At 32.3% G+C, this 72,089-nt stretch overlaps 6 protein-coding genes and 1 non-coding gene across 9 annotated transcripts; 4 read left to right on the top strand and 3 right to left on the bottom strand.

Annotated features, from left to right (window-relative positions):
* Positions 1-7,093: 7,093 nt before the first annotated feature.
* Positions 7,094-13,915, top strand: LOC133290952 (serine/threonine-protein kinase BSK2). Of its 3 annotated transcripts, none has more exons than XM_061489113.1 (10): positions 7,094-7,212; positions 7,337-7,560; positions 7,642-7,777; positions 8,729-8,862; positions 9,192-9,297; positions 9,384-9,469; positions 9,899-10,087; positions 10,234-10,392; positions 12,800-12,913; positions 13,490-13,915. In XM_061489113.1, exons 1-10 carry the CDS (start codon positions 7,137-7,139, stop codon positions 13,589-13,591), a joined length of 1,326 nt encoding a protein of 441 aa, XP_061345097.1. In that variant the 5' UTR covers positions 7,094-7,136; the 3' UTR covers positions 13,592-13,915. The 3 variants fall into 3 exon arrangements, with proteins under 3 accessions (XP_061345097.1, XP_061345096.1, XP_061345098.1); XM_061489112.1 differs by having other exon boundaries at positions 13,340-13,915; XM_061489114.1 differs by lacking the exon at positions 7,094-7,212 and having other exon boundaries at positions 7,463-7,560; positions 7,646-7,777; positions 13,340-13,915.
* Positions 13,916-15,145: 1,230 nt separating this feature from the next.
* LOC133290953 (uncharacterized) lies at positions 15,146-18,783 on the top strand. The gene is made up of 2 exons (XM_061489116.1): positions 15,146-15,190; positions 18,197-18,783. Exons 1-2 carry the CDS (start codon positions 15,161-15,163, stop codon positions 18,434-18,436), a joined length of 270 nt encoding a protein of 89 aa, XP_061345100.1. The 5' UTR covers positions 15,146-15,160; the 3' UTR covers positions 18,437-18,783.
* An 8,134-nt stretch (positions 18,784-26,917) lies between these two features.
* LOC133290954 (beta-amyrin 11-oxidase-like) lies at positions 26,918-30,705 on the top strand. The gene is made up of 8 exons (XM_061489117.1): positions 26,918-27,153; positions 27,233-27,716; positions 28,387-28,647; positions 28,743-28,832; positions 29,911-29,989; positions 30,103-30,209; positions 30,329-30,450; positions 30,575-30,705. Exons 1-8 carry the CDS (start codon positions 26,918-26,920, stop codon positions 30,666-30,668), a joined length of 1,473 nt encoding a protein of 490 aa, XP_061345101.1. The 3' UTR covers positions 30,669-30,705.
* A 376-nt stretch (positions 30,706-31,081) lies between these two features.
* On the bottom strand, positions 31,082-32,720 carry LOC133290947 (glycine cleavage system H protein, mitochondrial). The gene is made up of 4 exons (XM_061489109.1): positions 32,489-32,720; positions 32,271-32,359; positions 31,637-31,807; positions 31,082-31,413 (listed from the first exon to the last, which is right to left on the bottom strand). The coding sequence occupies exons 1-4, from the start codon at positions 32,595-32,597 to the stop codon at positions 31,285-31,287; spliced, it is 498 nt and encodes a 165-aa protein (XP_061345093.1). The 5' UTR covers positions 32,598-32,720; the 3' UTR covers positions 31,082-31,284.
* An 18,653-nt stretch (positions 32,721-51,373) lies between these two features.
* LOC133290948 (protein phosphatase 2C 29-like) lies at positions 51,374-55,795 on the top strand. The gene is made up of 4 exons (XM_061489110.1): positions 51,374-53,291; positions 53,969-54,082; positions 54,742-55,006; positions 55,338-55,795. The coding sequence occupies exons 1-4, from the start codon at positions 51,477-51,479 to the stop codon at positions 55,460-55,462; spliced, it is 2,319 nt and encodes a 772-aa protein (XP_061345094.1). The 5' UTR covers positions 51,374-51,476; the 3' UTR covers positions 55,463-55,795.
* A 415-nt stretch (positions 55,796-56,210) lies between these two features.
* On the bottom strand, positions 56,211-56,341 carry LOC133290955 (U6atac minor spliceosomal RNA). The gene has a single exon (XR_009748754.1). It is a non-coding gene; the product is annotated as a U6atac minor spliceosomal RNA (small nuclear RNA).
* A 663-nt stretch (positions 56,342-57,004) lies between these two features.
* Positions 57,005-60,431, bottom strand: LOC133290949 (protein ABCI7, chloroplastic). Its single transcript, XM_061489111.1, has 3 exons — positions 59,494-60,431; positions 57,863-58,122; positions 57,005-57,563 (listed from the first exon to the last, which is right to left on the bottom strand). Exons 1-3 carry the CDS (start codon positions 60,379-60,381, stop codon positions 57,254-57,256), a joined length of 1,458 nt encoding a protein of 485 aa, XP_061345095.1. The 5' UTR covers positions 60,382-60,431; the 3' UTR covers positions 57,005-57,253.
* Positions 60,432-72,089: the final 11,658 nt, after the last annotated feature.

The raw sequence follows: 72,089 nt of genomic DNA, 5'->3' as shown, positions 1-72,089 counted from the left end.
CAACTTAATTCTGCACGTTCATCAACTCCTATATAATAAAACAGAGCCATAACTAAACAACCAAATTAATTACTTTTAAACACAATTTTTCATTGCTTACCCAAAAAAAAAATTCATAGAATATAATATTCAAATTCATTATTTATTATAAAAAAATTATTTATTTATTTTTAAAATTTAAATGAGATTAGACATTATGTCTAAACTAATTAGTAAATAATACACTTATATACATATATATATATATATATATATATATATAAAATATTTCTGCAGTCACTTTAGATAAGTTTACAGCTACCCATTTATAACTATGTTCTCCAGAGAGAACATAGTTATAACATTAAAATTGCTTTTTTTCCTCTCTCCACGTCAGCAGACAAGTTCTGAAAAGTAAATGAGGAGAGAGAAAAAAAAAAACTTTTAAGGTTATAACTATGTTCTCCCGGGAAAAATAATTATAAATGGTAGCTGTAAATAAATTTATCTAAAGTGGCTGCAAAAATGTATACCTATATATATATATATATATATATATATATATATATATATATATATTAAATTATAACATACTCTCAAAAGAGTGACTTAGTTTTTTAATTTACTTTTTGTTTCACATATGTGATTCTTAATTTCTCTTCGTTTAAATTTTAATTTTTTAAGTTGGCTGTGGATATACTCTTTATAATTTAACTTTTATTATCTTAAATACTTGTATTTTATATTTTATTTAAATTTAAAAACACTCGCACGAGATATTTAAAATTCTAGTACAATGTATAAAATAATTGTTATGCTACAAAAAAGTCTTACTTGCTTTATATAATAGTATTAAATATAATATTATTACTATATAAAGCAATGGTTTTACTTATCGTCTTATATGTCATCTCTTCCTTCTAGACTAAACTATTTTGATAAACTTCTTTTCACATGATAATTATAGACAAAAACAATCCTTTAAGATTCTTGAAGTATAACAAGGATACGTATAAGTTAAACAACCATTAACTGTTAATTTTTTGAAATGTGAGTTTTTCTTGGCTAACGATGCATTTAATAAAATATTACAAATTTTTCATTTGATTTATTTTGGAACTCCGTACATCACACGAGTATTATTGTAGTAAAAGTCAGTCTGGTAGATAGAGATACTTCGTAACAAAAAATAAAAAATAAATAAGTTACCAAACTTGAAAATTGAAACAATCTATTCATAAAAGGAAGGACTGGCTGAAGCTATCTGGGCTTACAACCAACAAAAATAGGCAAAAAGTTGGGCCTTTTTTTTTTTTTTTATAGGTTTTACAGCTCAGTCCTCAAGCATAGAATAAGTTGAGCCCAAAAACGCCCATGTGCGTATGGATATATTCATGTTAAAAAGGAAACGAAGAAAAACTCACAGTGATTATTTGATAATATGTTGACATTACAATTAGTAAATAAAATAACTAGTTGTTAGCAAAAAAAAAAAACTAATTAAGTTTCTTCAATAAATGACACCACACCACTATCTACTTCTTTAACGTAATACATTTTCCGGCTTTGGCTCCATTGTAATCAATTGCGAACACCTCGCACCACGGTACACAGAATCAAGAAAAGATAATTATTTAATTTAATTATGTTAAAGGGCCCAGTACTTTTTCGTCCATATCTGATACTAGTGCTATAAGATTCACGATATGATTTCATGGTGATGCTTGATTTTATCCATTTTCTTTGAAGTATATCTGATACTAGTGCTATAAGCTTTAATATTATTGGATATTTGGTTTTTCAAAGATAAGGTTTACATCTTGGAAATAATAATTTAGAAGATACGTTTCCAAATCACTTGCCCGATTTGTGGTGCTAGGTATCTTTCTCATTATTATACAACACGTTTTTTTATTTTGCTATTTTTTCCACAAATTATTTTTTATATCTATTCTTCTATGTTAAATCAGATTTTTTTTAAGAATAATAAAATATTTAATTTAGTTTTTTTTTTTAAATAAAACATGTTATTTTTAATTTTTTAAACTTTTTAAATTTATTTTTAAAATCAATCATGTATATACGTTTATAATTTCAAATATTTTTTATTTTTATTTTACTAGAATTAACTATTCATATCTATTTTTTTTATAATTTAACACTTTTTTAATTCTTTTTATTTTACTTAAATTTAAAAAGAACCATACATTATACAGAATACTTACTAATTTGATTAAAATATACTGTCATTTTTTTATACTGAAATGTTCTGTCTTTAAAATAGTTGAATATAAAGTTAAAAACCGAGTTAGCATAATCAGTATGTAGGAATGTTTAATTTGCGTGTAGAAGAGGGGTGGATGCTCTAATTTCCATTGTAGGTATTTATGGATATTGAAATTTGAAAGTACTTCGTAATTTAAAATAAAATTACAAAAGATCATAAAAAATATATGCAAATGAAGTAAACGTTAACATCATATATTAATTTAGGGTTTGAACCTAAATTATATATGGCCACCGTACCTCGAGAAAAGAGGCATATCTTATGACTCCAAAAGATTTTTTTCAAAATTTATTTTGATCAGGGTTTGAATCATTGACCAAAGCAAATCATTGGGAACTCAATTGCCAACAGAACTACCCTTGAGATTTCATATATTAATTTTGTCAAATGATTGGAAATACTCACAAGATTAAAAAAAATCAGAAATAATATATCAAACTTTTTTTTTGGTATCCTGAAATAATATATCAAACTTAATCGTACTTTGTAGTATCAATATCAATAAATAATTATGCAAATGACTATATTTTTTCATATAACTTTATTATTATAAACTCGTTTCTTACAAATTTTTGTTGTTGAATAATAAAAAATGTAATTTTATCTCCGAAAAAATAAAAAAATGTATAAAATATTTAATAAAAAATATGTATTTCAGGAATATATACATAATGGGTAATCCATTTCTTATTTTGTCCCCATATTTGTTAAACAATTATCTATCCCCTCGTATTTTTTATTTTTTTTTGGTAATCATATCCCCTCGTATTTTTACTATAACGGGGAAAATTTTCTTATGCTTCTCGTAATCATTAAAATAATGTTTTTTTAAATGATAAATTTTTTGTTTTATTTTATACATTGAATAATAAAAATTTATCATTTGATAATTTTTATTTTTATTTTAAAAAAAATGTATCACAGTATTTATTTATTATTTTTTAACAGGAAAGTAGGGAAAGTAGACCGGTATAACACTTTGTTTGTTGAAAAATAAAAAGCACAGATACTTTGTCTGAAATTTTGTAGAATTAAAAAAAATTATGACAAGTAGCATTCCATTTAATTGTAAGGGGTAACTACCAAAATGGCACAAGGTTTTACTTAGGGTCGACAAAATGAGTTTGGCTTGATGAGTTAACCTGCTTAACCCGTTAAATGAGATGAGATGGATTGAGTTTTTTAACTTATTTTTTGGCGGGCATAGACAAATCAGATAAAACACTTTACCGCCTCTAATTTATTTATTTATTTTTTTTGTAAATACCGCCTCTAATTTTACTATTGTGTTCACGGGATACGTTTTGTTAACTAATACAAGGACATGAGCTTTGTTGACTGAGTTTATGGCATCAACCCCAATATTGTAAACGTTTTGCCACGTGCTAAAAGCATGTAAATTTCGCTGACTTAGTTCATGGCACTAGTCTCAGAAGACGTGAGTCTAATTGCTGAGTCAAGTTGAACTGACCATGTTCTATCGTGTGATAAATCGTGTCCCTAAACTTAATATAATCATATTATTTCAGAAAATAATTTAAGAATTGTAAGATATATATATATAAGGAAAAAGTATTTTTATTTTAAATGACATAAAATTATATCATTTTAAATGCCAAACATCAAACCCTAAATATATATATATATATATTTATTAGGGTCAACTTATACCTGTATAAGAATAATAAGTCTTAATAAATAAGTCTTAACAGTTAATTTTCATGCATCTAACGGTTGAGATTTATTAGAAATTAATAATTAATGAATGAATGAGACTTAATAAATCTTAACCGTTAGATGCACAAAAATCAACATTAACATCAACAATACATTTATCCCAAATTAATTGTGGTGGGTGGTAGATGAACCCAAATAAAAGATACAAAAATGTTGAAAAAAATAAAAAGAAAAGTAAAAATAAAAATAAAAAAATAGAATAATATATATATATATATATATATATAAGTAAAAAAATAAAGGAAAAAGAAGAAGAGGGAGAAATGAAGGGGAAAAATACTATTAAAATTTGACGTAAGACTTATTACTTTTACAACCATGTAAGATGTTGCCGCCGGCTGCCCCTATGTATATATTTAAATTGTGTGAAATTAAGGGAAAAAACTAAAATATTGTTGTTTTAATAAAAAATTATGAAAATATAGTTGTTTGGAACCAATTTACGGATTTATTGCACTCATTCACACCTCATTTGGGCGTGACCGCTTCCGGGCGTGAATGGGTGGGCTACCATGCCTACTTTGGGTGCGACGTAGAGCCCTATCATGCTTTGGGCACGATTGACCAACTTCCTCTTTATTTAAAGGATAAAGGATTTCTCCAGTCAATGGAGATAAGTTATCTCCGGTGAGCCCAAAATGACGTCATTTTGGGATAAAAATCAAGGTATTTTTGTAATTCTAGTATATTGCATGGTTATATTAATCTTTGTCATTATAATTTTTTAATCTTATAACCCCAAAACGACGTCGTTTTGAGCTCACTGGAGATAACTTTATGTCCAGTGACTAGAGAAATATTTTTCCCTTATTTAAATACCTCTTCTCTCCACATTCTCACAACTCTTTTCCATCATAAACTCTTACTCTTTCATACCATGTCACTTGCTTATTCATACTTTGTTTTGTGTTTTGTGTTTTTTTTTATATATTTAAGAATGAGTTCACATTCTATTTATGTTCGTGTTGTTCTATATTATAATGGTAGGAAAGTGGAAGGTCGACATGGTGTAATTTTTAAATGCGAGAAAAGGCCAACACACATCAAACGCAACTCAATAGTTAGTGAATTGCATCAAAAAATAGCTCTCAAAGGTAAGTAACTTATCAATCTGGTCATGGCAAGAATATGATGCGAATCACAATACATTAGTGCGACATGAATATGGTCACCTGAATATGTCGCATGCGTGTGACATGTATGAAGCCAGCCTGCGAAAGGTACTTTGCGACAATGTTGAAAATATCGTCAGGAGCTAGTCCCCCCTGCACCCTGTCGTGTCTAGTCTTCAGTGCGCGAACCTTGTCCTTGTTCCACACTGTCTGCGAAACGTGAGCGCGTTGTGTTCGCCTCCGAAGTACTTCCCACCTATATGGTCTTGAAAGCACGTGTGCGGTGGGATCCTAAGGCTCAGGCTCGTGATCGGATGTAGGCTGAGGTGACTCGGATGATGACAAGTGAGCCATAATAATGTACTATACATATATACAAAATTACAAATTGATTATTATAATTAATTTCATTTTCAAATAACTTACATGTCCAATACGAGATTTAAAAAATATATTAAATTACATGTACATTTTTTTCCAAGAAATTATGCACCCATATATTATAATTCTCTATAATTTTCCTAAATCACTAACAATTTTCTAAGTCACAAATAAATTCTTATGTCGCTAACATATTCCTAGGACATTAACAATTTCCTAACTCACTAACATATTCGTAGGTCACTAGTATAACATATCTATTGATGTATTTAAAAAATAGAGAAACCAGATAATAAGACTTATTTGGTTAGCAGAGCTTCGCTGCGCAAAACAATCAAGAAGAATCTAGAGAGAAGTCAGAGCAAAATCTTAGAAATAAGGTAGAGAGATTGTGTGAAAGGAAAAAGTGAAATTTTTTAGGGTATTTATGTAGCATCCATTCACGCCAGGATGAGGCGTGAATGACTGGGGATTCCCGCTTGGGCTGGGTGGGAATGGTCTAGCCCAATTTGGACGTGAACGAGTGTAATAGATCCGTAAATTAGTTCAAAATAATTATATTTGAGTAATTTTTTTTATTAAAACAACAATATTTTAATTTTTTTCCCGTGAAATTGATTGTTAATGTTAGTATTATGAAACCCGGCCCGACCGGTTCGAGTCAAGCATCAGACCTTATCAAAATCGGCCAAAACCGATGACCGGGTCGGATCATGCATTTTTATATATATAAAAAAAACAAAAATCAAAATTGTTTCATCTTGTCAGAAAAAAATGTAGAACTCATTTTAATTTTTTTTATAATTTTATTTGCTAGTAGTATACTCTTTTACAATGATCTCAACTTTCAATATTGAAGCAATTTGCAGAACAACAAATTAAGAGAATTTGAAATATGTCATTTCAATGTAGATGAATTTAAAAAATATTAATTCACATCATATAGCCTTTTGAATGTTACTAAAAGGTATGCTTATAGAGATTCTGAGTTGCAATTTAAATTGACATAGTAATAATGTGTATTTTTATTTATCAAAAAAATATTTCTGCAGTTAATGTAGATAAGTTATCTACATTTACTTTCAAAACGATGTCGTTTTGAGATTGAAAGATTAGAAAATTATAATTATAAAGACTATAATAACCCTGAAATAAATTAAAATTACTAAAATACTATGATTTTCATACCAAAATGACGTCGTATTGAATAATTTTTAAACTTATTTAACGAACCTTATTCAACTCATTTTAAATATGAAAAATATAATTAAATTTATATATTTATTTTTATATATATTTGGATCAACTGATCCGAGTAATAACTCGCTGATCTGACGAATGACCTAATACTCCTAAATCGATAGCAAGGGTGAGTTTAATAACATTGGTTAGTGTTGAAGAGAGGAGGGGAGAGGAAGGCAATGTGGTGAAGGAATGAATTGCTGTAAGCCTGAAATGATTCCGACCTGAGGCGAGGAGTTTGATTTAATGTCACGTGACTTGCCACGTGGGAAACCTCAACATTTGGGACTCGTAGTAGCTTCCCCGGTGTTTTTATTTTGGTTGGACAGGACAGCACAGCAGCAGACTAAGTCATAAAGTCATAAACATAAACATAAACATAAGAGCGTCATCAATCAATGGGTTGCTTCCACTCCAAAACCCCACTTCTTCAATCTCTTCACGACCCACCCTCTCCTCACAAACCCGATCCAGGTTCTCTTTCTCTCCATTCTCCACCTTTTATTATTATTATTATTATACATATCATATTACTCACCAACGTCCTTACCTTTTTTTTATTATTATTATTATTATTATTATTATTTGTTTGATTAAGGTAATGGGGATGATGTTGATGAAGTATGCCAAGTTCCAGTGTTCAAAGAGTACGCTCTGAATGAACTTCGAAGGGCAACCAATGAGTTCAGCACACATTACATTGTCTCCGAGAGTGGTGACAAAGCTCCCAATGTCGTCTACAGAGGCAAACTCGACAACAATCGCTTAGTTGCTGTTAAGCGCTTCTCCAAACTCTCTTGGCCTGATGCTCAACAGTTTCTGGTGAGAGACAATGGAAAATTCACTGCTTTTTCTTTTTTTCTCTTTAGGTTTGTTTTTGAATTAATAGTTTTGATTGGTTAGGCAGAGGCAGCTGGAGTTGGGAAAGTGAGGCACAAGAGACTTGTAAATCTAATTGGTTCTTGTGCTGAGGGAGATGAACGCCTCTTGGTTGCTGACTACATGCCAAATGATACTCTCTCCAAACACCTTTTTCATTGTACTCCTTTTTAGTCAATACTAATACTCTCTCCTCTTTTTTCTGTTTCTTCTCCAGTCATTAATTATAACTCCTTACTTCTACTTTTGAGTTTTGACCATAGTTTTTCTTTTGTTCGAGGAGGCTTGGGGATCATTTAATAAGCAAGATATGCTAGCTTGATCTTTCTGATATAAATGTTGCCTTTTCAATTTATTTTAGCTGTTGTTCCATTTTTACGTTTTACAATTTAATGCTTTAAGGCTATGTTTGGTTGGAGTGAAATGGGCACTTAAAAAATGAGAATCGCGGAAAGACAATGTGTTTGGACACTATAAAGTCTAGATACATTGCCATTTTTCACATGCTCATATTCATCCAACCAAGCATGACCTAAGTGAACAATTTCATTTCTTGTACTAGCTTGGCTTTATATGCGGGTAACTCTATTCATATCTCGTTTAGTTGTTCTGTTAGTTGCCATCTACATTACACATAAATCTTAGAAAGCCCTTGGGCACTGTGCTGAATGCTCATCTAAATTGATATATAAGAAAATGCTCCATGCTCTCTGGAATAACCTGACATTCACCAAATATTGCAAGTAGTTTTCACCACGAATATCTTACGGCAGGGCTGTATAAATATAAATGACCGAGTGGAAATTTGTAAGAGGATATAAGGTGACTGAAATTACTAGCACCCTATAAAGTGTCCTTTCTCATACTATATTTTGGGAAAGCTTTTTCTTTGCTTGTTCTAGTCATAACTTTATTGATTGAAAAGAGAAGAGAGGAGAAATATAAACAAAGAGCAAGCATTTAATGAGTAATAAGGAAGCAATATCATCTCCTTTTTTATCTTGTTGATGAGATTTTGATAATTCGTCGCATAACTTTTGATCTTTATGTGAATTTTTATATATCATTCAATGTTTTTTGTACTTGCTGACTTTGTGATTCTTTGTCCTAGGGGACAAGCAGCCATTACCATGGGAAATGCGTCTTAGAATTGCATACCATGTTGCACAGGCACTAGATCATTGTAGCGTGGAAAACAGGAAAATATATCATGATTTGAATGCATACAGGATTCTTTTTGATGAGGTGTGATGTGTGAATCTATCATTATGAACTCAGTCGTTTGTTTGGTATATTATGTTACCATACTTAGTGTTTGTCATGAAATACAATCTGCGCAAATGCATTTTTTCTATCTAGTTATCTCTATCCTGTATTTTTTCTTTAGTTCTGCTCTTGGTTGTTTGAACTTGATACTCTCACTGTCATTTTCCCCTCCAGATCCTAGGGGATCTCTAATTGCCATTTTAGACATAAACTTGCATATACAGGATATGAACATTATTCATTCGTCAGGAAATATCTAAATTACTCCTCTGAAACTGACTTGTTACTAATTTGTTCTCTAATGTCAGGATGGTGATCCCCATTTGTCAAGTTTTGGGCTTATGAAAAATAGTCGAGATGGAAAAAGCTATAGTACTAACTTAGCTTATACTCCACCTGAGTTTTTGCGAACGGGTATAATACTTGCCAGCACTCTCTCTTCAGTAGTATCACTCAATACTATTAATGACAACATATATAGTACTTAACAACATTTGCAGGCAGGGTTATCCCAGAGAGTGTGATCTACAGTTATGGAACCATTCTTCTGGATCTTTTGAGTGGCAAGCATATTCCTCCAAGCCATGTATGTTGCCATTCTTACAAATTCCCTTGAAGATGTTAATGTGTTGAGTAACAAGAATTTTTCCTTTATTCTGGGCTAGGTGTTGTATATTTACCTTACATTTTCTGGATTTATTCAGATTTCAATTGAATCATATAATTTATCAAGAGCATGTAAGTATCACTGTTTTTGATAAATTACACCAAACACATATCTGTAAAAAGTTTATTATCTCTTTAGACCTCCCTGTGTGAGAAGTAAAATTGTTTTCTGGTTCAATATCACATAGCATAAGAAAACTGAATGATCCTGACTATTATTATCTGTAATATGTTGACAACTCAACTTTATATACAGAGCCTATTCATGCTGTGTTGTTAAAATCACATGATATTGAATATGCTATATCAGGTATGAAAGTTGTTAACAAAATTGAATTTTGTTATTCAGGCTCTGGATCTGATAAGAGGGAAAAATTCATTGTTCTTGATGGACTCATCCCTCGAAGGGCAATACGCAAGTGATGACGCTACAAAGTTGGTTGAGCTTGCTTCAAAATGTCTTCAGTTTGAGGCTAGAGAACGGCCTGATATTAAGTTTTTGCTTACTGCAGTTGCTCCTCTTCAGCATCAGAAAGAGGTTTTTAGCTTTGATTTTGCTCTCAATTTTGACCATCTGTCTTTTTTCTCTTCGTTTTAATTGTATTCAATTTCATCTTCTGATTTTGCCAACTCTTTCTTCTTTAGTCTTCGTTCCTCCTGTTAAATTTCCCTCTCTTTTTCCAGGTATCATCTCATGTCTTGATGGGCCTTACAAAAACTACAGCAGTACTGCCAACTATGCTTTCTCCTCTTGGAAAGGCTTGTGCAAGGATGGATCTTACTGCTGTGCATGATATATTGTTAAAAACAGGTTATAAAGATGAAGAAGGTGCAGAAAATGAGGTATGTCGAATCACCACATTTTTACCTTCAAATTTACGGGTCTAACTTGTTACTTCTGACAAGCAATATTCTCATTGGGGTATGTGATTATGATAATCATCAAGGTTGGTGCATTTTGTTAAGTGTGATGCATATATATTTCATTCATTTAAGTTGTTCTTTTTTGTGTCTTTGGTCGAGTCATTGCCAATATATAGCCTGAAAGTTATAGCTGAGTTTTTAGCTTGCCTTTGGTTGAGTCATTGCCAATATATAGCCTGAAAGTTATAGCTGAGTTTTTAGCTTGCCTTTGGTTGAGGCATTCCTTTTTGCTTTCCTTTATTTCACTTTCTTCCTTCTTTCTTTGTCTTCTCTTATTAATCTATTTTTTTTCTTCTTTTCTTTCTTTTTATCTCTCTATTTCTATAAAAAAATTCTTTCTTATGTATCTTTATTTTCACTTTATTTTGTTTTATTCTTCTTCTGAATTGATTATTGCTATGTTTTCATTTCTAATGGTATTTATAGTTCTTTTAATTTTATGTTTATCCTTTTTTTTTCTTTTCTTTCGTACTTTCCATTTGGGCTCATCTACCACCGACTCTAACTAGTTTGGGATAAATGTGATGTTGATGTTGAATGTTGCATGACTTTGTTAATGTTAGAGAATAGTATAAACCATTAAAAAGGCCCTCACTCAATGGCTTAAGCTTTTGGATTGAATTAGTTCTTTACTTAGTATCAAAGCCTCGGTGTCACGGGTTCAATCCTCACCGCCTCCCATTTAATTAATAATTAATTAAGTCTTGTGGAGTTTATTAGCACAGGTAGGTGGGTTTGTGCATTGTCCACTCTTTAAACCCAATAGGCTTTCGTGTGAGGGGGCGTGTTAGAAAAATATAAATCATTAATGTAACCTCACACAACAGCTTAAGCTTTTGGATTGAATTGGTTCTTATGATGGTATCAGAGTTGGAGTGACCAAGTGGTTATGAGTTCGATCCTCACCGCCCCCCATTCGAATAAATATTGTGGAGTTTTTTAGCACAGGTAGGCTGCGCTTGATGCATTATCTAACCGTCAAGCCCAACGAGCTCTCGTGTGAAGGGGCGTGTTAGAGAATAGTATAAACCATTAAAAAGGCCGTCACCCAACAACTTAAGTTTTTGGGTTGAATTGGTTCTTTATAAGGTATCAGAGCCTCGATGTCACGGGTTCAATTCTCACCGCCTCCTATTTAATTAATAATTAATTAAGTCTTTTGGAGTTTATTAGCATAGGTAGGTAAGTCTACGCATTTTCCACCTTTCAAGCCGAGTGGGTTTCGTGTGAGGACGCGTGTTAGAGAAATATAAAACCATTAATGTAACCTCACCCAACAACTTAAGCTTCTGAGTTGAATCAATTGATTCTTTACATGGTATCAGAGCCTCGGTGTCACGGGTTCGATCCTCACTGCCCCCATTTAATTAATAATTATCGTGTGAGGGGGTGTGTTAGAAATATATAAAACCATTAATGTAGCCTCAAGCACCAAGTCGCTTCGTGTTTGCTTCTTCGCATTTGCTTGTCGGAACAGCACCGCGGGCCCTGTTGCAGCAAGCTCTCTGTTCGTCTCCTCCGTCTGCCTCTGTTGCGTCGCGCCATCACTCAATAGCCTTCCATCCACACCACCGAACCCCCCCCCCCCCCCCCAATTTAGTTAATAAATTGTTGGGATATTCAATTGTGATGAGTCCCATATTGGTAGGTAATGTGCTAAGTGAAGTGGATATAAGTGGCAGGACCCATGAACTCAATGCCTTAAGATTTTGGGTTAAGATATGGTGTCGGACCCACTTGATATGGTGGTGTGGCTTTAGCCCATTGGTGGTGGTCCTCCGCCACCGGCTCCTCTGGAACTCGCCTGACAGTGGTATCAGAGCCGTGTTAGGCTCGAGTTAGCCTGATGATTGGCTAGAGGTGGGTTGAGTACTTTGGCCCTGGGTACTCAGTTGAGGGAGAGCATACTAATGGTGGGTCTCACACTCTTAAGGGGGAGATCGTTGGGGTATCCAAGTGTTATGAGTCCCACATTGGTTAGTAATGGGCTAAGTGAAGTGGATATAAGTGGGAGGACCCATGAACCCACTGACATAAGGTTTTGGGTTAAGATGTGGTGTCGGACCCACTTGATATGGTCGTGTAGCCTTAGCCTATTGGTGGTGGTCTTCCGCCACATGCTCCTCCGGAACCCGCCTGACAGCATGCTGCATTGGATTTGCATTAATAGATAGCGTACTGTTTCTGCAGTACATGATGTTGAATTGTTTCTTACTTCTGATGCCCTATCAAAACTGTACAATGTAGATCTGACTTTTTAAGTTCTGGTTGTTTTGCCAACATTTTTGTGCTTGCTCTTGTCTATTCACTAAGAATTTAATTGCAGCTTTCATTCCAAGAGTGGACACAACAAGTGCAAGATATCTTGAACACAAAAAAGTTTGGGGATATTGCATTTAGAGACAAGGATTTCAAAAATGCAATTGAGTACTATTCAAAGGTAGATAGACTTTTTCACTTTTTGGTATTTGGCTGATTGAGTGTCTGAATGTCGATAGAATATTTTTTTTTTTTTTTTTGGTACATAGTCGATAGAATATTTTAAACGAAGATTCATTGGGGGCTCTTGTGTAGTTCTCTTTCCATGCTCGGCCTCTGTTTGGATTGCAGTACAATATTTGTTCTATCAAGTTTTATAATATAAGTATGATCCTTGAAGAAGAACGTTGCATTTCTTATCCCATTAAATCAAAGAAACGAGTCTGTTCACCAGAAAAATCCTGTTATCAAAGCCTGCTGTCAAATATGTATACTTTTTGTTTTAAGAATTTGTTCTGTAAATTTTAGTCTAATGACTGATGATTATGACTATAATTTCTAAAGTTGAACATAGTATGAATGTCTCTTATTTCTTAACTCTATACAGTTGGTGGCTATGATGTCTGTTCCATCGGCTACTGTCTATGCAAGGAGAGCTTTCTCGTACTTGATCAATGATCAAGCAGAACTTGCTTTAAGGGATGCCATGCAGGCTCAAGTTTGCATACCTGATTGGCCAACTGCATTCTACTTGCAGGCTCTTGCTCTCTCGAAGCTGGGAATGGAAACTGATGCACAAGACATGCTTAATGATGGTGCAGCCTTTGAAGCAAAGAGGCCTATCAGCTGGCGTGGTTAAACTCTAATTTGCGGTTCTTTGCTCACTAAACTAGAGAGAGTGGCATCAGAAAACTTGCTATTTTGCTAGAATAGGTACTTGCTAGAATAGGAATATGTAGGGTGCTAGTTTAGGGGGCAAGAAAAGTGTTCTGGTTCAAAATGTTCCCGAGGAATATTACGGTATAGAATTTCTCTTACGGATGAGTCATGTAGAATGAAATTTCTCCATTTTAAATAGGTTCATTTGTCATGTTTGCAGTTAAAGTGTGCGAATCCTTTCTTTGTTCTCAAGGATTTTAAAGTTCATTTTTTTTTCCCAATGAGGCCCACGGGGTAAACTAGTTGCAGGTCCATAACTCTTTTGTGCTAGAGAACTTCAGGTCCATATATGAATTTAATTCCTTGAGTTCAATCCCTCGTACATACCAAAGAATAAAAAGTCTTGATAAGTAAATGACAAATTTTTTATTGGTTTGCATAATATGGGTTGTACCAAATAAATATATTAGTCATTTTATCATTATATTTGGTTTTTGTCACTTTAAATTCTGATTTGATAATAAAAAATATTGTTGACTTCCTTTGTCAGTAAAATTTATGCCCAAAATTTCTCACGGCAATTTATTCGGCTTAAAAAGTGAAATTAATTGCTTTTGCTTTGGGGACAGAATCGATTGTAGATTGTAGCCTCTCAAAAAAAAGAAGAAGCATACTCCCAAAATGAATTTTATTCTATTTTATTTTTACCTCTTATGTATCTTTATTTTTATTTTATTTTATTTTTTCTTTTAATTGTTTATTGTTGTTTTTAATGGATAATGTTATATATATTTTTAAAATTCTATTTTTATCTTCTTTTTCTTCAATCTTTTTATACTTTTTATTTTGGTTCATTTGTAATTGGCCCTAACTAATTTGAAAAAATGTGTTATTGATGTTTATATTGATACTCTCAAAATGAACTCCGAAATGACATAAACTTTCTATATAAATAATTCTGGACTCATGAATTTAGTTATCCAAATATACACTCAGGTAATTTTAGGAATGTAAAGGTGATTAGTGAAACATAATTTTGGGCGGATATAAATTTTATCACCAACTATCAATCACTTATACTTCAAAAATCCTGACGTCTCGACACTCTAACACGGAGATTCAAAAAAAGGTTTAAAAGTTACAATTTTAGTTTCAATTATTAGATTCATTGGATTACGATTATCATTTTATTAAGTTTAATATAAATATTTGAATTATCTTATGTTTTTTTTACAAAATTAATGGATTTTATAAATTTAACTTAATTTTTTTTGTTAAATTATCGAGTATTAAAATAATATATATTACATAAATTAAAAATAATATTTAATATGAAAATATGTCCTAACAAATTAAAATCTATTAAAATTAAGTTTTAGTAATAATACGTAGTTCCGCATAATTATATGGGTCGTTGGATTGAAAGTAAAATACTATTAAATTAAATTTTGACGGCTACAAAATTATTCAGGGTATATTAAAAATTGTGGTTGAGGATTAGGTTGAAGGGCAAGACGCATTCCTAAATCTCGAGCTCAAAAAAGGTACCATGGCCATGTCTCGACCCGAAAATTTTGTTGTATGTTTTTCGTTTTCAATTTCATCACATGTTCTGTGCCGATATTTTTGTTTCATAACGGAGTTCAGAGGGAAAAAATCGTGTTGTTATTTGAAGCTTTCTTATTCGTTTTCTTGTGTCAAACAATTTCCCCACATGTTGTCGGAGTTTTTCTCGTTTCCTTTATCTGATTCAGCATATTATTCCTTTTGCTATTAAGGACCAAATATTCGGGTTCCTTCAACGTTTTTTTTTTTTTTCTTTCGGGAAATTGATCACCGAGTTCAAAAAATCAATTGCATGACAGTGAAAAATCGATTGCAATGTTTACCGATCAAATGAAATCAAAGCAATTAGGTTGCGGTGCACTTAGGTTTTAAGAAAATTAAAATAATAATGATTATAATTTCATGGTTTTTTAAATAACCTTGATGAAATCAGCCGAACCACACTAATTTGAGCACTAACAAATAATTGTAAAGATTCAAAGCAGCTGATGGTGCTTGCTTTGCTGCTTATGTTTTTTTAATATCATGTTTTGACCTACATGAATGGAGCCATGTTATTTACCATTAGAGAGTCACACTTGGTCGTCAAGATATTGATACTTGTTGCTAACTCTAGAAGAAGAAAAAAAAATTTATACTTGCAACTGTGGTAAACATGTATACGAAGTTTAAGAAGTCATGATTATTATCGTTTATGTTCTTTTGCTTTTTACACATTTAGTTGTACACTGAAACAAAATGTGATTTTGTGGGAGTGATGGAGATTTGATTGTAGAACAGCTGAAGGCTTAGGGTTTTCTAGGGTGAAACTCGTGTAGAGAACAGGTGGATTGAAGGGAGGTAATAGGAGATGGTTTTATGGTTAGATTGGTGACTGATTGGGTGCTGGGAATAGTAACTGTGCGATAGGTGTTTCAGTTTCATGTTTATGAATTCTAGGGTAGTTTGCAGGAAGAATCAAAACGGGTTTTGATTGAGTGAATATTTAGTGACATTTACCAAAAGAAATCAGATCTAGGTAGGCGTAGAAGATCAAGGACAAACATTAAACCGAGAAGAAGAAGAAAATAAACCAAGACTGCACACCTAGTGTTCCTTATGCACCCACCCAGGGTTTGATTGTGTTAAACAATTCCTTTGCTGTCCCTTCTGGCTGAATTATGAGTTATAATTCCTTTACCTTTGTAATTCGCTCCAATTGAATAATAGGACTTTGAATGCTAACTGAGTGCGTTGAAAGGAAATAATCGGACATAATTCGCTCCAATTCCTTTACCTTTATAATTCCTTCAGCCTCGTAGATGCTGTCTCTCCCCAACTTGAGACCCAAATTTCTTAGTTGTTGGATGTAGCGTCCGGCCGCTTGCAAGATCAATGATTGTCCCACAAACTAACACGAGACATTTCAGCATGCTTTGTCCTCACTCACACACTTCCTGGGAAGTTCCCATGAGGTCACTCATCCCAAAATTGTTTCAAGTTAAGCACGCTTAACTATGAAGTTCTTTCGTTTCAGGATACTAAAAAATAGATGCATCTTGTTAGTATAGGTAGTACCAATTAATTCTTATAAGCTATCCCCAACTCACAGTCCTATACCTGCATAGTCTCTGGAATCCCTCTCTTTCAGATATTGATTCGATTCATTCATATATTCTCCAACTGCAAGATTTGGTATGAGTCGCTCATTGTCCATGCCTCTTTTGTACCGGCGATTACTCCCTGCCCTTACCAGCCCTTAGGAGGTTACATTGGATATTCCAAGTACTCCAAATCAAGGACCACTTGAATTGAATGCTCTAAAAACCCATACTTCCCTGATGCAAGAATAATCTCTCTGTATCTCTTGTTCTATCTTCAACACCTTTCTATCGCACTTTAGCTGAACCAATAGGCTTGATCTGGGCACATCTCACACTCTGATAATCAGTCTTGTCAAACAACTCAACATGCTCTATGGAAGTTAGCCAATCAGAGAAAATTGAATAATCAAGTTTCCATTCAGAATCTGGAACACCCGTCTTCACCATCTCAGTAATGACCCCAGCTGTAACACAGGATTCATATGGATCTTGGGACAATTTTTCTCTAAGCCATTCAATTAAAGAGCGCCATGGCTCTTCTTGGCACTACCCAACCATTATTTCTTTTCTCCTTTGAACTTTCTCACCATGATTTGCTTCTTTGATTAGTGTCATTGACTTGATTTTCATTATTGGTGGTTTTGTTTTCTGCTGCCTATATGCCTTGTTATATTACTGTTAAATGTGTTGGGCTGATCATACTAGTGGAATATCCCCACACTGCTACACGCCTACACCTCTTTTCTGAATGCTGGATTTACAATATGTTATTGTACTAATTTTTCCTGTGGTTCTTCTGGAAATATTTTAAGGTAAGGTAGATATGGAAGTGGCCATATGCCATTCAACATTTTCTAGTACTTTTCAATTTTTTTTTTTTTTTGGTGTGGTCTTAATGTCATTCAAAATCATGCTTCAGTTCTTATTTTAATGATGCAGTGGTTTGTTAACTTGACGATTTTCCTTTACTGTATGAATGCATTTTATACTTATTTAAGATATGATTGATGTATGCATTTTATACTTATTTAAGATATGATTGATGTTTGAGTTATATATATATATATATATATATATATATATAACATCTTACAACTTCTTTTTCCTTATAACATCTTGATCATTTCGGTTATCGTTAAATCAAAATCAAATCAAATCCACATAAACAAAATGACATCAACTAAAAGCCATTGATTTGGTTTTGATCTAATTATAATAAAATGGTTATAAAGAAAAAGATATTGTAAGTATAACCTGTCTCTATATATCTATATATGCATATATATGAACTGGGGTTCTCCAGCAATGCATACAAATAGACATTTAAAAAAGGATTGATGATGATACTGATAGTAATTGGGTGGGAAGAAGTGAAACACATGCTATTATGTATCTGTATTGGAAATATTCAAATTAATTTTGGGTTTGACTTGTAGGAAACAACAGAAAGTTATATGGATAGCAAATCACCAAGCAAGAAGGCATCTAAGGAGGTGGCACGTGAGTTGCTAATTGCTATCTCTAACTCTTTACCAGATAAGATTCTGGATTCAAATCTTGTGCCTGAAAGCAAGAAAGCAGATGAGTTTGCAATAGCAAACGGTGATTGGGATGACAAGTTTAGGTCTGAACTGATTTCAATTTCATATGCTGAATCTCCCGATGTCAAATTCTGATCAATTACAATGGGAGTCTAGACTCTATAAGTGTTAATAATATATGTGGCACTCTTGGCCTGGCCTTTGTTGTGGTTGAATTTCCGCTGCGCTAATGTTATGACTTCCCTGGTTAAACTGGATCAGCTATCCTGCAACTACATGTAAGATACTTTTACTCGTCGTATGTTTGGTTTATATGTTGTAAAAATGACAAACAGTTTTATCTCTGTTTTATGTTCGTTCATGGAAAGTTCAAAATGGAGAATCTTATTATTCTCATGTGTTAAAATAATACTAAAATCTTGTGTTCATTGTACAATTGAGAGGTTTCAAAAAGTTCTGCTAGTGAGGGTTGGCTTAACTAGAATTAGAAGGATATAATAGCATTGATAAATAGTTTTTGAATTCAAATTCTGCCGGTGGTCCCTCATTAATAGGTTATTTTGAAGTATTACTAGAAGTCTTAAGACTTGTTTGCTTTGTGGTATATTTTGATCTTGCAACAAATCAATCTATTCTGTATATTTCTAAAGAGCTTTCAAGTTATGAATAGCATGACTGGGTCTGTGCTATTCACGCGTTGTTAATTCAGTCGCCAGGACTACGCACGGAGTATAGTCTATGGTGAAAATTAAATTTTCAAATATTCTCAATATTTGATTTTAAATACTAAATAATATTTTCAATTAAATTCAACGGTGTGCATGCTTCGCAGTTTACATGTTATTATATATTTTAATTAGACTGAATGTAGTATTATCAGAATACGTAATAACATGAGGAATGCAGGTTTCTGAATATAACAAATGTGGAATTTACATCAGGTTTGATCTTTCCCTTCATTACGGGACAAAAATAAAGAATAAATTGCAAAATATTTGAGTTTAGTTTGCACAAATTTATTGTGCAAGTTGTTATCTCCAATTTTATTAAATTCAGACCGGTCATTGACTCTGTGTCAGAATAGGAAATCAATGGGTCATTAATTGAACTGGTTAAATTAAATTTATGTAAAAATATATAATAATTGGGGTAAGATTCTTTGACACTTATGTCAAATAAAAAGTTTGACATCTCATCTGAGGGCTGTTAGATCTAGGTAAATCAACGGTGTCATATGCTTATAAATTAAAGTCCTCTCATATGAAGTGTCAAATGATCGTATATCATAATAAATATATAAATATAAGTAATTTGACCACCAAAGTAACATGGGTTAGTGGTTAACATTTCAGTTTCCTTTCCTTGGATGCTAGGTAGTCGAATATTTTGTCATACTTTTCAATAATTGATTGAACGAGAAATTTGGTATCAGATTAGCACTAGTTGAACCCGATTAATGGTCGGTTCACTGGTTAAAGACTGAATTACATATATGATTGGTTAATTGACTGAATCAGATCAGTTAGTAGTCCGGTTCTTGATTCAACCAACCTTGTGAAGCAATCTCCACACCATTTCTAATTGGAAATTTTTATTAAGAATGTGCATTATGATTAAGGGAATAAAGTGTTACTTTAGAAAATTTTGTCTAATGTCCATCGAAAAATGTCGTTTTGGGATTGAAAGATTAAAAAATTATAATGATATAAAGACTATTATAACCTTAGAATAAATTAAAATTACAAACACATAATGATTTCTGCCTCAAAATGACGTTGTTTCGATGAACATTAGACAATTTTTTTTAAAATAACATTAGAAAAAACAAACCCAATAATTAATTATTTTAGGGTCATTATTAATTATGAACTTATTTTGTGAAAATAAGTGAACCGGATAAAATATAAGAAAGTCCATATGGAAAATGGCCTCATTAAGTCCATGTCTAAGTTTAACTCTACTTTACACACACATGCATGTAACATTGATATTTCTTATGTTATAAGAGGTAGTTTTATTTCAAACACATAAAAATGTATGAGACTCATGTTTTCTTTTTCTCTGTCTTCTCTTCTCATGGTTCCGTATGAGCCCCACAGATTTTTATGTGCGTATAGGAGATAAAATTATTTCCTACGTATACATAAAAGTATAATGGGTCATGTGAGAAGAAGAGAAAGAAAGGGTAACCATAGATCCCACATATTTTTATGTGAGAAGAAGAGATAATTTACAGGGAAGGATCTGTTTACAAATTTTTTTACAAATTTTTGCAAATTACACTAAGTCTGACCAGTCATACACTCTTGATTGAAGTATGACTGGTCAGACATAGTGTAATTTGTAAATATAATCTTCCCCATTTTTATATCCTATAATATGAGAATCATAAAACTTATATATATATATATATATATATATATATATATATATATATATATATAGTAGGGTTATATTTACAAATTTTTTGTTTACAAACTACACTATATATTACGTGTAATACATACTACTTGAGTATGTACTACCCATAGTACACAGTGTAGTTTATAAACAAATTTTTGTAAATATAACCTACCACATACAGATAAATCTCATGGGATAAATCTCATGAACACATAAAAAAATGAGTGAGACCTATTAAAGAAAAAAAGAAGAAGAGTAAGTGTCTTTTTGGCATGTTTTATTTTTAGTTTTTTTATCTCCTTAAAAGCAAAAAGCTTAATTAATTATAATTTTATAAAAGTTATAATAGTGATTAATCATAATTTTATAAAAGTTCTTATCATATAGACTATAGTGATTAAAACGTCAGAGGGCATGGATAGCAAAGGAATAGATAGTTCATTTGAGGCATACATATAGAGAAGGCAACAATACTCTAGACTGGTTGGCAAACTATCTCATACATAATTCTGATGGTTCTGACATGTGCAGGTTCAATTCCTCTCCCCTTGATGTTGAGTTCTTGTATAATGCTGATCTAGCGTCTGTTTGTAGATCTCAGATTATTTATATTGTGTAATTTTATTTTGTGTTGTGAATATTCCCCCTCAGTTTACCAAAATAATAATAATAATAATAAAATATTATAGGGCAATTCGTAATTCTTCCTGATTTATTTTTCACGTGTCCTCCTTTTAGAAAATAGTTTCTCATTAAAAAAAAAATGATCTACAAAACCTTATGAATTTCAAATGATAAATATATTTTTTTCTCGTACACACCAAAAAAAGGAGATATGTGAAAGTGAAATTTGATTCCAAATCCTTATAATTATCAGTTTACTTAGCTAATATCTTTTTTTTTTGTCTCTTTCAAAATCAACAAAGTGAATTATTTGTTTAACTTTATCCTTAATATTATTATTAAGTAAGAGAGACAATCAATAAAATCTGTTGATAATATTTTGAATATTTTAATGAAGTGAGAACTTATTTTTTAAATTCTTATATAACAATCTTAAAATATATATATATATATGGGGCAAGATCATCTTACACCGGTGTAAGAATAATAAGTCTTACACTAAATCTTAACCATTGATTTTCTGCATCTAACGGTTAAGATTTATTAGGTCTCACTCATTAATTAATTTTTAATTCCCAATAAAAGGATTAAAAAAAATATAAAAAAGGATTAAGATTGAAAGCAGAAATATAAGAAAATTCTCGCATTGAATGCGTTCAAAACCAGAACAAATTAGCCATTTCAATTGATGATGACGTGGACATGAAAAATCGAAATAGTTACGGTGGACGTCACAAAGAAGATAAGAATTCAACGCTTCAATTTGACTTGCGGTTTTCTTGGCCGATTTTACTTAAATCGCTTTGGAAGCACGGAAACGCAATAAAACTATAAAAGTTGTTCGGCGGATACGTACAAATTGGTAAAGCGAAATCCAAATTAAAGTACATACACTGATACAGATACATTAATACGGCACCTCAATTTAAGGTTACAGTTCAATTCAAAAACCTTCAAGTCCAGAATATATATATCGAAACGATATATATATTACATTCAATTTATGGAGGTTTTTCTGGAACATTGCTTTTTAATCAAATATGTTACTAGTTAGTAATCAACTAATCATGATATAGCCACATTTGTTTTTTAAAGAAGTTTATACCTACAATCTATTTTTATTTATAACTTCTTATAAATATATCTTAATAGTTAATTTTTATTGATTAACGATTATAATTTTCGTAAACTAAAATTATTAATTAATTATTAATTCACAATAAATAATAATTGTTAATTGACAAAAAATCAACGATTAAGATATGATTATAAGATGTTATAAACAAAAATAAGTTGTAAATATAATATTTCTCTTGTTACTTATTTAAAATATAACTATAAAAACTTTTTGTTTTAGATAAGTAAGATAGCATTAGTCATTATTTATACTGATATCTTTAAAATGTGAAAGGTACCGAAAAAATTCCACCAACATATATACATTCACACTTCTATATAAAAAGATTAGGAGAAAATTTTATCTTTGGAAAAAGTATTTGTCTTTTTAAAAGATATAATTTGTGTTATTCCACTTTTACAAAGAGGTGAGATTCACACATTTATTTTTTTATCCACTCTGACTCTCTCTTTATTTATCTCTTTCTCTTACTTAAAATAACACAATTTTACATCATTTAAAGTGATACACACTTTTTCCTTTATGTTTTATTTGTTTTCATAATTTTTGTAAATGTTAATGACATGCCTTTTATTTAATATTTAAATAAAAGATAAGTATAAATATTTCACATAATTTTATCACGTCGTCACGTCACATAAATATTCCTCGTACGCATTTAGACTTATGCACCGCCCTTCCATTTGACTTATGATATGCACAATATGTTTTTACATATAACTAAATCACATGCTGTGAAACTTAAAATAGAAGTAAAAATAAAATAAGACCAAAAAATTGTCGATGGAAGTCAACAGCGTGCCTTAGACAATTTTTTTTTTATTCTGAAGCTTAGACTGATTTTAATGTTTCATATTGAAATTATTATTATTATTATTATTATTATTATTACTATTATTATTGTGGAACTCATTATCGGAGACTTAAAGTGTGCATTACAATAATTTTGTTCTCTCGCACTTATTTCAGAAAATATATTTTTTCTATTTATGTGCTTAGAAAAAAATTTGGGAAAAAATATTTAATAATTTAACTTAATTCTATACCCAAAAAAGATAATATATTTAACAAATGGTGTGTATTTAATGTTTATACAAAAAAAAATGTTGATAACACATTCTATATTATTTAATGAATAGTGTATGAGGAAAAAATTATTTTTTATTTCTGCTAGTTATATTCCCCGAACTAATTCATTCTTTGGAATAAAAAAACAAATCAATTCTATCACATACCATTTCTAAGCATTTATTTCCTAACTAAAAATAAAGGAATAAAAAACATTTCTATGAACTTTCTCATACATTTCCTTCCAATCCATCTAGAAAGTACAAATTATAAATGTGCTAAAGTACTTCCCCAATTCAAATTCAACTAAGCCACGAGGTACGGCAATTTTAGTCAATCAAATCACGGGTTAATCTATTTCCTTTTTTTTGGATATATCTATTTCCTTCTCTTTTAAAATGTATAATGCTAGGCATTCTAATAAAGAACTTAAAATAACGCAGGCTTCAAACAGCATTCCAACATAATCAATAGTCCTCAAATTTATTTCGTATTTTAGCTTTACAACTTTATTAATCTATTTTTTAGCAGGATAGAAATATATTAAGAATGTGCAACATAAAATAAATAAATAAATAAATAAAAACAAAACAAAACAATTTTGAAGTCTTACAACTTACAAGACCAAAAACAAAATCCGTAATTTGTGCACATGTACGATCGAGTCTCTCCTACGTGACTTATATTAACGGAAGAAAAATACAAATACTATGTATGAACAAGATAAATCTTAGGAGAAGAAAGTAACAAGCTTCCAACAGCAAAGTAACACATTAAATTAAGAAAAATATGATTTATATATATATATATATATATATATATATATATATATAGCTTATCGTTTCTCAAACTGTTTGAGATAATTTTATTTCTGTCTACTAAATTATAACTATACAAAGATGGATCAATAGTGATAAAGGAAAAGAGAGAAAAAGAGAATCATAAGCATTCAAAGGAAAATCAATTAATATAAAGAAATAAATAAACAAAACGACGTAGTTTTGAAGTTGCCAGAGAAATATTTTTCATATATATATATATATATATATATATATATATATATATATATATATATATATATATATATATATATATATATATATATATATATATATATATATATATATATATATATATACTAATAGCACTTCCACAAGAGCTAGCCACATACATGTTTACTTAACCTACCATGGATAATAAACAAAAAGATTAAACCATTGTCTCCATTTATTATTATTATTATTTTGAATGAGTATCTGTTTAACTCGGTCTCTTGTATTGTATGATTTAATCAACCAATTAAACTGTAAGCAGGAAACATTAAACGAGCGGAGTAACGAGGTCAAGCTCTTGGGAGAGTTAGACAAGTTTTACAAGATATATAATTAAAGGAGAAAGATCCCTTTAGAATTTTTTTTTATAAATTTTTGCAAATTATACTATATACTCCCGGAAGTATAGTACATAGTGTAACCTAGTGTACTCCGAGAATACAGAGTGTAGTTTGTAAGAATTTATAAACAAAAAATTTATAAATATAACCCTCCCCATAATTAAATACTTGATTTAATTTGAGTTTGAACAATATGTAATACTACTGCACCAGGTAATTCAGAATCATAGATATATGATGAAAAAATATAATATTAAATTAGACTTAAATTTTATATGATATTAGAGTTTATGTGGTCAAGTCATCCTATTAAAAAATAATTAAATATAATAAATTGAAGTTATTCAAAGTATGTCTCCTGCGCGCGCCTTCTCTTTTTCTTAAACGAATTTATTTTTGGACCAGAAATTTAGCTATGCGAAGATTATTCATCTTTGTGTGCTTGTTGTAGATCTTCGTTGCTCAACTACTACTAGGTCCGAAATCTGAAGTAGAAGTGGGTAAAATACTTCTCAACCCTTCTTATTCAGCACAGACACATTTTAAACATAAAGAACTTAGAAGCGAGGAAAAACACATTGGAAATTAATAATTTATTGGTCAGCCAAAATCTGAACCGTCTCAAAGTCGAGATTTTATCCATTTAAGTAAACTAAACTTATTGTGCACTTCGAATCGGTTACCATGTAAAGATCATTTCGACGATGCTACTGAATTTGCGAAATGCAACGTCATATCAACCAACCTGTTGCCACCTAGCAAACACATTTAGGCATTACGCTACTCAAATGGGAAAACCCAATATACAGATTAAAAAAAAAAAAAAGTAATAGGCTCATCAAGCTCTATAATAAGAATTCGTCAAAGTCCATCAACTATGAATTTCAACAGTTATGTTACATTTGTAATCAAAACTATCGTTTGACGGTTACTTGTTCAAAGTGTCCAGTAATTCATAATACAGAAGGAGATTGATTTCGTTATGTAACGCAGTTAATTAATTAATAAGCAATGAAACAATAATTATAGAGTTGTGTACCAACCTAAAACTAATATCTCTGCTTAAATTTTCACTTCAAGCAATCACATAAAACTAATTAAGCCCAGTTGTTAATCTACTGTGACATTAAATAGCGGTGACTAGTAAAATATTAATGACAAATCACAATGCAAAAGAGTAAGAGTATATTAATTTACCATCAACTAATAGATCAACTGGTTTCACTAAATTAGTGATTTTGAGTTTGAGTCTTCATTATACAATCGCATTAAAACTTTGGTAGGAAAAGTTTAATCACCTTAGAATCCCCTCTAAGTCAACTGAATTAATTAGTGGACTGATTGAGCAACTGGTTGGGAAAATTAATATATATATACATATATATATATATATATATATATATATATATATATATAAGAAAAATATTTATCAAGCAGCTTAAGATATATTTATCTCCGTCTATCCAAAAATTACGTCGTTTTGTTTATTTATTTATTTATATTAATTAAGTAACTTGAGAAACGATAACTTATATATATATATATATATATATATATATATATATATATATATATATATATATGGGAAAAATATGTTTTCGGTTACTCAAAAATTACATCATTTTATTTATTTATTTTCTTATATTAATTGATTCACCTTTGAATAGTTATGATTTCTTTTTTCTCTGTCTTCTGTAAATGATCCATCTTTGTACAGTTATGATTTAGTAGCCGAAAATAAAATTATCTCAAGTAGCTTGAGAAACGATAAGCGATGTATATATATATATATATATATATATATATATATATATATACATAATTTTCAACATGCAAAAAGGAAGTACGGACGGTGACCGCTTGGCGCTATTAAATACCCCCTAAATCTTGGGCAGGAGGGTAATCAGTTAGAGTCCAATAAAGAGATCTAACCAAAGGGGTTTATGAGATTGAGAGAGAGAGATTGTAAATAAACAGCATAAACTAAAAAATGGTGTTACTAGATTCCTTGTGGTTCATCGTAGTAGCATCTTTGTTGGGAGGATATGCATTTGTGTTTGGGATCCTTAGGAGGGTGAATGAGTGGTACTATGTTGGCAGGGTAGGAAAGACACAATACCCTCTCCCACCTGGTGATCTAGGTTGGCCTTTCCTCGGCAACATGCACACCTTCCTCAAAGCTTTCAAGTCTGACCCTGATTCCTTCATCTATGACCTTGTTTCCAGGTACATACACTAATAACTTTTAAAATGATTAATTTTGGGTTAGGACTTTGGTGTGACATTATGTTTTTTATTTATATAGATATGGCAGGACAGGCATGTATAGGACCTACTTGTTTGGGAGCCCAAGCATCATAGTTTGCAGCCCAGAAACGTGTAGGAAGGTTCTCACAGATGAGGAACAATTCAAGCTTGGATACCCTGCTTCCACCATGGCCCTCACAGGAAAAAGATCATTCCATGGAATCTCAAATGAGGAGCACAAGCGTCTGCGCCGCCTCACAACCTCTCCCATAACTGGCCACGAGGCATTGTCTATGTATATTGGTCTTATTGAAGGGATTGCTGTGAAACTTTTGGATGAGTTGTCTAGCATGAACATGCCATGTGAATTCCTCACAGAAATGAGGAAGTTCGCTTTTGCTGTCATCACCACCATTTTTGTCGGCTCTGACTATGATCACGTTGACCTTGGCTTGGTCGAGAACTTGTACACCCACTTGAATCGAGGAATGAAGTCTCTTGCCATCAATCTCCCTGGCTTTGCATTCCACAAAGCACTCAAGGTGAATTAATATATATATATATATATACACGGGGAAGGTTATATTTACAAATTTTTTGTTTATAAACTCTTAGAAACTACGATATGTCTGGCTGATAATACACTCTCGAGTAGAGTATTACCGATACCGGTAAACATAATGTATTTTGTAAGTTTGTAAAAAAAAAAATTATAAACAGATCATTTTCATATATATAGAGAGAGAAAAACAACAGCTTTATTGTTATAATTAACTATGTGGCCAGACTTAGTTAAAAAAGTAGCCGTAGACAACCTTATCTAAAGTGACGGTAGAAATGTTTAATCATATATATATATATAATCTTTGAATTATATACTTGGATTGTGGTGATATAATGCGTATTATTAACTAAGGTTCATCATAAAAATTTGTAAATAAACTAGAACCTTAATTAGAAAACGGAACAAGGTTAATTTCTTGTGCACACACAGCACCTTCCGTGAGGGTAGAGATGGGTAATTGTCAATGTCACACCATGCCACCTTTCATAAAGACCACAAAATATTAAACAACTTTATTATATTGAAGCTATCAAATATGAAGAAGAAAACGCAATTCTTTTTATGTTAAATATATCCGGTACTAGATGCTTGTGTGTCATTGATGATATAAATTTAATTATTTAATATATTTAAGCTTGTGTATTCAGGCACGAAAGAAGTTGATGAAGCTGCTTCAAGCCCTGGTGGACCGAAAGAGGAGGAACAATAATAGAGAGACAAAGATGAGGAAAGATATGATGGATTTATTGATGGAAGTCAAAGATGAAGTGGGTTGGAAGCTGCAGGATGAAGACATCATAGACCTGCTTCTGGTATTCTTGTTAGCTGGTCATGAAAGCTCTGCTCATGGAATATTGTGGACCATCATCTACCTCATGGAACACCCATATGTCCTCCATAAGGCCAAGGTTTAATATTATCTACCCATTGTTTATGGGAATAGATCCATATGTGTTTGCATTTTCAATATTATTTACACAAAACAAAATTATGCACGTTTCAGAAAGAACAAGAACAAATCATGGAAAGGAGACCTTCCACGCAGAAAGGGCTGAACCTCAAGGAAATTAAGCAAATGGAATATCTTTCAAAGGTATATATGTTATTTATGAATTCTTTATTTTCAGTTAATGGTATTGTGTTAAGTTTTACTATATATTGATTTTCAGAAAAAACATTAAAATATAAAAAACTTTAATTGATAAGGCTTGTTTTGTAAAAATAGTTCTAAAAATTATAATTTTTTTTTTAATTTTTAGAATCAAAATTAGAAAACATATCTCAATTGTTTTTGTTCTGTGTTTTCACTTTCTAACTTTCAAAACAAAAAAAAAACATTTAATGCTAATGAAATCGGACCGGGTCGACCCTGAAATCGATAAATAGGTCATATAATCGGTATGGATGAAGCAACGGATTGACCATGCATCAGAACCGGTGCGACCTGACCAGTTTTCGTGAAAATCGGTGACCCGGCTTTGTCTCAAAAAAAAAATCCAGATTTTTTTTCTTCAAAAAATTAAATCATAATAGACATATTTGAGTATTTTTTGCGTATTTACTTACATAAGTTATGTACCTACAACATTAATATTATCTCAATTATGCACTATGCATAAAATTTTGATTTGATTTATAGCTAGATATATTGATTTCTGAACTTGAAGCCACGTATTACAATCATTATATTTTTGTTTGATCCTTTATTGGATAATACTGAGTGATTTATTATTTTTATATTAAAATATTTAAAAAAATTATCATTTTTTTTAGATATTTGAGTATATTTATAATTTTTTAATATAAATTATAGAATTGTATATAATTATCGGGTTATGCGATTCAACCAGTGACCAGTATTTTGACTGGGTCAATGACCGGGTCGATTTTAATAACATTGCTTATTTCTATTTGGAGTGTTATATTTACAAACTTAACTATATATCATGGGTAATACATGAACTCAAAAATATACTATTCATAGTACATAGTTAAAGTTCGTAAACAAAAAATTTATAAATATAATATTTTCTATTTTTATATCTATTCTATAAAATAGTTTTAAGGAAAAAAAATAAACTTAACAAAATCCAAGTTGTGTGAAAAATGATGTATTCAATGTACCCAAAAAAAAATAAAAAAATTGATGCATTCTAATTTCTACGGTTCAGGTTATTGATGAGACGCTGCGCAGAACAAGTATCTCGTTTGCGAACTTTAGACAGGCAAAAGTCGATGTCAACATCAATGGTTAGTTATTCAATCCCATATATTTTCAGTGCTTCCTTGCAGTTGATGTTTTATGTTCATTACAAGTTTACAACCCCTTGGCATTTAAAGTCAAAAAAGTTGAAAAATTGCAGGTTATACTATACCAAAAGGATGGAAAGTTTTGGTTTGGAACAGAGGTGTTCACATGGATCCTGAAACTTACGTCAACCCAAAGGAATACGACCCTTCTAGATGGGAAGTATGTACGATAATTAATATTGATTTTTTTTTTCTTACCTATTCCTTTAACAATGTATGCATGAATTTAATTTAATGAACAAAAGATGTAACATGTTATGTGTTAAAAATGTGGTGCAGAATTACAAAGCCAGAGCAGGGTCTTTCCTTCCATTTGGATTAGGAAGCAGGTTTTGTCCCGGAAGCGACCTGGCCAAGCTTGAGATCACCATTTTCCTTCATCATTTTCTTCTTAACTACAGGTTAATAAACTTATTTTCATATTGCAACCGTTGAGACTTATTGAAGTGAAGGAGTAGAATGCTGTTTCAATCTGATTGGTTTTCAATATGCTGATTGGTTTTATTATACATTTTAACGGTGTAGGATGGAGAGAATTAATCCAGAGTGTCCAGTGACTTACCTACCAGTTCCAAGGCCTTCTGACAACTGTCTTGCAAGAATTATAAAAGCTACCTAAATCATGAGATTAATTAGCCTCTTGTAATTGAGCAAGGGCAAGATACACCTAGCAATCTTGTATTTTTCAAACCTTGTTATCTATTCTAGTAAATAATATTTGAATAAATTTCATGTCATTCATAGGAAAAAAAAAAAGAAAAAAAGAAATCTGTTTGTTGGTACTTGGTAGTGCATTTTTATATTGAATTTTGATTAGATAAGAGTTTGCCTATTCTGGTTTATTATTCAAATAAATTCCTGTCAAGAAACCGAGTTATTAAATTTCAAAAGAAAAAATGTCCCATGCAATTGAAAACACTGTTAGTTTTCAACTACTGCTTTCAAACAAGCCTTCAAAGTGAAATATTTAAAGGACCTCAGTTTAGAGCTACTGACTGCGGACAAGGACAACCAAGTGAAAATAATAATGAATGGAAGTGAAAAGAGAGAACAGCTTTTTAATCACATGAAGAGTAGACACACAAGAGTGTCATAACATAAGTGACAATAACAGGGAAAGAAAAATGGAAAGAAGCAGTTCTATTGCAGTTGAAAAAACTGTTCTAAAGATAATAAGATCATAAACATCTGGAAAACAGTCAGTCCCACATAACTTGCAGGAGCAAATTCAAACTTTAATGTGCAGCATCTTCTTCCTCACAAAATTTTGTGTACTCCTTTGAACCCATCAAGGAATCTAACTCGGATGGACTACTTGGCTTTACTTTGATCATCCATCCATCTTCGTATGGGCTTGTGTTGATCTTAAAGTAAGAAAAGTTAAAATAAAAAATAAAAAATTATGAGTATGTATAAACTGCCAATTAGAAAACAAGACATTAACAGTATAATTCAAATCAATATCAAAATAAACAGCTATGTATAAGCAATTGTTATGACATTAGGGGACTTCATTACTCATCACTCAGAGTTGAATTTCCAAAAGTAATCTCATACAAGTTGAATTTTATTTATTTAATTAATTACCAGGCCAGGCGTTTCAGTGAGCTTTTTGTTAACCTCAATGATCTCCCCCGATATTGGAGAGTTTACATCACTTGTTGCCTTAACACTTTCAACTGCTCCGAAGCTGTTTTCCTTGGTGGCTGAGCCACCGGGTTCTGGCAGATCCACAAACACAACCTCTCCAAGATGGTCCTGCAACAAGTGCAATTACACAGCTTCAGCCTTCACATATATGCTAACTTTAATTTAGTTTTACTAAAAATACACATATATACATGTAGACACATACACAAACACATGCATTAGTTTCCCATTAAAATTTTAAAGAATAAAATTATAGCCACCAACATAAGTGTTGTAAATGATAGTTTAGAATAGTAGTATAGAAGTCCCACATCATGTATATCTCTTTGTATGTTCTTTCTTTTAAGTTATATAATAGACTCTCCGCTGTGTAGTTGAAACACACGAGATTACTTGTAAATTTCTTTGTTCTTGATATTCAACAATAAGCAAACACTACTAAACAAGTATTTGATTGGTTGTACTTCTACTAACCTTGGCGTTATTAAAAGGAATGTCACACACTATGATTTGTCACTTCAATACAGATAATAAAAAAAGATAAGAATCATGTAATGGGTTAGCAGCCAACCTGGGCATGATCAGTGATACCAATTGTGGCCACTGAGCCTTCATGCTTGACCCATTCATGTGAAGATGCATACTTGAGTCCATCCAACACTGAGAATTAAATAATAATAATAATAATAAGAAAAAAAAAAGTGAGCAACTCAAGTGAATTGGGCCTTTGTTTCCTCATTCAAATGAAAGGTGAAATGTGAAGAAAGATGAGATAATAAATATAAATACCGGTAGAGAAGCATCTGAAGAGAGAAAAAGGAGGAGAGAGATGAGGTCTGGAGGTGGAAGAGATTTTGAGTGCATTGGCAGTTGAAGAAGCCCACAACCTGAGTGCCATTTGAATGTTTCAGATGTTAGAGAGTTGTGTTTCTCTATCTCTTTTCTCTGTTGTGGGAACAATATCACGGAAACATAAAGATGAAGCTGTTGATATGAAATTTTATCTTGGATGAGTGGTGGGTAGCGAATTCCTCATCCTTCCACGGTCTCATCCTCTTCATCACACTTTTTGTTATGCCTTAAATTTTATGTTATCCAATAACCAAACAATATTCTCCGCCTAACCTTAAAAAAATCAAAGCTAAACAACCTATTGGTATTATACTTGCAAGAAATCAATAATTTTTTTATTTTTATTTTTTCTGTCATAGAAGTAAGTTGAATAACTGTAGATTTAAATTCAGATTCTTACACTCAACCACAAAAATAATTTACCTACTATAGATGTTAGTTGGTAATTTGAAACACATGGGTTAGTTCCAATTTCAATCGAGGTTCCCGAAGAAACAATTGAAATGCATGCACTTTAATCGATGCTATTGGATAAGCTTAACAATTTTTTTTTTTAACTTCTAAAATGGGTCTTAAGAGCCAATTGAATGAGCTTTGAAAAAATAATTTTTTACGTCTTGTTTTTTAATAAAGATGTTTTCCAAAAATTTGTATTTGGAAGTAACATGTGAAAAATACTTTTAACTAACACGTGTTATGCTATAAAGGGGATTAGTCTCATCTAAATAAGTGGAAAAATCTCTTAAAAACAAAAAAAATATATTGGAATATGAAAATTAAAAAGTACTTTTTATGTATTAAATTATGAGGAAGGTTATACTTACAACTTTTTTTTTTACAACCTCTTACAACCATATCTTAACACCGTTGATTTTCGCCAATCAACGGTTATCATTTTCACAAATTAAACTCATTAATTAATTATTAATTCACAATAAATGATAACCGTTAATTGACAAAAATCAACGATGTTAAGATATGATTGTAAGAGGTTGTAAAAAAAGAAGATTGTAAGTATAACATTCCTCTTAAATTATAATTACTATGTAAAATGTGTAAAAACAAATCATAGAAGCATAATTTGATAGTGGCGAAGATGATGGTGGTAGCGGCAATGACAACGTTGGTGTTGGCAGCATATATGATATGGTTGGTTGAGATTGGAGTTTAGGCAAATTTAAATTTTGAAAAAAATATTTAAATTTTGACTTTAAAAAAAAAAAAAAAAATCTTAGCTTAATTTTTTTTTGACTTTTTTTTAAAGATGACATCTAAATATTCATCTATAGCTGCAAAAACTTTTTTGTAAAAAGAAATATACTTTTGGAGGAAAAAAATTCGGAGCATATGAACTATAAGAAAAAATTTACGTACATTCCAAAACTAAAAAAGTATGTTTTATTTTATTGAAGCATAAAGTTATAAGATTACAAATATCTAACTATTGTACCCACACACAAAAAATCTAAGTATATCGTAGTACATTTTTTTATAAGTATATCGTAGTACACTTTCAACCATTTAAAAAAGAAGAAGAACTAGACAAAACAAAAAATACGGAAAACGAAATAAAAATAAAAGTAGGCCTGTTGCATTTTTGGGCTCTATAAGACCATTTTATGGAATGTTTTACAGTTTCAAATTCAAACACAACCAAGCCCAAAAAATGTGCTGTTCTGATGTATCTCAGGCCAGCCCGATTGATCAGACATCTAAAATATATAAAATTTCATTTATGTCTATTATTTGTCACAACTAATGTGCACATACTTCATACTTGCAAACGGGCTTTTTTTTCAACAAGTATCAAATAACATTCATTCTAAGGGATTAGTTTAGCGGCAAATGAGAGCATATAATGTATAGGATTGTAATTACAGATTTAAATCTTAATTATATTGATTGACGTAAATAACTTGTCTTTTATTAGAATGAATAACTAGATTAATTAAAGTACATACAAGATAATATGGACTGGCATGTAGAAATGAAGAGGAAAAAACAAAAAAAAGATTGAACGCAATACTGATTTTACTGTTAATCGGAATTCCAAGTCAGGTTATAGCATATCGGGATTGTAAATCCTTATTTTTCTTTATATGTTGTTGCTTTTGAAATTTTCTTCTTTCTACTCGGAAGGCTCCTAGTCTTTTAAACTATTATAATTAAATATATTTGAAATTATAAGAAATATATAACTAATCTAGGTTTAATTTAAAATTACAAATAAAAAATTAAACATAATTAATTTGAAAGAATTTAAAATTAAAATTTAGAAATTGAGAAATTAAAAATGGCATATATCATTCTTTAAAGGAGAGTAAGAGTGGATTAAAATTATGCTTACTTTCAAAATAATGTGCTCTGCCATACCAAAAAAATAAAATAATAATGTGCTCTAATTTAGTATTTGTTTGGATGAATTTTCTTTAACTTCTCTTCTTTTTATGAGGAGAAGCTTGACCAAATATATTTTTCCAAAAACTTTTATTGTAAAAAGAGCTTTTTTATAATGAAAAAATATAAAAAATTAAAAGCTTTCAAAAGGAATTTTTTTTAAGATGTATGTTAACTTTTAGGAGTTTTTATTTGTTTTTAAATTTCATCCTTATTTTGAACTTGTATTTATACATTTTCCAATTTATTCAAATAAAAATTTATTTTGTCTCCCACTTCCAAAATCCTGAAAATAATTTTATATAATCACCAAATTATTTTTTATTTTATTTTTTAAACTTTTTATTAACTTTAATTTAAAAACAACTTTTAACATAAAAAAAAATTCAACAGACTCTTAATATGATGTATACTAGCAACAAATTATTCGTCACACTCTTTTCAACTCATCATTTATTAACTGGGATTTCACTAAATCACTTGGACTTACTCTTTATTTAATAAGATTCATATAAAATACATTCAATAATAAAAGGTGTGTTGAAAAGGGTGAAGCAATTGAAATTTGGAGTGAATAAACGAAAAGAGAAAATTTAAACAAGAATAATTTAAAGATACATGTATTTGAATTTTTTAGAAAATAAAAAATTTAACATAAAATTGGAAAAGTTAATATAAAGTCTTAAGTTTGAATCTAGAGAATGAAAAAAATGATTTGGGGGAATTGTTTCATATATCGGTCCATCTCCTAATACTTGAATTGATTTAATTAAATAATCGACTAACAGACAAAAATAAAAAAATAATGGAAAAAAATAAAATTATTATTTTGAAAGTGCAAGCAATAGTATGAAAAAAATTAAATTTTAATAATCATTAATAACTTAAGAGTTTTAGAAAAATTGAGCAAGTATTAAACAACGGTCTGTCTAACAGTAAAAAAAAAAAAATACAATGCTAGATTATATTACTCTCAACAATTAGGACTGCATTAAGGGTGAATTTTCTATACTATAAAGTTCAAAGCCTCAAAATACATTTTAACCAAATAAATATCTTTGGGGTTTGGTGCAAATTAAAATGACCAATGATATGATAGTTGGAGCCAAGTCCAAGACGCCACGTTACTTAAAATTGGGGTTGGGGGGACCGGTGGAGCGAAGTCAACCATGTGAATGTGATAAAACAGATAGTAATACTTAAGAAAAAGCTTTTTTTTTTTACACCAAACACCGATTGACATAAGTAATAAAGTGTTTTATGTCCTTTAACCAGTAGTTTTGTATTCGAATTTTGGGTATTGAAAAAATAATCACGGGAGAATCGTCTTCTGATGAGATCTAATAGTACTCGAATCAGACTAGTACGAAAGATGAACTAATTGAAGAGATTAAAAAAATGCTTCTTTTTTATAACATTTTTTTTGCTATACATGAAATGCACCAGTGGACTGGGGTAACATCATGCACGTTGACCTACTCAATTCCCAAAATAACTTTGCTTCAAGTTCCAACAGCAACCACTACATTGAATTTCAAAATTTAAATGGATTTGGCTCTCCCTTTCGCTTTTATTGATTAGTTAAAGGTGCTTAGAAGACTGATCCCATGTTACCTTGACGATGGACTATCAAATTACAAATAGAAAGTCTACCCACAATCCAATACTACGTATATTCAACAATGGAGCAATCATCGGTTTTGCTGTTTGTGCAATTCACCTCTGTGCCTCTTAATCTCATAGTAAATCCCCTTTCTTTTAATCAAGATAGAGTTAAACTTTCTAATGATTAACATACTCTTTAAATAAATGGGGTTATCACAAATAATAAATAATTATTTTTTTTATTAAATTTCAAATACACCTCATGTGATTTATTTTAAAATTGCTTATCCCTTTAATATTTTTTCATCAATTATATTTCATGTAATTTTTTTCATTCAGATTCCCTTAAATTCTAATTTATAGATAAAAATACGCTTAAAATATCCTCGAGTTATAGTATATAATCCAACTTATTTTTCAGAAATATAATATAAAATTATTCAGATAGTTTAAGGTTTTAGGACAATTAGCTAATTACTTGATATATGGGAGTCTCAATAATCAGATCATGATTCAAAATTTGATCCTTGTCACCTCATTTTTTTAATAATGGAAACATGTTTAAGTTATAATATAAAAATATAAAATTATTTATAAATTTTTATGTAACAACTTAAACTTTTAGGATAATTGATTGCTTGATACTTTTTCTTCATTTTCATTGATTCAAAATTTTAATTTCACACAAACATGCAATTCGGGGTTTGAAAATAAGGTATTACCTTTTGTTTACTGTTCATAGGAGCAAGATATATAATTGTGCAAATTTAATTAATGTTTAGGTTGATTTGAATAAAAAAATTACATAAAAGGTAGGCAATAAGAAAAGAGAATAATTAATTTTAGATTAAAGGTTTCAAGTTTTGATATATTAAAAAAGAAAAGTATTGTTATTTATTATAATTATTTAATAATTTATATACTCTTAATTAGTGTTTTGTTATAGAAATATATATTTTTAACGGTTCAGATCACTTTTTATAATAGTGTTATAACTTATAATTACATTTGTTTATAAAAATTCATATTTATATCTTGAGAAATAGTTGTCTTATGTCACATAAGACAACTATCTTATGTTGTACACTCATAAAATTTAATATTTATTTTTTTCTTTTATATTTTTTTTAGAGTTGTATTTTTTTTTAAAGTTGTGTGCTCTACAACTTATTTCACTCACATAAGATACTTATATCATGTGATATAAAATTAATAACTTTCTTATATCTTTTAGACTATTATTAATTATATTAAAGTTTGCAAAGAAATACAACATGGACCTGTCCTTGTGTTATCATGTGAGACTGGGAGGTTGAAGGAGAAAAAAATAAAATGACAAAGGATCCCGACAAGGATGACGTCGAAATCGAAAACGGTGGACCTAAGTTTCAGCAACTCTGTCAAAGATCGTTGACCAACTGATGCATGTCGTGGACCCCGTACTTGCCAAATAAATATAACTATTTCATACAATTTCTGTTTTCGCATTTTATTTATTTATCTTACTTTAATATTTGTTATTTTTACATTAACTTAATTAAAGTTCCGTAGAGTAGTTGGCAACTTGCCATCATTGTCCACGAGTCTGTAAATAAGACAAAAACCAAGGCAAGTCCAATCCATTGTACTTTTTGTTAAAAAATTAAATCAGATAAAGATAAGTAAGCAAAGATGAATTAGCTTTATTATTTTGAGATAATTTCTTTTATGTTTTCTTATTTCAATTTTTGCATTTTTTTTATATGTTGGGATTCATTCATTATCTTTTCATAATATAAAATGATTGTTTTCTATGAAAGTAGAGTAATATTTTTCAAGATGAATATGAAGTTTTCTAGCGCATCAGTGACATAATATATTCTTCGGAAGTCAGGATAGATAATTCAAAATATATAAGTATATAAAAATTAAAATATAACTAGCTATAATAAGATAATAAAACGATATAAATATATGTTAGGTATAGTGTGTATACTGTAGCATTATTCAACGGATCATCACTTACCTCATTATCACGTTGACGTATGGTGTATTCCTATTAAACTCAGATTTAGAAATTTAATCTCCGTCTAGATTTAAAATTTTGTCCTAATGTTTTTGCCTCTCAATCAATTAGCCAGAAATATAAAATCTTATTCAATAAAATAATTATCACAGATGGAGGAGATTATATGAACCGGATTAAGTGATTGCCTTTTTTTATTATTATTATTTCTTACAAAGATTAATTAAAGGATAGAGCTCACACAAGTCGCGTGACTTTAGAACCACTTCGTCGCTTAGCTCAAGTATTTGTCCAACCAACAAACATGCACTTTGACTTGCAGACACGGGAAAGAGAGAGATTTTGATTTTGAATTTATTTTTCTATAATGTCTTGTTCAAAAATAATCACTCGAATAAAGAAATAACAGTAACCAGTTATAGAGAATTTGTATTTATTTAAACTGACAGTAATTTATTTAATTTAATGTTCAATAAATAATTAATTGAAGTGGATTATTCTTTGACCAGGGGAAAGTTTGCCAGTGTCCAGAATAGTTAATAAGGTATCTCAACCAGTCAACCAACCAAACAAAAACAAATAATAAAATGAAAAAAAAAAATATTTTTTTCTCATTATATTTGTTTAGTTCTCTTAAGAGCTTTTAGTGAACTAAACTAATATATTACTAATATATAGTTAATGATAATAATTGGTTTTAAATTAATTATCAGATTTAATTTTTATTAATGATGTATTAATATTTTATTAATTTAATATGTTTGACTTACATTCACAAAATTGATATAATAATTATTTTATAGGTAATTACGTATCTCATTTAATATTAAAATGTATAATTTTATTTATGTATATAAGAAATATTTTGTAATAATATTTAAAAATAATAATGAATCCTCTCATGTCAAATCATATTATGTGAATCGTTTACGAACAAATTTAGACGATAAATTAGAGAGAAAAATGTTATGATAAAAAAAAATTAATATTCATTGTGATATCTGTAAACTTGGGATAGGTTATTGTGCCTACTTCTAATTTGCCTACTTTTGCCTACCTCCCTCATCCAACGATAGAGATTTACGAGATAAAATCAATCATTCTACCCTTTCTTCTCTCTCATTGCCCCTCACCATTTATCTCTCCTCCCCCTTTTCTCTTCCTCGCTGCGGCATCAGAATTAGAATCCCTTCGGTTGTTATTTCGTAAGTGGTTGAAGAAAGTTTATATCTGGTCATCCCGCACGGGGTGAGATTCATAATCACCAAATACTATGGTGATTCTCTAGGTAGATGAGATCAGGATGGCTCCTATAGAACAAATAAAGGACCGGGAACTTAGGCAGTTACCGGGAAGTTACGCCGAAATCCGCTTGCTACCGTGGCTAACGTAGAGTGATATAAACACGAAAAGGTTTAATTGACAGAATTAGATTAAGAGGATATGAATCACTGACAACAGTTTGGAGTCTCAAATCTGGATTTTCGGACGATCTTTTCTTTCTTTTGTATGATTTTTATTTTGAATATTCAACATTGGATTGGTAACAAAATAATATTTCTTTCAAAATCACAACCCAATGTTGGAGGATGATTGAATTTTGTATGAATAATATTTTGTATGATCTTTATTTTGAATATTCAACATTGGATTGGTAACAAAATAATATTTCTTCCAAAATCACAACCCAATGTTGGAGGGTGATTGAATTTTGTATGAATAATATTTTGTATGAAATAAGGATCAGATTGTTGAGGATGATTGAATTCAATCACGAACAACATACAAAATAATATTTAGTATGAATATTCATACCCTCCAAATGGATCGTCCAATTTAGTCGTGAATTAATTTTAATATTCATACAAAATAAATGCAGAGTAACCTATCCCCGGTAGATAATAAATCTCTATCGTTATAATAAACGTAGACAATAACAATAATAAGGGTTCATTTTTTTTTACAGTTAATGTAGATAACTTATCAACATTGAGCCGAAAACGACGTTATTTTGAGACGAAAATCAAGGTATTTTTATAATTATAATTTATTTTAGGGTAGTAATAGTCTTTTTCATTATAATTTTTTATTCCAAAACAACATCGTTTTAGGAGCGAATGTAGATAACTTATCTATATTCACTATAAAAATATTAAAGCATAACAATAATGGGAGATGATTTCCTCCGGCCGCGCGAGAGAAATCATTTCCAGTTATCTCACAATGTTTAATTTTTTTTAAAGTTTTTTATTAACTTAAATAAAGAGACCCACATAAGAATGTTTGTATAACATAAGATATAAAATATCATGCAACAAAAGAAAAGTTTTTGCCAATAATAAATGACACAAAAGGACAAACTTAATCAAGAAAGGTGCAACTCTAATTTAATCACGATAATGGCTAGCCAAAATTCGCAGAAAAATAAATACAAGATTAAGAATGTAACAAAGAAATTGTCACCCAATATTTCAGATATATAATAAAACGATTAATGTTCATTCACTCATTACTTCAATTTTTAGAAAAATTGATCCATGAGACGTTAAAAGAATTTTCATTTTAAATAATCTATCGAATTTATATAAGGATGAATCTACGAACAACTATTTTCTTTATTTTTAAAACTTAATATAGGTAATATTTATCGATGAGTATAAACACATTTTAAAAAAAACTATAAAGTAAAACACAATTTTATGATATATATATATATATATATATATATATATATATATATATATATATATATATATATATATATATATATATATGAAAACATTTTTTCCTACCAAAGACTCCTAGCATAAGTGGGTCTCACTTTGAATTTTTTTTTTCTCCACTATTTTGTAGGCCCCATTTATACTATGTGTCTTTGGTAGGAGAAATTTTTTTTCCTTTAAAATAAGAAAATGTTTTCCCATATATATATATATATATATATATATATATATCTTTTGGATTAAGTTTTTTAGGAAATAAATTAGAAAAATAAAAGACTATTTAATTTTTAAGTTGTAAAGAACCTTGGGATACACCACCCCAAAAGCTAGCTCAAAGGGTGAGAGTGCCCAAGGCCTTATAAACTCCATATTAGTTGCACATCTAACCAATGTGGGACTATATATCTCAACACGCCCCCTCACGCAAGAGCTCTTTGGGCGAGAAGCGTGGAATTGCACAGGCCCAATTTTTGGTTTACCTTTTTGTGCTTTTTATTTTAATTCCACTTGAAAGTGGGAGGCGGTGAGAGCTCAAGCTCTGATACCATGTAAAGAAGGTCACCACCCCAAAAGCTAGCTCAAGGGGTGGGAGTGCCCAAGGCCTTATAAACTCCACATTAGTTGCACATCTAACCAATGTGGGATATCTCAACATAAGTCATGACATGACATTAAGACTATAATACTTATATATTATATATAATTATTAATATTCGAATGATAGAGTTTTGATGGTCATGACTTTGATGTAATTTTTGAAAAACTATATCGAATTCAAATTCAAATTCGATTTCTACTACCAGGTTGGCGCAGGCGCATTGTATTACCCAAGAAAAAAACATAATTATAGAACAATGACTCAATTGCTTGATAAATTATTTTATGTTATACTTTTTTTGGGTTTATTTTTTACATTCAATGTGCAAATACCTAATTGGAAAATAATTTAAGATAATTACAAACCTCACGGTTATACCTAAATCTTAAAAAGAATTACAAACTCGTTAATTTTTTATTCATGGGGATCGAGTTAAACTACACCATGATCTATGTAGCACCGATACTGACACGGGACACGTGACACGATACGACATGACACTCCGACACGTTAATTCTAAAAAATCTTAAATTTCGACACGTTAGGACACGTTTTGATTTTAAATAATATATTTAATTTATGTAGTATATATTATCTTTAATATTCAATAATTTAACAAAAAAATGTATCTAAACTTATAATATTTATAAATTTTACAAAGAAACATAAGATATTCTAAATATTTATATTAAACTCAATAAAATGGTAATCGTAATCTAACGAATCTAACAGTTGGAACTAAAAACTCAACGCAATTTAACCTTTGAACCGTTTTTTGAATTTCAATAACGCGTGTCGGAGTGTCCGAGAGTGTTGGAAAGTGTCGGACATGACACGTCAAGGTTTTTGAAGTGTCGGTGCTTCATAGACCATGATAATAAGCAGAACAAAGTTCAAGACTTTGACATAAAGATCATGAAAATATCTTGAGAAACTTAATATATATATATATATGAGATAAATATTTCCACAGCCACTTTAGATAAGGTTATCGACAGCTACCCCAAAAATTACGTTGTTTTGATTAATGAAGGGTGTTTCTGTAATTTTGTTTATTTTTTTATCGTATACATTTTACTGAAATATCCTTCATTAATAAAAAACAACTAGTTTTTGGAGTAAATGTAGATAACTTTATTTAAGGTGGCTGTAGAAATGTTTTTTTCTATATATATTTATATAGGTGACTGCACTATATATTATCTTTATTTTCTACAATTAATTTTAAATGCGAACTTCCTTTATCCCACCCAAAACTACGTAGTTTTTAGATGACTGCACTAATGCTTATATACACTCACATTACAAATCATTTTGCCATATATATATATATATATGGGGCAAGTCTTACACTCAATCTTGAGCATTGATCCACTTGTATCTAATGGTTCAAATTACTAAAAAATTAGAGCCCTTAGATATAAGTGGGATCAACGATCAAGATTGAGAGTGTAACTTACACCTAAAATGATCCTAACCCTATATATATATATATATATATATATATATATATATATATATATATATAGGGAGGTTCTTTTGACTCTAGAGTAAGACTTAAAAGTCTTACTACTCATCTTAGCCGTTGATGGACGAAAATCAAGGGCTGAGATGAGGAGTAAGACTTATAAATCTTACTCTAGAGTCAAATGATCTCTCTCCATATATATATATATATATATGGGAGGGATCTTTTGACTCAAGAGTAAGATTTACAACTATTACTCCTCATCTCAACCGTTGATTTGCGTCCATCTAATGATTATCTATAACAATTAATTATTTATTTATTTCAAATAAATAATAACCGTTAGATGTACGGAAATCAACGGTTGAGATGAAGAGTAAGAATTGTAACTCTTACTCTAGAGTCAAAAGATCCCTCCCCATATATATATATATATATATATATATATATATATATATATGGAGTAGGATCCTTTGACACCGGTGTCAAATTTAAAGTTTGACACCTTATCTGAGAGTCGTTAGATCAAAAAAGATCAATGGTGTCACTTGCTTACAAATCAGAGTTGTTGATATTTTTTGATCTAAAGGCTCTCAGACGAGGTGTCAAACTTTAAATTTGACACTGGTGTCAAAGGATCCTACCTATATATATATATATATATATATATATATATATATATATATATCCTTATTGTTTCTTAAGTTGTTTGAGATAAATTTATCTCTGGCTACTAAATCATAACTGTATAAAGATAGATCAATGATGATAAAGAAAGAGAGAGAAAAAGGAGATCATAACCATTCAAAGATGAATCAATTAATATAAGGAAACAAATAAACAAAACGACGTAATTTTGGAGTAACTGTAGATAAACTTATCTCAAGTTGCTGAAGAAATATTTCTCTCTCTCTCTTATATATATATATATGTGTGTGCAAAAAAGAAGAAGAAATAAATTGCATTATAAAGGAAATGTTTCATATATATCTGCGAGGTAGGTTATATTTATAAATTTTTTGTTTAAATTTTTTTACAAATTACATTATGTATTCTCGGTAATATATTTTTAACCGAGTCTATTTTCAAAAATACATAGTTGAGTTTATAAAAAAAAATTATAAATATAATCATTTTCTATATGCATATACAGTTTAATTAAGAAAAGTATCTTCCTAACGAACTTGTGACATATAAGACATATCACATGTGATGCGGGATTCCATCTAAACTAAATCTTAATGTCCACTTTTCCCCACTGAATCTTTGAATCTTCCTTATAAAAGCATGAGGTAAAGTAGTCAAATAGCATCCTAGGAAAAAAATATGTAGTCAAATAACATAAGGATGAGGTACACCGATTCCATCATGAATAAGTAGTAAATAGTACTCCTCAATCAAGACAAGTTATGCAACCAAGTCGAATTAAATGTTCAACAATAACATCGCTGTTTCTTAATGAACGTCAGCTTTTACTCGAAATCTTTAATTTCATAGATATTTAATATTTTCTATATACGGAGACTTTTTTTTAAGTACACTCGTATAACTTCCCCTCAGTTTAAGTCATATAATTACTATTGAAGCTAAGAAAATGGAGTAACAACTAATATTTTCCATAATGTCCATCTATGACACTTTCACATGGACATCACTGTAATAATATTCATTCCTCGTTAAAACCTTGTTAGAGAACCCAATGAGAAAAATCAGCAAAAGAAAAAGAGTACATGATATATACTACCAAAGCATTGCACAAACTGCATCATTAAAAACCTTTGGCTAAGAAAAATTCTTTGGAAAAAAACTTAGCAAATGAAAAGAGTACAGTAATAAACCTTCAGGGCTCCATTCTTCAGGGATAGTCGTAATTAATTCGTTCCCTCTGATAATCTATCAAAAAAATAGCGACTAGGCTTAATTTTACAATCTTCCATAACATTGTGGTACTTCCACACAGGGATGCATCTCTTATATGTGATTATATAGTCAACACTAAAATATTTCACCAATGTAGAATCTTCATATCATGGATGGATCCTTGAAGATAACCAAAATATGATTAAAGTGATTCCAATTCATAAGGAGCAACACTATCTCTAGCTAAAACTTTCGTTGCAAATGCAATATCAGGCCTGATTGCAATTTGCAGAGTATAATGGTGTTTCTTATGACGCTTAAGATTAGGTTCTAATACTTTATCGTTCATTTCTTTTAATCTAAATGGATCTGTATTCACTTCCAGTGAATAAATCATCATTGAGTCACTTATATAATAACATTGGTGAAATAACCATTTTGGAAGTTGCTTAATCTGCAAGTTGAGACATATAATGATATTTGCAGCTCGATATTAATCATGCTGCGAATTTCATTCTTTCCATATTGAGTATGGAGAATCCTTCAGGGATTTTCATGAAAATATTATTGTCAAGTGACCCTGCAGTCACGACGTCCATTAGATGAATCTCAATATGCATACTAGTTGCTATATTGATCGAGTAACGAAACATAATATAACTCATTTCGGGAGAATAAACATCATAATTGATGTAGGGTATTTGCGAAAACCCTTATTCTTACTTAATTGCCTCCTTTCATTCATTCACATATGAATGCTTCTGGCATTCTTGAATAATTTTGATTCTGGATCCAGATTTTCTCTTAAGGCAACAAGAGTTACTGAGAAGGCAAAGGTGTCGCCGGCGATAAATAATATTATCATATTTTCTCCCTTATCAATATAATTTATTGCAATTTTTATGTCAATACCAACCAAATCTTCATTGTTTTCCATGACATTTAGATTTGGCCGTTCTGTATTCCCGGGATTGTTGCAATTAGCAGCTGCATTTATTTCACCGGGTTCGCTTTCTTCAGGAATAACCTCTTCAGTAGGCATGATGAGTGACTTTATTTTCATTTTCCGCGGATTTATGTCTTTAGTCTCATTCACGCTTCCGGCTTTAGTTCAAATAGAATCTCCAGTATAGATAGTGCATATTCTGCAGAGATATGAGACTTAGTCACTCCTTTGTGATCAGAAATATTTGGCATTTATCGTGCTAAAGTTTGCAAGTTATAATATTTTTGAACTTCAAGTTCAAATATACTTATACGTGGACCAAAATAATTCATTTGATTTTTTTGTTCAAAATAATTTCCTGGGATTCATTAAGCTTCTGGCTTTCTCCCCCTAATGTCGGGAAATGTCTTTCATGACTCTAATTTCAAGAGACATAGGAATCCTACCAATGTATGTATTTGCTACTTCAAGAGCAAGAGGATTCGCACCAACAGAAATGTTGTTGGTCTCAGCAGAGGGATTAATTTCAATGGCGTGAATTTCACCACCCTCGCTTTTCTTTTCCATAGATGCCTGGTATAAATCGACTAAATATTTTGGTGTACGATAGTTACGCAACCAATGTCCAGTAATACCGCAACGATAGCAGACACTATCATTAACCATTTTGTTTTCATTTGCCAATTTCATTTGCCCTTTTTTTCCTTTATCATGATTCAAGCCAAAATTGGCTTTTCTAGGGCGATTAAATTTTATGTTACCTTTACGATGATAATTTCCTTGCCTGTGATCATAATCTTTAAAATAACCAGAATTTTTCATTGAATTAGCATATGCTTCAGGCAATGCTTTTGAACCCGCAGACCTCAGATCATGATTTTTCAGCAGTAATTCATTTGTTTGCTTAGCAGTCAAGAACACTAAGATTAACTCAGAATATGTGGCAAATTGGCATTGTCTATATTGCTGTTGCAATATTAATTTAGAAGCATGAAAGGTGGAGAATGTTTTCTCTAGCAATTCTACATCAGTTAACGTTTTACCACATAACTCAAGTCGTGAGACAATATCAAATAAAGCAGAATTATAATCAGACACTAATTTAAAATCTCGCAGCCTATAGTTTGCCAATTATATTGTGTTTAAGGAAGGATGACAGTCTTGGTATGATCATACCTATCCTTCAACATCTTCCGGAGGATCTAAAGGTGCATTTCCATGTTTAGACACCAAGACGGGTAATTGTTACCACTCATCTCCAGTATGTGAAACTTACCACATAACTCAAATGGTGAGACAATATCAAATAAAGCAGAATTATAATCAGACACTGATTTAAAATCTTGCATCCTGATATGCTGCCAATCATATTGTGTTTGAGGAAGGATGACAATCTTGGTATGATCATACCTATCCTTCAACCTCTTCTAGAGGATCTAAGGGTCTCGAATAGACTCTCATGCAAATGACGGTGGATAAAAATCAGTGCATTTGTCTTACCCTTTTCATTAGAGCTTCTAACTTTTGTAATAGCATTAGCAAGACCTTGACCTTGAAGGTGCATCTCCACGTCCAGACACCAAGATGGGTAATTGTTACCACTCACCTCCAGGATGTAAAACTTACCACATAACTCAAGTGGTGAGAAAATATGTCTGATATAAAATCTTACAGCCTAATATGTTGCCAATCATATTGTGCTTGAGGAAGGATGACAGTCTTGGTATGATTATACCTATCCTTCAACCTCTTCCAAAGGATCTGAGGGTCTCGAATAGACTCTCATGCAAGTGACGACGGATAAAAATCAGTGCATTTATCTTACCCATTTCATTAGAGCTTCTAACTTATGTAATAGCATTAGCGAGACCTTGCCCTTGAAGGTGCATCTCCATGTCCAGACACCAAGACGGGTAATTGTTACCACTCACCTCCAGGATGTGAAACTTACCACGTAACTCAAGTGGTGAGACAATATCAAATATGACAGAATTATAATCAGACACTGATTTAAAATTTTGCATCTTGATATGCTGCCAATCATATTGAGCTTGAGGAAGGATGACAGTCTTGGTATGATCATACCTAACCTTCAACCTTTTCCAAAGGATCTGAGGGTCTCGAACAGTCTCTCATGCAAATGACGGCGATAAAAATCAGTGCATTTGTCTCACCCTTTTCATTAGAGCTTCTAACTTCTTAATAGCATTAACGAGACCTTGCCCCTAAACAGACACCAAGACGGGTAATTGTCACCACTCACCTCCAAGATGTGAAACTTAGACTTTTCAATGTTTGTCATGATACTTCTACTTTAAGAGCAAAATATCTACGGTCACTTCAGGGACAAAAGGGTATGTTAAATTTTAGATAAAAGAAAAAAGAGAAGAAGAAGAAAAATGGTAAAAGGAGAGTAAAAGGAAGAATGTACTACCTTGTAGACAAAAAAATTGTTCCTTTTTCTCTTCTGAGGAGCAAGAACAAATTTTTTTCTTTTTATAAAAGGCTTTGGTTTTGAAGAAAATGTTGTTGCATATTTTTTTTTTTTGGTACATTGCCAGGAGGTATCCCCATTCAACCTTCTCCGGGCACCATGCCCTCGGGGTACGGCCCGTTTGGGCTAGCCCCTCATTGTAACAGTGGGTGCACTAAGCTTGAGGCAGGGTTTGATCCCTGCACCAAGCAATCCCTTGGGAGCTCAGCTGCCAACTAAGCTACCCTTGGGGGTTGTTGCATATTTTTTTTTTCAGGGAGCTAATTATGCTAATAACTTGTTATTAAGAAGGGTCTCAAGAAAAGGAAATTCGTAGGAGAGAAAGCAAAAAAAATCATAGAGAAAGATATAGAGTAAATCAAGGGAAGATGAGAGATTGTGTTCAGAAAAATCTCTAATCTCATTAGCATAATGATACCCATATATATAGGGTTACAAGTTACAACAATAAAAGGTAATTAAACTAGTATTAAATAATTATAAATTATGGGATACATGTCAACGGTTACAATCTTAAATTGGAGGTTAAATTTCAACTGTTTTCAGAATTTGAATTACCATTTCAGAATATAATTTATCATTTCAGGTTATATATATAGATAAAAGTTTATCATTTTAAAGGATATAATTTTCTGTCATTTTAGATCATAACCGTTGATTTTCGTCAATCAACGATTATAATTTTTTGCGAATTACTAATTATTTAATAAGTTTGACCTAATAAATTATAACCGTTATTTGACGAAAATTAACAGTTAGGATCTAAAATGACATAAAGTTATATCCTTTAAAATGACAAATATTTTTCCCATAGTTTATATGTAAAGCATTCCAATTAGGTGATATTCACTTAGGACAATTCTTAATCAATATGGGATTTTATCTTTTCCCTTACACCCTTGAATTTTCAAGGGTTGGTACATATACTAACAAGATGCATCTATTAGTCTATAACTTAAGAACTTCATAGTGAAGCGTGCTTGACTTAGAGCAATTATGGGATGGATAATTTTTTGAATTTTTTTTAGAAAGTGTGTGAGTGAGGACAAAAGCACACTGAAAAGTCTTGTATTAATTTGTCAGAACAATCATTTATCCTGCAAGTGGCCAGACGTTACAGGTGTCATATGTGGCGTTCATTTAGTTTCCGAAAAGATAATTGATATAGAATAGTCTCTTAGTTAATATTCTTTAAAAAAATATACGCTTTTAATATATTTTTTTTTTATGATAATTATCAAATAATATCAATTGAATTAAAATATAAGTCTAATATATTAAAATACTCAACATATTAATACTTTTGTAATATTTTATTTTTTCAAAATAATAGATAAAATAAAATAAAATTTACTTTAAGATAATTGATATTTTGATACGGAACTAGTTGTAATAATATTTAAAAGATTAATATGTATTGTTATATAATAATAGACTTTAATGTTTCTACAGTGAATGTAGATAAGTTATCTACATTCGCTTTCAAAATGACGTTGTTTTGGGTTAAAAAATTAAAATAAAAAATACAATTATAATCCTGAAATAAATTATAATTATAAAAATACATTAATTTTCGTCTCAAAATGACATCATTTTAAATTAAATGTAAATAAATTATCTACGTTAACCGTAGAAAAATGAACCCATAATAATATCCTTTAGGGTGTGTTTGGTACAGGAGAAATTTTTTGGTGACCGGGAATCATGATTAATGGGAATTCAGTAGAAATTGAGTTTACTTGGAATCTTACGAAAGATGTGTTTGGTTCGCCAAAATATTACCGGGAATATTGGGTAAAAATTACTGATTCCATATTTGGTTTAGAACGAAATATGACTTGGAATATGAGGTTATTTTACAAAAATAACCCCAAACTATTTTTACTTTTGTAATTGATAGATTGGGTCTAGATTTTCATGTGTATTGGGGTATTTTTGTCTCAAAATTTATTGTTGTGCTTTCTTTTCACTTGGTATTCTGATTAGTATTCCGAATTACCATATTATTTTTGGTAATCTGAATAGTGACTTTTCTTTATAAATCAAATTACCGGTAATCCTTGGATATCCGGGAATCGTAATTTATTCCTTCTACCAAACGTGGTAATTACATTTACCAAAGAAGGATTACCGGTAATCCTCTCCAAAAACTTGAACCAAACACCCCTTAAGAAAAAAAGAAGAAGAAGAAGACCGGAGCTCGTATTTCAAATTTACAAGTGAACCAATCCGGCGATATTACCAATTTCATCATAATAAATCGTTTGATGTAGATTTTAAATGTCTACACTACACTCTTTAATTGAGGGTAATTTAATTTAATTATGGTATAAGTGGGACTAGTAAAGAATTATTGTTGAGTTTAGAAGCGTAGAAGGTCATAAAAGTCATTTAACGAGGGTTGCAAAAGACCCGCAGGTTGCTGACCTGGAGTCGTGCGTGTCATTACCGTTTAAAATTTTATTAAAATGGAGACACAAAATTCGCGAGGATGCCAGCTCATGTAACCGTCAAACACAGACAGTGGGAACAATTGCACACAGCACGACAAATATTTTGATTTGAAAACTATTATCATTTTTCTATTATTTGAATTTCTCCTCAGCTACAAAAAAGAAAAAAGAAAAGTGTAACAGAAAAATACAAGAGAGAGAGAGAGAGTCCTTTGTTTTTTCTTTCTTCCCTCTTGTTTGATTTGTTTTGCTCACCCACCCTTCTGACCCTGGTCTCTCTTACTCGTGTTTGAAGGGGAGGGTGAGTGAGTGTGTGTTTTCTTTTCTTTCTGTTTTTCTGTTTTCCCGGGTTGGGATCCTCTGCGATTCAAATGTGATGGGAAGTAGAAGTAATGGACTCTGCAACTTCTTTTCTTGCTTCAAAGCAGCGAACCGGACCCCTAACGAACCGCAACTCATCTTCGACGACTCTCAGCCATTGGATGAAACCCTAGGTCACTCATTCTGCTACGTCAGATCTTCGGCTCGTTTTCTTTCACCCACTAACTCCGATCGCTTTCTCTCTCCTTCTAATTCACTCCGTTCTTCTCCCTCCCACGAGCTCCTCCCCAGGACCCGACCCGATTTCCCCGAAACCGCATTCAAGGCCATTTCCGGAGCATCCGTCAGTGCCAACAGCTCCGCCCCGAAAACCGTTCTCCGTTTAGATAATAACACCCACGACGATGCCGCTTCCGGGGGTAATATTGTAAATGGCTTCAAAAGTACGTCGTCGTTTAGTGCTCTCCCGCTTCAGCCTGTTCCCAGAGGAGGAGGAGGAGGTGAAGCTGAATCATTGGACAGCGAGAGGAGGGGTTTCTTCCTCTCCGGTCCAATTGAGAACGCCGCCGGCACCCTCTCCGGTCCTCTCGACGACGGCGCCTCCGTTGACGCCGCCGCCGGTGGGGTACCTTTCTCGGCTCCCCTGGGTGGGCTGTATGTTAAGAAGGAGCGGAGGAATGGTGTTGGCAGGTTCCGGAAGGCGTTCCAGCGGAACCTTTCGGAGAAGAAGCGGCCGTGGGTGGTGCCGGTGTTGAATTTCATTGGGAGGAAGGAGGCTCCGGCGAGGGAAGGGACGACGGAGGCGAAGAGGGAGAGAGAGAGTAATGTGCAGTGGGCGCTCGGAAAGGCAGGGGAGGATCGAGTGCATGTGGTTGTATCGGAAGAGCAGGGTTGGTTGTTTGTGGGGATTTACGACGGCTTCAATGGCCCTGAGGCGCCGGAGTTTCTGATGGGTTATCTTTACCGTGCTGTTTACAGTGAGCTACAGGGTTTGTTTTGGGAAGTTGAAGAGGCGCAGGAAACTAACCCTGCACCTGCACCTGCAGTGCTTGCTGTTGCGGATGAAACTGAACCCAAAAATGAAGGGGGGGTTGAACGAGAACAAGACTCCAACCCTCTTCCGGGATCCGCCAAGAGAGTAACGTTTCAGGTAGAGGGAACTGGGAGTAACCGGCGTAGGCTATGGGAGTTTCTTGCGGAAGATGATGCTGAAGATGGGCTTGATCTTTCAGGGTCAGATAGATTTGCATTCTCCGTTGATGATGCACTCAGCGTTAGCAAGGAGGGGTCAGCAGGTAGTAGACGGTGGCTCCTGATGTCAAAGTTGAAGCATGGATTATCAAAGCATAAGGAGGGTCATGGAAGAAAGTTGTTACCTTGGAACTTGGGCACAGAGGATAAGGAGAAGGCTGAGGTGGAAAATCCGGCAGAGAAGTCCCGTGGTGGTGATAGTGGTAGGAAGCGGAAAGTGGGTCCTGTGGATCATGATTTGGTTTTGAGGGCATTGTCTCGGGCACTTGAGATGACTGAACTTGCATATTTAGATATGACGGACAAGGTTATTGATACGAACCCTGAGCTTGCTTTAATGGGATCATGCCTCTTAGTTGTTTTAATGAGGGATGAGGATGTTTATGTTATGAATGTGGGAGATAGCAGGGCCATTGTGGCACGTTATGAGTCCAGAGAGGTTAATTCTAGTAAGGAATCCGGAAGCAATGGAGATATTGGGTCAAGCAAGGAGAGTATAGTTGAGGAGTCTTTATCTCTGGGTGAAAGTGCTATCAAGTTGGGGAATGAGGGTCCTGCTCAAGAAACGAGGTTGGTGGCATTGCAGCTATCCACTGACCACAGCACGAGCATTGAAGAGGCAAGTTTATAATTTGGCCTTTCAGCTACTTCTCCTCCGCCCCCTGTTTTCATTCAGACAGTCAAACACTGTATTATTCCTTTTCCTGATTTTGTCTATGTTTATTGCTCCTTCTGCTCATATACTTTCTAGTACCTACTTACACTTGAAGGTGCAAGATTTCATGGTTAATTGTAAAGCATCAGCGCCCTTTAACTGTTCTGTAATTCCTTTGGTAGCTTTCTGGGATTTAATACTGATTGTTATTTGTTGCCAATGATGCTGCTTTTTCCCATGGAGTTTTGCTAATCGTATACTCCTGTGTGCTTTTGTATATATTGTCTATATGAGTGTTTGTGTCTGCTTGTCTTTGTGTAGTTTTCCTTGAGCTGTCTGTATTCCTATCAGGGATGCTATTGTTTCTTTCATACTTTCATTATATCCTGCATTCTGCTTCTATATCTAGTGGCATAAAGTTTAAATAAAACATGGTAGTTTTCATTGACGAGTCATGTGAGATGTTCAATTCAAGATGTTAGATCTTTGGCTTCATGCTTACATGATGTTTCCTTTTCAATTATAAGTTTTAATTTTAAAAGTTGTTGCAGTTATTACTATAGTCTTGTCTCCTTTTTCTTCAATCGTGCTGTGATCAAGTTATATCAGTTGTCTAAATTTTGGAGCTTGTTGTTTCGCAGGAAGTCATTAGGATTAAGAATGAACACCCTGATGATAGCCAATGTATTGTAAATGATAGAGTGAAAGGCCGTCTTAAGGTCACCAGAGCATTTGGCGCTGGATTTTTGAAACAGGTGTCTTTTCAAATACTTTATTGTAGTTATACTTCATTCTTGCAACACACTTCTCATTGATGTAAAAGAGAAGATGATTGATAAGGTCCATTGCTGGGTGAATTCTGGCATTGATTTTCACTTATTATTAGAACTTTATGTTATAAAATAGAAAAGAGAAAATGATTGATAAGCATTGATTGTCATTTTTAGTTTTAACTTATATTATAAAATGTCGGTTCTCTATAAAATTTTCTTTGCATACTGTAGGTTAGAACTTTATGTTTACAAGTAAAGCCTTCCAGATAGGGTTTAAATTATTTTGAATAATATGCAGGAAATTTTTATTTCTTATGTTTGCGCCCAGAGAACCAGTACATAACTATTACGTCTGTTGTTGTCCTTTTGTTTTTGTGTTTGGCAATATGTGGTCAGAAGTGAAGCCAGGTCCTTGGTTTTAGAGTGTGCTAAACTTTAACTCTGGCCATGGAAGAGAACATTTCATGTGATCTCACTTTTTTATGCGCTTATGGTACTGCTGCACATGTCCATGCTCATCCACACTCTGAAAATAAAATCCTACTTTTTTGTCACTCCTCTTGTTCATGGCTGTATAGACTTCTTAAATATTTTACGCAATGGTATGCTTAATTGACAGTATGATTTGCATGTTTCTGCAGCCGAAGTGGAATGATGTAGTACTAGAAATGTTTCGTAATGAATATATTGGCACTGCTCCTTATATATCCTGCTGCCCTTCACTACGTCACCATAGATTGAGCACGAGAGATCAGTTCTTGATCCTCTCATCTGATGGGTTATATCAATATCTAAGCAATCAAGAAGTGGTTTCTCAAGTTGAGAGCTTCATGGAAAAGTTTCCGGATGGAGATCCTGCCCAAAGTTTAATAGAGGAGCTGCTCCTCCGTGCAGCCAAAAAAGCTGGTAAACAAGTCTTCTCATTTCTTGAATCTTTCTTGTAGTTTTGCAGTCCTGTTGAACATGTCCAATTTGTTGAATGACATAAATGGAGGGAATGAATATTTATTAAATATTAATTTATTTTGATTGATGCCTTATATAATAACTGAAAGCTATGTGACTCTTCCTGTCTGCTATGTGGATATGTTTTAACTAGATTTTGCTTGAAGAATCAAGTAATGGTAAATTTTAAGTTGTAAAAAATTGGTGCAGTACGTCGAATTATTTTATTGCTCAACTACTGCCTATATGCAATCAGCATTTAGAGTGGTGATTTTGGGCTCAATTGTTGCAGGAATGGATTTGCACGAGTTGTTGGATATCCCTCAAGGAGATCGGAGGAAGTACCATGATGATGTTACTGTTATGGTGATATCACTCGAAGGAAGAATCTGGAAATCGTCAGGGACGTATCTCTGAGACCTTGCTCAACTCGCTGTTGGCTGTTTTTTTGTGATCATATTATCTCATTAGGAGAATTCAATGAACCATGTAAAGCCTTTTTAAAACCTTTTTTTTTTAGTTCCTGTAGCAGTCTCTCTCTTTTCCCCTTTCTTCCCCCGGTTTATAGAGATGAAAAATGATAGGAATTTTGCGTAGCGGAGGCTCTTTCTAAATTTTTTTTTCACTTTTTTTGTTCTTTCTCTGGCTGAGCCAAGAGAATTTGGGTGTATATTGGTGGGGATACAAATGTACTGATTGAACTCGAGCAGCCACTACTTAGAAAAGAACATGAGGGTGGATTTCCACCATTGCGGATTAACATGATTCAGAATCAGATCATTGCATTTTTTTGTAGAATTAAACATATTTATTACAGCTTCTCTCTCCCTTTTTTCTGTGGTTTAGTAATAGTTTTTCAATTGACATGTCGTAATTGTGTTTGAATCTTAGCAATTTTTTGGGATTAAGAATCTATTGAATTCTTTTAGGAACGTCTTACCGATGCAATTAATTCAAATTATGGAGGATTAAGGCATAAAGTGTAGAAATGTTTCAAAGAATTATTTAAAAAAATAAACTCATTTGATTTAGTACAAATTTGTTTTTATTTATTACAATAATTAAATATAATGCTGCTGATTTAGTGCTAGGGTTGTTGTTTAGAGGCTAAATTAAAGTTTAGCGAACCACTTTTTAATTTCGACTGCGGTGTTGCTCATCCTGCTAAAAAATTGGGTTATAGATCCACCTCAATGAGGTGGGTAGCCTTAACCGGATGTGATAACAAGGAAAGCCCGAAGGCTGTTCCCGTCCCTGTCAGGGGAGATGCCAACCATCTCTCCTTTCTACGAACACAACCTCCTGTCTCTAAAATAACGTTATAAACTTGAAACTTTTCTCCTTACTATAAGATGTGGGACTTACATTTATATCACGTACTATACTTCTCGGCCCTGTTATGAATATTATTTTCATTTATCGTCTGACAATGTTGAACACAATTTCTGCGACCATCATTCACCCATTTACTGTAAAGTATGTGCGAAATAATTCTGAGCTTACCTTCAAGCACGATTGTTAGATTTATTTATTGCTTTGAACGCCATGTAATGTTTGGCTGCGAATTGTTTGAACCGAATTTGCATTTCAGAATTAATTCTACCAATGTTATAAAGTGAGAAATTCTCAACATTTTTTATTAATAACTCAGACACTAATTCTATCTATTGCAGCCTAATATTTTGCAAATAATTTCTTTTTAACGCTACTGCATGCAATAAGTAAATAGATGGGGCCTTATGAAATGAAAAAATTACAATCCATTTACATAAGCCCACAGATCATGTTATAAGAAAGAAAAATAGAAAAACAAAATTAACAAGTCCCAAATAAACAATAATAGTACCTACTATAACTTTTTTTTTTTGTCTTACCTTCTCATTATACAACTCTCAATATTAGTAAGTAATATGAGAGGATACCAATTGCAGCACACACACAGGTAATGATTTTCCACTAAACAAATGCACTTTTTCCATTGAAAAAAAATAATACAAGTACAAATTAGTCGCACATGGCGATGCAAGAAACACAAAATGTTATCAGTTACATGCAGTACAGTAGTTACACGCTTCATTCTTGTAGAAGCAATGATATAGTCAAAAACCAAGACAAGTAAAAAGAACTTTATATGGATTTCAAATTTTCAATTCATAATTTTACTGGGCAATGTAAATGTTTACATTTAGCTCACACCTATAATGATGATCAATTAGGAGATGGATCCAATAAATTTTTAATCTGACTTCTTACTCTCTCTCTAATGGAAGAATAAGGAATCCTTTCTATCACCTCCCCCCCAAAGGCAAAAATTAGAACTCTTCTAGCTGTCTTTGAGTCAATGCCGCGAGCTTGGAAATACAGGAGTTGGCTTTCTTCTAGGTCACTTATTGCAGCTCCATGGGAGCACTTGACGTCATCAGCCACAATTTGGAGATTTGGTTTAACATTTACAGTTGCACGAGGTTCAAGGAGTAGGCTTCTTGTTAACTGTCCTGCATCTGTCTGCTGAGCATACCTGCATGAGAATAGTATACTAGTGATATACAGTTCCATATCTGATAAAATACAAGATATTTGAAAACAAATAAACCTGTTTTAGCTCAATAAGTGATTTAAACAAATTTACTATCACTTAAGCTTATTATATTATATTGTAGGGATTTCAGTTCACAATCAACATTCAAAACATAATAGTTCATTCACATATTGAATATTTGAACCATGAGACTAAAAGCGAAACTTGTATAGGTTTTGTTGTTTTTATGGTATAGAACTATAAATCATTATTACTGTATATTTTAAAAACCGAATTACCTGTTAACCTTTATGTTCCCATCAAAAACAGCTTGTCCCAATGAATGAGTCACAATGCACTTATGAAGTTGACGGGAATAGCCCCGTGGATGGTCCAATACAAGTCTACTATGCAGATCCTGTGTTTGATCACCAACAGACAAGTGTAAAGTTGATAACTCTGTCACTGTGTCGGGGCCCAGTTGTTGGATATGTAGATTGTGCCTGCCCAGTTTTCCTCCTGTGCTTACCTCTGTAAGCTCATATGTACTAGATGATTCCTGCAAACAATTAACAAAGAATCACAAGCTGCTCATTTCAAATTTCTTCTATGTATCCACCCTTGCATAACTTTTCTGAAGAGATTTTTTAAAGTTGATACTTGATACAGATTATAAAGGCAAAAGAAGTATTTTATAGCAGGATATGAACCTTATGAGAACTGATGGCAATACTTTCATTAGGTATTCTATAATAAAAAAGAAATTTTTCAAGTGATCCCATTTTTTCATCACGTCTGGGTAGAAACTTTTTGAATCCATTGGAAATCAATTTTAGGGTATAGACACGGTGCTGCTGGAGTAGGGAGGATGGTGTATTAGCATGATCATCAATCATTTGTGACTCAGCATGGTTTCAGCTGACAACTGGTTTGCTTAAAATTGATTTGGAAATGAACACGATGGAGGCCAATGTATTCACCATCCAATTTATCAGGCAAGCATCATGTCAATTGGAGTCCAACAAATCTGCTTGTGAGTAAAATCTTTCTTCTCGAGTATCTATATTGAATAGTCACTAACTAATGCTTGCATTATTGAACGACACTCATCCTTTTCCACAGCTAAAAAAACTCCAGCAAACTTATCTTGAGGAGTATACCTCTAGCCTAGGCACAGGCCCAGTTTTGAAGTGGCCCATTCTGGAAAAAGCAGAGGGACTACCCCCTGCCCCCTCCTCTACCTCTCACATACGCACACGGGCACGCATGCTTCCCACTCATTTATATTAAATCTATCTCTTCTTTTCCTCTCAAGAGTATGGATAACAAGGTCCCTAGTTTATTAAACAACATACTGGTAACTAAAGAGAGAATATCAATAAGTTCATGACAACTATGAGTTTGTTAAACTATGACATCAATGAACAACTGAAGTAATTATTCCGCAGCTAAATCTAGCAATAAACTATGTTTCAAAAAATCCCCTGAATACATCAATTGCCTTAAGCCTTGAAACAACTGTAAGGTTGCTCTTTTTGACCGGAAGGTAGTGGGAAAACGGCCTTTTTGCAAAAAAACACGGTTAGACTTCATACCAATGACCCTCATCCCTATCCTTGCAAGTTAGATAGCCTTGAGGTTGACTCTTTTAGTTTTAATAAATCAATTGCCTTAATTTTCAGCACCCGATATTGAAAGGAAAATAAATAAATAAAAAACCTAAAAATTAGCCCCCAGTTCCCTGCAATCATCCTTTTTTATTCTTCAATTTATTTCCATTTTCCATTGTCACTAATAGGTATATGAATTTGTTAACACTTGGCATTAACGACAAAATCACTTGGAAAAAACTTTTAGTGCAAGTGCAATTTTAATTTAAATTTTTGCCACACAAGCCACTTTAACTGGACTCCTTAGTAAGATGATTCACCTGGCGAACAGAGGTCCATTTGATATGTGCTGCACTAGATGACTGAGCCTGAATATAAGAATGCCTGAGCTTTGCACCTTCTCCAATCACTGCCTCCAAAGCTGCATTGGTCCAATAACACTCATTCTCATTCCCTTCCATTGTGGAAAACTCCTCAATTATATCGACCTCACCTCCCTTCTCCACCACCACCAGCACCCTCGGATTCGAAACGCGCATTGTGTTGGAACCCTCCTTGCTACCCTCCATTGAAAAGTACCCCAAATGGATGGGCTTTTCCACGCGGCAACCCTCGGGTACATACACCACCGTCAAATCAGGAGCGCCAATTCCATTGATGGACCAAAACAAATCACCACCGTTGAATCCACACATCAATTCCGACACCTTTTCCATCATAGGCGTCGAAGCGAGACCCGACAGGGTACCCACGTAAACCCCTTTCGGAAACTCCGACAAGTTTGCCGTTGACTGTACCAAGTGGCCGTCAACGATGGTAAGAGAAGGGAAGTGGGTGTCGGAGGGAACGGCGGAGAGGGGCGAAGGGTCGGAGGAGACAGGGAGGATTCGGGAGTGGCGAATGAAGGAAACGTCGGTGAATCGAAAGGATTCGTCTTTGCGAGAAGGCCATGGAGTTGAGAGAAGGGTTTCGGAGGATGAGTCTCTGAGCTTCTGGAGTGGGAGTGGTGTGGGAACGGAATCTTCAAGGGTTTCTGCGAGTTCAAGAACAAAGGGGTCAGAGGTGAAGGCTTGTTGTGGTTGGACTGAGACTGAGACTGAGACTGAGACTCTGGTTTTGGTTGTGGTGATTTTCTGAGATTTTAATGAAGGGATTCTGGGATTGTAGGCTGTGGGTGTGAATCCTAATGCTATGCCACTCATTTTCATCTTTTTGTGTGCTCTCTCCTCATTCAACTCAAACCTATTCCTCTTTCATTTCTCTCACATCCATTGGTTCTGCCACATCACACTCTCTTCTTTTTGGGCTTTTTTTCTTCTTCATGTACACTGTGATGTGTGCTTATTCCTTCATTAGTTGGGCCTTCCACAGGCAATATCTTTGATGCTACATTTAAGGTATATTGATCTTTTCCCTTTTGGGCTTTCTCAAGCCCATTAGTGTTTATAGGAATCCAACAAAACAAGCACAGCCTAATAAATGGTTAGTGAAGAAAAAGTAATGGAAAATTAAAAGCATTCGAATAAATAATGTGAAGCACGAGATGAGTTTTGACAATGTACAAGGCGACATGGTCGAATGAGTGATTACCGATAAATGAGTCGCTAAGTGAGACTATGGAAAAATTTTGGCTTATTAGCTGGTTCAAAAAGGTGATTGATGTGTGCTTGACCCTTATGTTTGTCATAATGCTTACATAGTTACAAAAAACAAATTGCATTGGATCCGTGTTAAGTGTTAAACGAAATCAACGTAATCTAATCCGAATCTCACGCTTTACTGCACTCGAAGCTCCCGAGCTTATCACTTATAGCCACCGTTGTTTATGAGAAAAAAAGTCATAACAATTATTCCGACAACATGTCTGCGCGCCAAGTCTCAATATACAACACCTTAGATTCATCCACCTGATTGCTGACGTCCCATGAATCTATGTCGGAAACCTGTCTCGTAGACCAATTGCCCCTTTCACTCATTTAAATGTGTTTCACGCTTAAAAGGTCGTACGACGTGTCTGTTGTTGCTTCCCACGAACCGTAGAAAAATGCTATTTAACGAATGTATTTAATTTGAGAATACACGCTAAGAAAATAGAAATGGTATATGTGCTGAGTGCTGTGCTGCTTACGATGTAAATTGTGAGCAAATGGGATGTTAAGTGGGATCGTACAGTGTCTACACCAATATTAATAAGTGAGTCTAATATTATGTCTTGCTCCAAAATTAGATATTGGATTAATAGATTCATCCATTTATATCCACTTTATTTAGGATATGTTTGGTGTATAATATAAGATAAGGCCTGATAGTATAAGACCTGATAGTATAAGGTCTGATTGAATTTTAATACTATACAGTATTTGACACGGTATTGTATAAAATAATATATTGTATAAGATAATATCATCTAGTATTTGGTAATGCACTGTATAATACTATATATGATAAAAATAAATATTTTTAATAAAAATATCTTTTAATAAAGAATTTATATAATTCTTCAAAAAATGTCATATGATATTAATTTTTATAAAAATTTATTGACCAGTGTGTCCAAAATATAAATTTAATTTTTATAAAAATAAAATATCCAATATTTTAAAAATTAATATATTGAAAAATTAATTTTTATTTTAATAGATTAATATTAAATAATATATTAATTTTTGAAAATTACATTGGTCAACAATGTTAATACATCAATCTCTTATGAGGCCTTATCCCTCACTCTTAGACCGGATTAAGTTATATATTATTTTGATGTATTAAAGGATTATGTTGTATAAGCTTATACTATACGATGGTCACACCAACAACTGAAAATGTCATAACATATAGTATAAACTTATACTATCATACCTTATACGTCACAGCAAACATGCCCTTACCACATTATCAATTAATAATTTATCCCTCAAATATAAAACTTACGGTTAATATTTCTCAATTAAGTATCCTAGGTCACCTACCTCCTAGAATACAGTAACTCTTTTGGCCTTTTCTGCTTTTTGGGCAAACAGTGCATGAACTATGGTCTATGCGCACTGCGCTAACTAAGTCCAATGATGCACGGACACGGGACACGACACGACACGCTGACACGTTAATTTTAAAAAATGTTATATTTTGACACGTTATGACACGTTTTGATATTAAATAAAATTTTTAATATATATAATATAATTTATATTTAATACATATAAGAATCCATAATCAGTCATATAACTAATCAAATATTTAAATTTCATAACATAAATAAATAATTTTTCGTACTTTGTTAAATTTTCACGTCAAATCTCATAACATAAAAAAATTAATTTATAAATTAATTTCTTTTATATTTAGTTAACAAAATAAAATTAAGATTAAAAAAAAAAACGTGTCCGAGCGTTGACCGCGTGTCCGAAAAAGTTGACCGCGTGTCAGAAAAATGTGTCAAAACATGTCGAAGAGTTGACCGTGTGTCTCCAAATATTGATCACGTGTTGGACGCGTGTCCGTGTCTGACACGCACTTTTTTTTTTTCAAACGCGTGTCCATGCTTTGTAGCCTAAGTCTCTCCCTTCTTGCTTTTTGAAAAAATTGTAATGTTAAAATTTTATTGTGAATTTGTTAAAAAATATTTTTTAACAATAATCTTTTTATAGGATTTCAATCCATTATGTTACAGGAAAAAAAATTTGATCCTACATAAAAAAATATAACTATACATATTAGATAATATATAATTATAATATTAAAAGCCATTTTTTTCTCAATTTAAAATATTGTCAGCGGATATGACAGAAAAAAATTTATATTATAATTATTAGATATGATATTATAATAACCAATTAGTATTATTATCAATGTTACTACCAATCAATTTTACCGTTAGATTGATTATGTTGATTTAATGGCTATATTTATTTTTATTTTTGTATGATTATGATTTTCCATATTTAATGTTGGGTTTCGATTTTCTCATGCGGTAGGAGAAATTTTTTTCATATTGTAGACACATCTTACGTGGGGCCCACATCTATTAAAAAATAAAAAGCAAAAGAAAATATTACACGCAAATCGAAGGGTCAATAGTAGTAGAAAACAACTCTCCTACGACATGGAAAATATTTTCTCTTTAATGTTTTCACATTAAAAATGAAAAATCATATCCATACAAAGGAAAAAATAAATATAAAGTATTATATATGAGAAATAATAACCATACAAAGATAAAAATATATATAACCGTTAGATCAACATAATCAATCTAATAGTGAAATTGATTGATAATACTATTGGTAGTAACATTAATTAATTATTACAATATCCTTTCCCTATAATTATATACCAGCGTATCTAACATAATCAGATTTTTCATCCTACATTATTATATTTCCTTCTTTTTATACAATTCAGATTATGTACTTAAAAAAACCTGGATTCTTCCTTGTGGACCAACTCATGTCGGTGAACTTTTGCTTTATTGTAGTATTGAAACACCTGTGACCCTCACCCACTTATGCGGGAAAGTGACTTGTCACATCTCTCCTTCCACGGCCACCGCCAATGAATTTCGCATATTTTGGACGCTTAAATAGATTAATATAGTAATTAATTAACATGTTGAGGTTGATTCTTCTTCAAATCATATTAATTAAAAGATGACTTTCATCAATTTTATTCCCTGCAATTGTCGGTTTAGTCATTCTGAGATTTGCATATTGTATGGAACTTTTGGGCATTAAGAATGGCCGTGGATTGGGTTTTGAGCACTATAAGACAAAGAAAGGACTCATCATTGAGATAAATTTTAAGAGAAATTCCACGAGAGAAAGGAAATTGAAGAGGAGACATGAGATTTAATTTTGACAAAACTCTAAAACTTGAGCTATTTCAAGGCAACAATGAATGCAACTTTACTTATTACTAAAACAAATATGTATCTAAAATCTAAACCCACTTAGCACAAGTGACCAATAGTTGACTTCTTAAATTCTCTCCGGTGTTAGTATATCGGCACTTGAGTGTGGTTGAAGAGGAAGAGAAAAGAGACCGAAAGGAGCAGACAAACAGAGACAAGGATAAGGTTAATTGTCCTTGTATTTTCCACTTCCCCATGAAAGACTTGTTAGCTTCTCCCATTATTATCTTTGCTAGCAGTCAGAGCACATGATCATCTTTCTCTTTACCATTTTTCATTTAACAACCCAAATCCAGCGGAGTCATGTGCATGCATTATATAAAAATGTTGAATTATGTTGCAATTAAAAAGCCATTTACATAATATCAAGTATCAACCATTATTGTTCCTTCCTTTTCCATTAAAAATAACCAATAGTACACAGTACACAGTATCCTATTCGACAAACATTTATGGCCCGGTTAATTTAATTTTGGATTTGAACTTTTTCACTATTTTCAAGAGCTACAACTTCATAAATTAAACTAATCACCCTTTGAACAAATTATATTTCAGGATTGAACTTATTTATCACTAGACCAACAACTCTTGAATTGTGAAAAATATTTTTGATTGAAATGGCTAGCCACCTTGTTAGTCTTTGCACCTACCAAGTAAGAAAATGAAAAATTATTTGAATGATATTTTTGTTATTAGTTTTCAAAATTTCCATTCGTAGCTGATTTGAAATGAAATATATGACCCACATTTAAAGTCTTCGTTATGAAAAAAAGTATATTCAAGAAAGAATTTTAGTCTTATCTTGTGCTTCAGCCATATTACTTCTGTAACTTCTATGCAAACTGATCTCAAGCCACTTACACAAGGACCAATTGAAAACTTGCTGCTTCACCACTTGTACCCCCAAAGGTGGTCATCCCCCCGCTATAAATACAAGTGTGCTAAACATAAGGTACACATCTTCTTTTACATGAATAAACTTGCTAACACAAAAACGTTGAAGTGTTTTGTAAGTACATCTCTCATCTTGTTCCAATGAAGACCCATGAGTTAAAGCTCAGTTCTTCATTTTCTAATATTTATTTTTGTTATTATTGTATCAAAATCAAATCTAACGGTTATAAAATTATATCAAATGAGTCATTAATTTCATTTTCATCCAATATTAACAAAAATAATTGTAAAGTATACTATCCCTAACCTAAGTATTTAGGAAAATGCATGTGATTAAATAATTAATCATGCATTATTGGGTTGAATTAAGTAAAAGACTTAAATAAAAAGGATTAAGGCCCTTTTTGGGTCAAAAAGTGAAGTTAGTGAGATTTTGAGATAAAAATGGGTGTAGGCAAAATTATCCAGAATGTATAAGTAAAAGTAAAAATATTTTAGATCATTGGGTAAAGTTTGAAAGAGAATGCAGTTAAATAGATAAATAAGCTTTTACCCAGTGGAAGTAACTTAACTATGTTAAGTGAAAAAAAACACAAGACCCCTCCCCTATTTCTTCTTCCTCTTCTTCGATGGATGGCAGAGGGTGTGAGGGAGAGAAAACCAATTGAAGCTTAAACCCTAGCTTCCCCATTTCTCAACTAAATCCATATGTTCCAAAGCCAAAATCGTAGAGAATCTTCTCCTAATTTCAAATCCAAGCTTAGTTGTGAGTGAGAAGTTTTGTGGAGAGAGATTTCTTTCTCCAAAGAATTCAAAAATCTTGAAGATTGGAAGAGTTTGAGCGCACTTCCTTCTCTAGGAGCTTAGGGGACACTCATTCCTTGATTAGGTGTTCTTTTGTGGTAAGTTTCCACTCCTTAAAGCTATTTTCATGGAGATTTCAAAAAAGTTGAAGATGATGAATAATGTTTTATGGGTTGTATGAGTTTGAGTTGGATTTAGGCTTAGCTCATGCTGGAAAATGTGTTTAGATGAGGATTTTAATGATGAATATGCAGTTGAAATGTCATTTTGTCCATCTTCATTAAATTTCAAATATCATGCCTATGTTGGTGTGACTTCTTGTATTTCAAGTAATGTGGCTTGGATTGGTTGTGTTGATGGTGTCCATGTTATTGCTATGATTGAGGCAAGTGGACCCACATTGAGCGATCAAGCATTGGTGGGATCCAAGGAGCTTGATTAGGCTAGTTGTTTGGTAAGTTCATAAGCTTGTTGATGGTGCATGGATTTTTTATGTTTTTGATGAATGTAGAGGTATTCATTGATGTATGTTGATTGATTTCACACTCTTGAATAGGGTGTATTGGTGATTGGAAGGAATTACCAAGTGGACATACCAATAAAGGTTAGTGTGGATAAGTGAGCTAGAAGAAAGCTTGCAAATGAGGGGAAGCATCAAGAGGTAAACCGTTGGATCTTGGAGATTCATCTCTTTTGTTGTACCACCATTGCTTTTATGGAAGTAATGGTTAATGATTGGATGATTGAGTGGTAATGTTAGTATTATGGTATGTTTGCATTCATATAGTATTATTGTGTCATTGGAGAAAGGGCCAATGGACAAGCACTAGGGGCAAGGTTGTATGCTTAGTGGAAAGGACTAAGATGCAACTGAAGCTTGTGTGATGATTTGATTGTTTAATTCATTGGCCATTTGAATGCACGAGTATGCTGTAGTTAAATCATTATTGTTATTGCCTCTGGATATATGATGTAGTTCATGCTATGTGTATACTAACTCTTCATGCAGGAAGTGAACTCTGGGGTTGGAGGAATTCTCCAAGAACCCTAGGTTTATTGAGTTTTATCTCACCTCGTATGGGGACTGCTATTTCAGGTATTAGCATGGATGATGCAGCTCGAGCACGAGGCAAGAGGCTTGAGTAGATTGCCATATGATGGTATGTGATATGATTGTTTTGAAGTACTTCACATGTATTTACATTTGGTTGCATCATGTATTTTGGTAGAAAGATATGTATAGGATGCACACTTAGTAGTACTATTGTATTGGACTAACAGTATGTACTTTTGAAGACTTAGACCATGATTATAGTCATTTTGTATCCTTGATGTTTGAAAGGAGCAAAATAGCTTTGATCATGTGTTTTGTTAAGTCTAAGTCCTAGAACCTTGATTATTACGTAATTATATGCTAATGTACGATGAAAGGGCTTTCAATCCTATTTTGATAACACGTGAACCTTAAAATTGTAAGGATTATGTCTTGTAGTAGTTATACAATGCCAATTAGGTGAAAGAAAACCTTTGGGGTTGAGAATCAATGTAAATATAAAGATATCATGTTTTAGTGGAAGTTATAGATCTTTTTCTTAGCTTTCCAACGAGACCAAGATTGCGTCAATCGGATAAGTATAACTCAAGTTACGAGTGGAATACTAAAATAGAGTGTAATCTCCACAACCGGGGTGCTTTTGGCGCCACCAATTAATAGGTTGGTGCTGACGGCGCCGTAATACATTGAAAAGTCAGTGTTCTGGCGCTATTAGCGTGGGACTCTGCGAAATTCAGCATCCTTTTCTTAAAAAATTCATAACTTGAGTTACGGTGCTCCAAATTAAGCACGACTTAAACCCACGCGTAGCGAATGAAGAGATCTATAACATAGTGGGAGATGAGGATCATAGGAGAAGTATAGAATTGCTTGAGTAAATAAAAAGTGAAGGTATTTAGTGTTGAATATAAATGCAAATGAGTTTTAGAGCCCGTTTGTTTGCACTTTTTAAAAAAGTAACTTTTATCTTTTCCTTATTTTAGAAGTCCTTTTTACAAAAGTTAAAGCTATTTATATTTTTATAAAAATATTTAGATTTTGAAAAAAATATTTGACTTTTGACTTCTACTTTTTTTAGAAGATAAAATTTTTAGCTTCAGAAAAAAGTAGGTTTTTGACTTTTTTTGTGACTTCTACTTTTTTTAAAAGCAGACATCCAAACAAACTAAAAATGAAAAATGTTTTTTTTCAAAAAAAAAAAGTAACTTCTGAAGAAAAAAAAGCCCATCCAAACGGGCCCTTAAGCCTTGTTGGTAGAAGGGGAGTGATGTATGGCATGTTTAAATTAACCTTAAGTGTTTCACATATTATTTAAGTTATGATTACAGTTTTTGAAATTGTTTTAATTATGGAATTGATTTAAAAAAAAACGTTTATTAACAGAAAAGGAAAAAGTTTATCCGTATTATAATTCAATTGCTGTTATTATAACTGTTCTTAATGCCATACATAATGTTAACAAATCGATTCTAGAATAGGGTGTTACATAAAGAAAAAGAAATTACAAGTATAACTCTTTCTGTATATAAATATAACCTTTGTAGATTAAATATTAGATATTTTTTTTGGATAGATATAGTTTAAAAAAGATAAGGATGAGATCTTTGCAAAGTGAGGATTAAAGTTGGGGGGTAAATGGAGTATGACACAAAAACGGCAAAAGCTTAGCAATATAGTAGTGTGTATATATAACATGTATAGTGCCATTTGCTTTCCGATGGACCAAACAGCAGTCCAGCACTGCCCTTCTTTTATTTTTTTTAGTTAGTTTCCTCTTACTCCCAATTTGAATACAAGACTTATAATGACCCTAACTGGTAAATCTTAGTTAGAGATTTAATTTAAGGATTTAAATGCCATAATTAGATTCAGTGAGCGATTTCGAGTATTTTGACTGTAATCATGACTATGTTATGAACAGTGCGTTCTGCCGGAGAATTTACAGTTTTGTGAATTAACCGGTAGAGCTTAAAATGAGCAAAATAATTTTAGGAACATAATTTGAAAATTCTGATGACAAATATGAGTTTAGAACGAAAAATTGTATAGTCTGGCACCTTCCGTGAAAATCTCGTGAATAGTGTTTCTACCGGGTATTTTGTACTGCTGTTTAAGCAACCGGTAGAGTCCAGAAATAAATAATTGATGAAATAAGAATAAGAAAGTCCAATATATGCCAAGCAAGTCAATATAGGCCCAAGAAAATGATAAGTTTATAAGTGTTAAGTTTCAGAATTAAATAAAGTACAGTTAGTGGTTCACAGTGCATTTCGTTAAAAACGGTGCAAAAACCATACTGTGAATTATGAATATTGTTCCTTAGGAAATAAAAATTAATTTAAATAACTTTAGAAAAATAAAAATATATCCGTAGCTTTAAGTTAAGTTTCCGGGTCAGTTTAAGTGAAAATACGCGAAAGAAAAACATCTGTTAAAAAGTCACATGTGGCTATAAAGCTTTGTCATTCAAGTGAATCACTATTCACACAACTAAAACTCCTTTCTCTCTCTTGCAAGCCGTGGAGTTCATCATGGAAGGGGGGGGGTTTAGGGCTTTATTTCTTTTCTTGATTTCTTCTTGAATATGCCACCAAATCCAATGACCCACCACATGAAATTGATTGGAAACCACTCAATGAATCCATTCCTCCTATCCATTTGAGCTATAGTTGAGTGTGTGAAGAGTTATTCCTCCTCTCATTTTCGAGTTACTATTCATTGGAGGAGAAAAAGTGAGTTTTTGATGGAGCTTGGCTTGGAGGTTGCTTTCTAGGCTTTGGGAAGTTGATTAGTGGTAAGAAACCTTTGTTTCCATGATGTTATTTTGATGGTTTGTGTCATAGAAATTGTGAGCATATGTTGGTGTGAAATAAATTAGTTTAAAATTTGAATTGATGATGGATTGATGATGTGTTGGATATAGGAATGTGGAATAAGCATATGAACATGTATAAAAAAATTGGAAAAAAAAATCCCATGGTGACATACCCTAGATTTCGGCCTTGATAGGGTAATTAGGGATGATGCACAAAGATTTATTGTATGTATTGGGAAGGTTTAATGTGCTTGAATAAGAGGAAATTTGATGAGTTAGTAAGAATGTTAAATTTGAAAGAAAATCCTTTGAAACATACCCTTGATGTTTCGTCCTTGAAGGATTTAAAGAGCTTGAGATTTCCCAAAAATTAAATTGGAACTTGGTATATATATATATATTTATGTACGTGTAGTTGTTAAATTAAGTGAGGAAAATGTATTGTAAAAGAGAATGATCCTTGGAAATTCCCTTAAAGGATTCGACATATAGGGTGTTTAGGGAAAGATGTTGTCATATTTTATTTTAATAAAATATGTGTGTTTCAAAGTATGAAAATGATAAGGCATGAAGTGAAATGGTTTGAAAAGAAATCATGGAAAAATATATTGATTTCCTAATTTTAGGCTCACGGTCCTTTAAAGTAAAATGTTATGATTTATGTTGGAAATTCGTAAGGGAATGGATGATTAAATTAAAGAACACCAACGGTTATAAAGAGGTCTAGACTTGTGTATTGGCATAGGATTGGCAAAAATGCAAAGAAATGAAAAGAAGCGATAAAATGTGTGCCTTATGTGAAAGCTAGGCATGATGGCATTTTATTAATTGGTATTTGTGGATTCTTGCTCTAGGTGTACCTAGGGACTAAAAAGGAATCAGAATCTCTTGAAGATATATAAGTAACTTGTGCAACAAGTAAGGGTATTGGTAAAGCTTCAAGAGGTAAGCTCTATGTTTAAGGAGTCTTTTCCTGCTTGAGTGCTCCACCATGGTTAGTGAACTATGGTTGGACTGTATGACTGTGATTTAGATGCTTTGTATAGATGCATTCATATAGAGTTATTTGATAACATGATATGTTTTGCTCTGATATGACTTCTGTAATATGATTTCGGTAACAATCTCTGGCCATTGATTGTATAGTACCCGGACGTCCGCTTTGGGGTCCTCCCTCGGGACTGATGGTGTACTCCTCTGATATGTCTGGTTCCGCTTTGGGGTCCTCCCTCGGGAACACGTGCGTTGATTTCCGCTTGGGGTCCTCCCTTGGGAATGACGGCGCACATCCCTGATATGATATGGATATATGCTCTGTTCTGTTATGATATCTGTTATATGTTGTATTTGTATACTCTGTATCTGAATTTCATGCAGGAGTGAGCCAGGGGTATGGAGAATTCTCTATAAACCTGGAGCTTATTGAGATTTGTAATCTCACCCCTCTTTGGGGACACATTTTCAGGGGCCCAGATTTCCGGTGAGTCCTCACTAGGCAGGGACACGACACGTGGCTGAGGCAGTTGACAGACCGGATTTTGAGTGGCTGTAGGCTACTACCTTTTTGGAGTGTTTGATGTATTTTAGTATTTTCGCATTTGATGGATCATGATATTGATCCTTTATTTTGTATATGGCCTGTATATGTTTTGTACATGTCTATCAGTTTGATGCATGTACATTTGAGTATTCAGGAACGTTATATGATGATGTAGTATTCAGATAGGTTTATGTTTTGATGGCATGCTGTTAGATTTAGTGGCACGGAGCCATGTTATGCATGCGCCCATGTATGGGTATTTGATTATATTTGGATATCTGGCATTTCTGAATTGATATGTTGTATAAACTGTTTATCAGGAAATGCTTCTGAGTGGGATTGGAAAATCCCCAGTTGTCCGATTTATAGAGGAAACTCTGCCCGATTTTCGTTTACGCCGAGTAAGAATTAAGTTAGAAAAAGAAAAAGTTAGCTCATATTTTTGTAAGTTAAGTCTTCCGCTGTTTCTGTTTGTATCATATGTATGTTAATTGAACCGGCTCGAGACGGGGATGTTACATTTATGGTATCAGAGCAGTTTCTCTAGGAGAGCCTGTGAAATATTGCATGAACTGTTCGGGTTGTTATGTTCTTGAGTTTTCTTGGAATACTATGATATGCATGTCTGATCACCGAGTGTGAGCGTAGCTAACTCATTCCTTTGTGTGAAATATGCAGAATTATGGTTCGCCCAAGAAGGACTTCTGATCCTCCTATTGACCCGACCGATCCAATATTGGCAGATTTGGCAAGACCCCGACTTAACCCGCGGGGAAATACTTCACAGCCAGATCCAATGATAATGGCCTTAACTGAGATGCAACAAAATATGGCTGCAGCTAGGCAGCGAGAGCTTGAAGTGATGATGAAAGCAAATCAAGATCTGTTAGAGGCTAATAGGTT

Source organism: Gastrolobium bilobum, unplaced genomic scaffold, assembly GCF_033153095.1.
Source record: "Gastrolobium bilobum isolate Gb01-03AN ecotype WA unplaced genomic scaffold, APGP_CSIRO_Gbil_v1 utg23076, whole genome shotgun sequence".
Lineage (NCBI taxonomy): Eukaryota > Viridiplantae > Streptophyta > Magnoliopsida > Fabales > Fabaceae > Gastrolobium > Gastrolobium bilobum.
Note: the sequence above shows the minus strand (reverse complement) of the source record. Positions and strands in the feature narration are given on the sequence as shown.

Bases quoted from the DNA above. Each gene is read 5' to 3' on its own strand.
- LOC133290947 (XM_061489109.1), bottom strand. From the start codon at position 32,597: ATGGCACTCAGGTTGTGGGCTTCTTCAACTGCCAATGCACTCAAAATC. The intron at 32,360-32,488 runs GTATTTATATTT...TTTAATTCTCAG, and splicing joins CTTCAGATGCTTCTCTACCG to TGTTGGATGGACTCAAGTAT. The intron at 31,414-31,636 runs GTAATTAATTAA...TCTTACTTTAAG, and splicing joins TCACTGAAACGCCTGGCCTG to ATCAACACAAGCCCATACGA.
- LOC133290948 (XM_061489110.1), top strand. From the start codon at position 51,477: ATGGGAAGTAGAAGTAATGGACTCTGCAACTTCTTTTCTTGCTTCAAA. The intron at 53,292-53,968 runs GCAAGTTTATAA...GTTGTTTCGCAG, and splicing joins ACAGCACGAGCATTGAAGAG to GAAGTCATTAGGATTAAGAA. The intron at 55,007-55,337 runs GTAAACAAGTCT...CAATTGTTGCAG, and splicing joins CCGTGCAGCCAAAAAAGCTG to GAATGGATTTGCACGAGTTG.
- LOC133290953 (XM_061489116.1), top strand. From the start codon at position 15,161: ATGGCCATGTCTCGACCCGAAAATTTTGTT. The intron at 15,191-18,196 runs GTATGTTTTTCG...TTTGACTTGTAG, and splicing joins CTCGACCCGAAAATTTTGTT to GAAACAACAGAAAGTTATAT.
- LOC133290954 (XM_061489117.1), top strand. From the start codon at position 26,918: ATGGTGTTACTAGATTCCTTGTGGTTCATCGTAGTAGCATCTTTGTTG. The intron at 27,154-27,232 runs GTACATACACTA...TTATTTATATAG, and splicing joins ATCTATGACCTTGTTTCCAG to ATATGGCAGGACAGGCATGT. The intron at 29,990-30,102 runs GTTAGTTATTCA...GAAAAATTGCAG, and splicing joins AGTCGATGTCAACATCAATG to GTTATACTATACCAAAAGGA.
- LOC133290952 (XM_061489112.1), top strand. From the start codon at position 7,137: ATGGGTTGCTTCCACTCCAAAACCCCACTTCTTCAATCTCTTCACGAC. The intron at 8,863-9,191 runs GTGTGATGTGTG...CTCTAATGTCAG, and splicing joins ACAGGATTCTTTTTGATGAG to GATGGTGATCCCCATTTGTC. The intron at 9,470-9,898 runs GTATGTTGCCAT...TTTGTTATTCAG, and splicing joins AGCATATTCCTCCAAGCCAT to GCTCTGGATCTGATAAGAGG.
- LOC133290949 (XM_061489111.1), bottom strand. From the start codon at position 60,381: ATGAAAATGAGTGGCATAGCATTAGGATTCACACCCACAGCCTACAAT. The intron at 58,123-59,493 runs GTGAATCATCTT...AATTGTTTGCAG, and splicing joins AATGGACCTCTGTTCGCCAG to GAATCATCTAGTACATATGA. The intron at 57,564-57,862 runs GTAATTCGGTTT...ATTCTCATGCAG, and splicing joins GGGAACATAAAGGTTAACAG to GTATGCTCAGCAGACAGATG.